The sequence below is a fragment of the Cucumis sativus genome, chromosome 7 (genome assembly GCF_000004075.3).
Source record: "Cucumis sativus cultivar 9930 chromosome 7, Cucumber_9930_V3, whole genome shotgun sequence".
In the NCBI taxonomy this organism is placed as follows: Eukaryota; Viridiplantae; Streptophyta; class Magnoliopsida; order Cucurbitales; family Cucurbitaceae; genus Cucumis; species Cucumis sativus.
The window spans coordinates 15,278,906-15,350,994 of record NC_026661.2 but is presented as its reverse complement, the minus strand read 5'-3'; the positions used below and the strand labels follow the sequence as shown (position 1 = coordinate 15,350,994).

General features: G+C 33.2%; 4 protein-coding genes and 1 long non-coding RNA gene across 10 annotated transcripts; 2 read left to right on the top strand and 3 right to left on the bottom strand.

The window, feature by feature from the left end:
* Positions 1-3,704: 3,704 nt before the first annotated feature.
* Positions 3,705-8,211, bottom strand: LOC116405011. Of its 5 annotated transcripts, none has more exons than XR_004218067.1 (7): positions 7,982-8,211; positions 6,939-7,654; positions 6,537-6,603; positions 6,409-6,426; positions 5,304-5,408; positions 4,145-4,222; positions 3,705-3,952 (listed from the first exon to the last, which is right to left on the bottom strand). XR_004218067.1 is itself a non-coding variant. In XM_031888523.1 (4 exons), exons 1-4 carry the CDS (start codon positions 5,601-5,603, stop codon positions 3,839-3,841), a joined length of 315 nt encoding a protein of 104 aa, XP_031744383.1. In that variant the 5' UTR covers positions 5,604-5,618; the 3' UTR covers positions 3,705-3,838. The 5 variants fall into 5 exon arrangements, 1 of the variants encoding a protein (XP_031744383.1); XR_004218066.1 differs by having other exon boundaries at positions 7,422-7,654; XR_004218064.1 differs by lacking the exon at positions 6,409-6,426.
* A 6,285-nt stretch (positions 8,212-14,496) lies between these two features.
* Positions 14,497-15,955, top strand: LOC116405198. The gene is made up of 2 exons (XM_031889116.1): positions 14,497-14,607; positions 14,739-15,955. The coding sequence occupies exons 1-2, from the start codon at positions 14,577-14,579 to the stop codon at positions 15,830-15,832; spliced, it is 1,125 nt and encodes a 374-aa protein (XP_031744976.1). The 5' UTR covers positions 14,497-14,576; the 3' UTR covers positions 15,833-15,955.
* A 30,113-nt stretch (positions 15,956-46,068) lies between these two features.
* Positions 46,069-51,459, top strand: LOC101207725 (3-methyl-2-oxobutanoate hydroxymethyltransferase 2, mitochondrial). The gene is made up of 5 exons (XM_004139603.3): positions 46,069-46,604; positions 49,511-49,717; positions 49,852-49,998; positions 50,670-50,723; positions 50,810-51,459. Exons 1-5 carry the CDS (start codon positions 46,188-46,190, stop codon positions 51,026-51,028), a joined length of 1,044 nt encoding a protein of 347 aa, XP_004139651.1. The 5' UTR covers positions 46,069-46,187; the 3' UTR covers positions 51,029-51,459.
* A 4,637-nt stretch (positions 51,460-56,096) lies between these two features.
* Positions 56,097-68,270, bottom strand: LOC101223105. 2 transcript variants are annotated; one of them, XM_011660877.2, is made up of 9 exons: positions 67,954-68,270; positions 66,075-66,190; positions 65,451-65,768; positions 65,071-65,293; positions 64,117-64,260; positions 63,886-64,010; positions 60,685-60,889; positions 59,759-60,012; positions 56,097-56,470 (listed from the first exon to the last, which is right to left on the bottom strand). In XM_011660877.2, exons 2-9 carry the CDS (start codon positions 66,188-66,190, stop codon positions 56,302-56,304), a joined length of 1,554 nt encoding a protein of 517 aa, XP_011659179.1. In that variant the 5' UTR covers positions 67,954-68,270; the 3' UTR covers positions 56,097-56,301. The 2 variants fall into 2 exon arrangements, with proteins under 2 accessions (XP_011659179.1, XP_031744960.1); XM_031889100.1 differs by having other exon boundaries at positions 66,093-66,190.
* LOC116405193 lies at positions 56,921-59,752 on the bottom strand. Its single transcript, XR_004218355.1, has 2 exons — positions 58,322-59,752; positions 56,921-58,219 (listed from the first exon to the last, which is right to left on the bottom strand). It is a non-coding gene; the product is annotated as an uncharacterized LOC116405193 (long non-coding RNA).
* Positions 68,271-72,089: the final 3,819 nt, after the last annotated feature.

The following is a 72,089-nucleotide window of genomic DNA, read 5'->3' as shown; positions in this document are numbered from 1 at the left end:
TAAACTCAAACATATATATAGGTTAAATTAAAAGCCAAGAAAAGTTTAATTCTTTAATATATGGTCAATGAAAAACACGTACAAGAAATTAAACTCTCAAAAATCTCTAATAATTAAAAGAGTTTTAATACAATAATTAATATCCAAACCATCACCTTCTATATATGCAAGAAATAGAGGCTATTACATACAAATAGAAAAAAGAAAGAAGAAAGAAGAAAGAAGAAAGAAGAAAGAAGAAAGAAGAAAGAAGAAAGAAGAAAGAAGAAGAAAAAGAAGAAGAACGCTGCAGTATATTTGTCGCTATACAATTAAAATAACACAAAAAGAAAAAAAAACTAAAAAATAAAGACAGCATCATCAGCAGCGACAATTAAACAAAACATAAAAACATCAAACCTCTGCCAAATGTTTTTTTTTTTTTTTTGCCTTTGTTCTTTCCCCATAATTAGTTGGATATAGGGTTTGGACCACTAGGAACTTCATGGGCTTCAGCTCCGAACTGTCCGACAACGGTAGCAGGGGAGGTTGTTCGAGGTCGAGATTTCTTTGGATGGAAGGCAGTGGAGGAGGCAGAGAGAAGGCGGTGATGGCGGTCTGAGGCCATGGAAGGAGGAGAGGAAATGAGGGTTAGAAGAAGGAGGAAGGAGAAGAAAAGAGAGAGAAAGAGAACGAAAAAATGAGATGAAGATTGTTTCTGTGAAGCAGTTGCCATGCAATTTAAGAAAAAAAACCACCCCCCAACACCCCACAAGGGTTCAATATCCATTAACCAGCAACAAAACCTAAGAAGGACGAGAGAGAGAGAGAGAGAGAGAGAGAGAGAAGGTGAAGAAGCTTCAATAAAAGTTAATGGGGGAAAAGAGGGTTTTGAAAAATTCCATACACATTTGTAATTGTCTAAGAACCTAAGAAGAATAACAATAAAAAAAAAAAAAGAAAAAAAAAAACTTGACATTTAAGTATGTATATATGGAAGATGCTCTAAATGGGGTTGAGTGAAATTACTACAATGTCCTTTGTAAATACTATGTTTTTGTGTGGGTCTACTTTTGCTAAGCTATAGCTATCTACATTATCTCCCCAAACATTACATGTGTCATTAAAAGATATGAAAAGTAAAGTATATGATAAATATTTAGGGTAATAATAGGGTTGAGAATAAATATACATATATATATTAGGTCATAATCTATAAAAGTTGTTGGAGTTAATTCAACGAGTAAAACAAGTAGATATATATGTCTGTATAAATTAAATGTGATGATAACAAAGATTAAAATGCTTATACTAACAAACACCTACTCGTATTATCACAAAAATACTTATGATTGCATCATGTCATATAATTATTAATCAGGCATAGTTGTAAAAAATAATGGACTGGATATGAGATTACATACTATAAAATAGGTAGAATAAATTAATAATGCAAGCAATATATGTTGAAAATATGATTGCAATTGAGTTGTACATTTACAAATTTTGAGATGTAATAAAATTACTATTATTTAATCGCAATAATAAAGGCAGAGATATATTATTGTAAATAGTATAAATTAGTATATATGTTTTTATCCCATAAATGGCCTACATAATGGGAGAATTGTCTATCTTGAGCAACAAAACACCAAGCTTTAGACTATCATTAGAAAATATATAGTACCAAAAGGGTTTCATAATTTTGAAATGAAAATAGTTGTTGACATGCATTAATCAACAATAACAACTTTGATTGACTATCCCCATAAAGTCCTAACTTGATAGAAGAAAAGGAAAATAGAAAAAAGTTGGAGAGGGGTATTATGGTCAGAAAAAAAGTGGTGGGTGTTGTTGTAATTTTATAATAAAAGTGAAAAATCAGATATAGAATCTGAAAAGAAAAAGGTAAAATGGGAGGAAGATCATACAAAAAAAAAAGTGGAAATTTTGTGGTGGCTTTTTGTTGTTTGGACGGTTCCTCAAGAAATCTTTCTTTGACTTATTATACGATCTTAAGTCATCAAAAATTTGCAAATCCTCTCTTCTTCTTTTATATATTGTTTCTTTTTTTAAATTATTAATTAGGGTTTGTTTTTTCTTTCTCTTACCTTGTAAAGAAAGCTAAAATATTTCCATAATCTAATCAACCATTAAAAAAATTGGTTCAACTTTCATACCATACAAAAATGTCATTCTGTTCTCTTATGCTTTAGATTTTCATAGTTTAGGATTCATTTGAGTGGTTCACGTGCTTGAGAGATTTAGTTGATGATTCGGACCATATATATTTAGGAATGTTCAAAATCCAAAGAAACAATTTGGAGCATTAGAGTCTTATCAAGGAATGTTGTAGCTAGAAATCTTAGGAAGATAGAATGCTCCTATATACAAGAATAGTGTTAAGATGTTGTCTATAGGGGCACTACTTGTTTGTTCAAACTCAGTTGTGCAGTGTTCTGTATGTCTATATCTAAATCTACGTGGTGAGTCATTGATCATGATCATTACGTGCATAATGCTCACTATGTATCCCATCCTCATGTAAATACTACGTTCTCGTTGAGTACAAGTTTTTCAATTGCTTATCCAAGAAGTGTAAGCAAAACAATGAGTTTCATGGGTAATCTAGGATCAAACATAGAGAATTAATATCAAAGTTTAGTTCTAGAATTCACTCTTGTCATTTGGGCAGTATATAACCTTTACTGTCTATACAGTATAATAAAGTGTAAGTTGAAACTATACCTACTTATCTACACTAGAGGACTTGTAAAAGGAAAATTAGAATGGAGGTGAGATGTGAACATGTGAACTAACTTGTATGTAAGAAGGGGTGAAGGAAAGTCTCTGTGTTATTAGGTGATTAAGTTGTGCGGCAACCTTGATGCAATACAACTTAATTAATTAACTAGCTTATAATTAAGGCGAGCACCTCTTAGTGTTTTAAACGCCACACTTGCTCGCCTCTCGAGATGCAAATGATAAAGCTGCTTGAGTGTAAGCGAGATACATCTAGGAGGATTTACCTTACAACATTTATAGTACCTCTCTTTTAAGGGTGTCAACTTCTCGGCGCCAAGTACCCACACTTGTTATCCTTTCGGGACATAAGTGATGGAAGTCATCTCGCCAAGGTGGAGAGTACAAAAGTGGTCTACGACGACAGTTATTTACTGTCGTAAACGAAATTCGCGACAGTTATTTTCAGTCATAGAAGCGGGTGTCATGGAAAGTCCTTCAATAACAGTTTTTAAAAACTGTCGCAATAAGTTATTTTATGACATGAAATAAATGTCGTTAATCAGAATTCAACGACGTCAAATAACTGTCATATTTTATTTTATGACAACAAATAACTATCATCATTTGTGTATTAACGACGGTTAAATAAATGTCGCGAATTCATTTATTGTGACATTTTTTAATTGTCATGAATATGTTAATCACGACAGTTTTTTTTTTTTTGTATAAAAATGTCATTGTTTTGCTATTGACGACATTTTTTTTGTCACATATAGGGTAATCGTGACAGTTTATTTGATTAAACAACTGTCATTGTTTTCGGATTGACAATAATTAATCATTTATTTTATGTTGCAAATTTCTCAATTTACTACAGTTTTTTCCGGTTCTCCTTGCCGCTCCACCATTACACGAACCATTTGAATGACAATAATGTAGCTGAGAGTGATAATTTTGAATTTATAATATTGACACCCATATAGAAAAAAGTAGCCAACACTTTAATATATATACGATATAATACAATTTATAATATTCGTACATTTCCAATCAAGTGTCAATAATTTACAAGTACGAAATCCCAACCCTTAATCAAAAAATATTTTAAATAGCATTAGAATACATCTAACAAGATTTTCTGCAGAAGCATAAACGACCAACCGAGAATGTTCGTCTTTGAAAATGTTCTTTGAAAGAAAACTAATGAAGTTGTCGACTCCGGTTGAACCTACAAAGACAACATGAATATAAGCATCCATAACACATACATTTGTGAACCAACATTACCACAACAAAGAAGAAAATGGAGGACTACCATGTAGTAATGTGAATGTAAAATGTTGAAGAGAATTATTGGTGACGTAAACGAATAAGTATAAGTGATATAAGCATTTTTAGGGATATAAGCATTTAAGAATACCTCCATCTCCATTTTTGATGAAGTTAATCTTGCCACAACAACTGCAGCAGCCTCTTGATCAAACCCTTGCACCAATTCCTGAAATCAATGCCTCAAATATTTAGCTTTTTCCCAACATCGAGATAGAGAAAGAGAACCAAACAGAAAATTCATCTGTTTGTATTGGCTTCTCATTATTCATGGAGACAAAAAGAGACAAATACAGATAGTTCAAGTGTGTGTGTTTGTGTGCATAAAGCACTAGATAGGGTTGAGGTTTAGGGCACATCAAACCAATATATATACAACCACTCCTGAATATTTTTCATGAATATAAATGATGGTGTTCATTTGTACGTGCAAAATGTCAATTGCAAAATGTCAACCATGAAATATATAATCATGTTCTCACAAGTAATTCCCACAAACTAATTTTTCCTAGTTACTTGGGTTGAGGTTTCTTCAAACATGTACACGATGGAAGAAGTGAGATGAGATCGAAGCTTACATGACAAGCAGAAAAACAAGAAGTGAGATGAGATCGATGCTTCAAGTATAAGAATGCAAAACACTCTCTCACCCTTGTTTCTTGCAATAAAACTCTCAAAATTAAATATAGTAACAAACATTAGCTATTCTTTGGTTAACTCTTCTTCGATGAAATTTAGTTTATCATCCCATTGTCAATACTAGCTCTGAGAATCTGTACATACTCTACTCTTAAGTTAAAACCTATTACATTGAAAAATGTGAGACCGGCCAAAGAAGAAGTTTCCTCCTCCCTAGGCTTACTGCACTGTTGTCCATGATAAGAAAGGTACTTCAAAAAGAAAATATCCAAGGTATGCAAATTTCATCAATGAAAAGTTCACAATGTTTAAAGTAGAGCAAAATAACCATTTGTAGTCCTTAAAGTTGGGTCGTTCTTAGTCCTTACAACAAAAACGCTACGACAATACATGTATGACAATTTTTAGTCCTTAAAGTTGAACAGTCTGACATATCCTTGAGGGACCAAAGAAACGTAGTTAGAAAAACTTAATAAGAATGAGAATAAATACAAGTAAGGAGGGTGGTATTGTCCCAAATTTCCACAACTCTTCTCAAACCTTCAAAATTCTATGGAAACTCATCAATAAACAATAGAGCTTTAGGTAAACTTTTGAAATTGGAAACTTACCATGGCTCTATTCGGTGCAAGTCCACATACTTTACTTTTTTTTACCTTTGAGTTAAACAAACAATAGAGCTTTAGGTAGACTTTTGAAATTGGAAACTCATCAACCTAGCCATATAAAGATCAAATTTTCTTTAACAAAATGTACGTTGAAGTCCTTCCAACCCGATTAAAAAAAAAAACAAAACAGATAAGTCTAACACTTTAACAAATTTCTAGTGCATATTATGCATCTCAATTGATCACAACAAAATAAGATTGCACATAAATACCGATAAGCAATACCTTTTCAATGTTGATCATTAAACAAACTTCATTTTAATAAAAAAAAAAAATACGATGAGATACCAAATAGCAAAAATGAATGAAATGGGATTCATTATTCACTTAGTTTAACTTGAAGAAGTAAAATACAGGGGAAGAAAAATCAACAATCTCCTCAAATATGCCAATAGATTAGGGTAGACTTGATACTACAAATTACCATTAATCAATAAACAAACGACACAACAAAACGCAGAAGCTCCAATTTCAAAACATGTTATTAACATAATTGATCAAAATGGTACACTACAAGAACAATGTGGGATAAACAAACCATTGTGTTTTTTTTTTTTTTTTTTGGTGACTCTCATAAAATCCATAGATATTCACAACAAACCAATTTCAACAAACCCTAAAGAGAACTATGTACATAAAAGACATGTCTCTAGAAACAAAAGCTAACGAGAAACTACTGTTCATCTTACTTTCCATGGTTTATAAACTTTAAGAAATATTAAAAAAATATAACAAGATATATATATACACACCTTATATAGGACATTATGTAATGGGACAATGAAAAATAAGTTCAATAAACTTTAATGTACCCCAATCTACCATAAACTTGAGTTCACTCAAAACCTTTAAGAAAATTGACAAATAGAAATATAATCAAGCAAACATAATCATTTTTGTTAGGTACATGCAAGATAAACTATTCAACACCAACATATATAATCAGTATACAAATGAAATCTTTGAGTTTCACAAGCTAAACTCAATTTAAACTTTGAACTAACAAATCCAAACAATTTTCATTGTAATTCAATAGTTAAAAACGTACCTTGGAGCCCTTCCAACCCTATCAAAAAAACATATAAGTCTATCACTTTAACAAATTTCTAGTGCATATTATGCATCTCAATTGATCACAACAAAATAAGATTGAACATAAATACTCATAAGTAATACCTTTTCAATGTTGCATTTTCATAAAAATTCAACAAGTATTGTCACTCTCTCGAGGATTCTTCAAGCCCTAAGTATGAAAAAATGTTCAATGATTAAATCGTACTCCATTTACATGACAATTTGACAAAGTTGAGTTGATAACTCTCATAAAGCCCTTAATCCCGCCTCCCCCCCCCCAATTTTCAACACTATTGTTGGAAAGGAACAACAAGATCTTTCAAAGTAAGGAAAGAACTACTATGGAGATTTTGGATGATATTAATTCAAGCAAACATTGATATACTACTAATATACCATACTAATTAGACTAAAACACTTTCAACGAGACTAGAATTATACAAAATATACTTTAAACCACAATAGTTGAATATGTATTTTGGTAGGGAGGTAGACACTACTTACTTGAACAAATAACGACAACGTCCTTGAAGTAAGAGAACTTTATGCTAATCCTCAATTCAATCAATTATTCAAAATGTCATAAGGTAGTCATAGGAAGAAAATATAGTTTAAAAACGTTGATAAAAAGTAGAGGTAAAAAAAGTGTATAGGCTTAAGTTTCAAAAAGTTAAAGCCAAAAACCAAATAGATAACATACATAAATTCTCTTGGAAAGTGTATAGGCTTAAGTTTCAATATACACATTCATACATTTCCAATGTGTATAACATACATCGCGGTTTATGTTTCAAGCAGAGGGTGTATTTCGACATTTTCAAATTTACTCCTCTTGGAAAGATCTAGCATGGTAAGTGACAAATAAAATTCTACCATACAAAATAAATCTTCATTCACCATTATTTTTTTGTTTTTCCTTTCAATATAGAACATGTAGTAATTTTTGTTGCTACTATCCTTATTGTAAGAAAGGGAGAGAGAACATACCTATAATTATCAATAATCACTTCCCTCTATCCTTCAATCAAAGCAACTCAATAGCAACCATAAACAAAATATCAATAGAAAAATCAAAAGTACTAAAATTCATTTGGAAAATGCATAGACAAACAAAAAGACCCTACACACTATCAAAGTTTAAAATCTCACATTTCATTTTTCATACTCTTTTTCTCAAAGCTTCAGCCCATAGCCATGACATCTCCCTTGACCTTGATTTCCTAATTCGAACGAACAAATATCAATAAAAAATCAAGCAAATGCTTCATTGAGGCATTTCATCAAACACATTGTAAGCTACCAAAATGTTTCATCACATAGTCAACCATAAAGAAAAAATGTAGATTCAAATTAGAAAAATGATTGTAAACAACAATATTGAATAGGATGGTAGACAAAACAAACACATATCTCATATAAAAGCAAAACCATGAGGGGTGTTTTTCATAAAAAGAACCATCAATATATCACATTGTGGGTAAAATGAAAGCATTTGAAGTTAATATAATGTATAAATACAAACAATAGAAATAATGGTTGAGATTCACCAGTGAGTTCAGCGGTGCAAGGGGTGTTGGGTGGTTGCATCGGTTGAAGGAGAGAAAGAGAGGGATTTTGCACGTTGTTGACCAAAAGTCTAGTCTTTTCCGGTGTACGTGAGAGAGGGAGAGAGATGGTTAGCGGAAGGGAGGAAAAATCGAAGAGGGGACGTGTGGATCTTCCACATAGAAGAAGAAGAAGAGAAGAAGAAGAGAAGAAGAAGAAGAGGAGGAGGTAGAGAAAAAGTTTTGGAGATGTTTTATTTTAATAAATAAATTATTTAATGTTTTTAGAATTAGGAAAAAATCTGATTTTAATAAATTTTTTATTTAAAATAAATTTTATTTTAATAAATTAAATAAAATATTTTTTGTATCTTTTATGACACCAAATAGCTGTCGCGGAAAGTAAAATCCGAAAAATTCCGTCTTTTCCCGCCAAAAACGCGGTTTTTTAGCTTTTGTGACAGTTTTTTATTTTCTCCTTTCAATTTGGGATATATACAACTGTCATAGTAGACTATTTTTCTACTAGTGAAAGAACTTTAATTTCATACATAATTGACAATATGTTTACAAAGAAACTATAACAACAATTGGTAAAAGTTTTACAAGTTAAAAGCAATGTACAAGCAAGCTAGACATCACAGCCAAGTTTCTCTACTAATCCCACAAAAGAAATCTTATTTATCAATCATTTGTTATATGGCTTTCATAACTTCATCACCACTTCATATATTTTATGCAACACCTAGTATGAAAATAAATATTTATTTTAAAGTTCAACCTAATACATCAATATTTATTAACATTGATAACAATAGAAGACTTAATTTTTATTTTCTAATGTTAACGATTTTTTCCAACTCATCGATCTTACTTGAAAGCATTGAATTTAGTAAAAAAACAACATTCATTTTAGAAATCAACCCAACATTAACATGAGAACAAAACAAACATAAAAAGAAATTTCATATGTATCATCACGAGAGATATAGCGACTTCCTCTAAAGAAAGGGCATACTAGCTTCATCCTTATCGTATATTTACTCGAGCATGCTAGAAAATGAATTATTGAGGTTCAACCAAGTTTGCATATAAACATTGACTCAACAACTATGTAAGGTGTGTGGTAGAAGTTATGACGTTTTTATAGTGAGTGAATGAAAGTTGTAGACAATATCAATAATGTACTATATATCACTAATAAACCATGATATATCATATCTATCACACACTAATTACATTTCTATTCTTTGTTTTATCATTATCATTGATAGATGGTTATATACAAAAGTCTACCACTAATATACTTATTTGATATTTTTTTTGTTTAAGGCTTGTGTTTAATGATTAAAATGATAGTTTGTTTTTACATGTAGTTACCTTAATAATATGAAGTCAAGGAGACAAACCAACATCTGTAGTATATGTCAATAGAACTCTAATAAAGAATATACAAATATCAACATCAGTATACCATTGTTTATATATATATATACATATAAATGGTCATTAATTAGTAGGAACTTGGTAAAGTTATGTTTGAATTTTCACTGGAGTTAAAAATTTATGTATTATAATATTTAAAAGTACATAAAAAAAATTAAAACATAATACTAGTACTTGAGTTATTTATTTACTACATGATGAACTATTCCTTTGAATGTGGTTGATGTGGAAAGAGGGAGAGTCTTTGTGGGCAAAGAAATTTGGTCGGACAAAGGAAAAGGAGAGAGGGAAAGGAAAAAACAATGAAAGTAATGAATGAAAGGAAAAGTAAGGCAACGTATTCTCTCCATCAACAATCAAAAAGCAAAGCATATAAAATAATAGGTCGATTCTAGATTGCATCCATTCGATTATTACACAAAAACAAGATTAAAAATTATTTTTATAAAAGATTTTTAATATTATTCTTTTGGGATGGAGAGATGAAGCACGTAGATGGATGCACCAAGTTTTTTCTTAAAATAATATGTTCAATTCTTTTTTTCAAAGAAACAAAACCCTAACGTAACTCTTTCTCACTCTAAGTACAACCAATTTAGATATTTTATGTTTTCTTAGTCGGGTGATAAAACGCTTTTAACATTTTAAGCTATGTCACTTTTTAAAAAGGTAAAAATATATGCTTTTCCTCGTTCAGTTTTTATCCGTCTCTCTTGTTGATCAATTAATTAACATATCTCTATCGATTTTAAAGATGTTAAGTTATTAATTAAAGAAAAAAAACTCTCCCATCTCTCGAGTTTGGAACAATAATGTGAGCGATACCGATAGATAGAGGTAAATAATTTACCATGGGATCTAAAGAATTTGAGATTTTATAGAAATAACTTTTCTTGCTCAAAAACCCACTCTGTATTGGCATAAGGTGTCCTTTTCAAGTTCTCTCACATAAAGTCTCCATCTTTCTCATAAGTCTCTCTCCCAATGTGATGTGTGAGAAATTGGGGGTAGTGGGTAAAAAGGAAAGGACAAAGAAGAAATGTATGTCCCCCATGATGGATGAAGAATGGGGTCCCAATTGGCATTGCCAATATGGCTCAAGATTGTGATATATTCCAACCTAACCCCTTCTATTTCTATTTCTCATGCATGCAAATCAATCATACATCATCATCCCCTTCATTTTCCTTTTTAATATTTAATCAATACATTTTTTTATTGCATTCATCTTTTTATTTTACTCTATATTAACATGCAAACTATGATTTCGTTATTACAAATAGATATGACAACGATAATGCATTTTTTTACAATGAACCGATAATAGGAGTAATATCATGCGTATTCTTAAAGAAAGATGACACTGATATCATTATCTATGATTATGTCTATCAATACATGTTTACCACTATATACATTATTTATGGTCAATAACATTTTCCTATATTTAAAAATATTTTAATATTTTTTAACTTTGTTGTTATTTAAAATAATTATTATATTTATTTTTTTATATTTTTGACCTGAATTAAAAACAAATTGCTTAGTCATGATAAATGATTTAGTCAAACTAAATGTTTTAATGCATAATTTTACCGTTATAATTAATTAATAGATTACAATCAATTAACTTTTACTGTTGTTTTTTCTTTAAAATTAATACTTTATAAGTTTCAAACCTTCTAATTGACTGCAATAAATAGCAATAGATATTCTACTTTTGCTTTTACCAAAATTTTAAATTTGAAGTGTACCAATGAAGTACAAATAATTCAAATTGATAATTAGTGCAAAAGGTTAAAATGAACTAATTATTACTACTATTGAGTCAATCAATGACCAAAGGAAATCTAAAGAAGCTATGGCTGCCTTTACCTTTTAAAAAATGATAGCCCTATAATTACTCTCATACAAACACACATTTTAGAGAAAACAAAGATTTAAATCCTATTAATTTGAACTCTATATCTATTTTGTTTTATTTTCTTTTACTATTTTTCAACTTTTATTTCTTTTACTATTTTTCAACTTTTAAAAAGGTAGGTTTTAGTTCTAATTTGTTTTTAAAAGAACTTACTTTGGTCCTCAGTGCTATAATTCCATTAAAGTGTGATATGACATTTATATTTGGATAATTATGCTCTGTATTTAACATATTTATTAAATGAATAAATAACCAAAACATCTTGGTAGTTTATTCTATAATTATCTTATGAAAACACATATTTTTTTAATCAAATAAACTCAAAAACTAATTTTTGTTCTATTACATCCCCCTTGACTCCTCTACTCTATATTTTTTTTTCTAATTGAAATGTTGAAGTAAATCAGAATAACATTGAGTGTAAAATTAAAAAAAAAAAAATAGAACTTGCATATTGGTGTTAATATCCAATGACAATGTAAGATAAACTAGAATTAGGAGGAAGAAAAAAAAAACACCTCAATAAATCACAAAATATTTCAAACTTGAGGCATTAAAAAATTTGTCTGCAGATGAAATTACATCTAACGTATGAGTTAAGAAAGTGAAGTAGAATGTCAATGCCCAAAATGTAAAATGTAAGGAGACAACCTTTTATACTAAGTTGAGGTCATTATTTTAAATATAAATAAAAGTGTTTTGATAGTTTCTTAAAACTTTATTAAAATAATTTTCAAACAAATGTTCATAAAACAAAAATTAATAAAATCCGTGAAATACTATGAAAACATATTGTAGCTAGTTTTACAAATTTTATAGAAAATAAATAAATAAAATAAATTTTTTAAATAAAATCTTTAAATTAAAAAATAGTAAAAAATGAATAATGTAAAGTGGAAGCAAAAGTGAGTCTCCATATGATATGTCACATGCCCCCCTATCGCTCGCCAGATGTTCTATTAACTTCCTGTTGGGAGGTACCATAAAATAATACTATCATGTGCCCAGTGGAACATACCTGAACTAATGATCTCATAGGAACACTCATAGTTTGATGATCCCGAAGGAACATACAATAAATCGGGTTGTGAGTGATCCCATCGGCCCACCAGGAGACTGATAGACTAGTGGTCCTATTAAACGCACATAGCCATAATGTATATCGTGGTGATCTCGAGGGACGCTATACATGTAGGGCACACAAAACCTAATAGTCAAAGCTAATAGACACCATCAGTCCAAGAAGCATGTAATAGTCAAAATAACATGACATGAAACATCAATCATAACAGTTTATAAGCATATAATCCAAACATGCATAAACGTAACATAAAATCAACCAACAATGTAATGCCCCAAAGGTATGTATATATATATTTTGTTTTTAATTTTATATATATATATATATTTTTATACTTAATTTAAATAAAAAGAAAAGAAAAAGAAATTTACCTCTCTCTCTCGCGCGCACACAACCCCTCTCTCATTTTTCTTTTCTTCTCCTTCCGGTACCCTAGCAGCCGCCCACCCATTTTCCCTATTCTTCTTCCCGTCCTGCCGCAGCCAACCGCAGTCAGCCGCCCCATCCGTTCGCACAGCAACTGCCGTCGGCCATCTCCATCTTCTCTTTTCCTCTCCGTTCCGTCCAAACCCAGCCGGACGTCGCTGCAACCGTCGGCCGCCATCTCTGTTCGCGAAGCAAGGCCGCCGCGTGAACCTGTAACCGCCGGCTGTCTCCCCTCTCCTTTCTCCTCTGTTTTCAGCCCAGCCGCCGCCGATTTCTTCTCCTCCGTCGTCTGCACTGCCGCGCGACTCTCCGGCCATCTGTATACGGTCTTTCCGCCGCACGTCATCTCTTCGCAAAGCCACTGCTCGATTTCTTTCGCGAAGATTTGGGTAAGTTGCAAAAAGATTCACATTGGGTTGAATTTAAATGACTGATGCGTTGAAGGGAATTATTGAGAAATTTTCTTAATGTTTAGGTTCGTTCTTCATAGACTTCAACGTGGTTAAGGAGCTTAACAAATTTGAAGGTAAGGGATTTTCTACTGGACTCACTTATGATTGTGAATTGCATGTCTAAATGATTATCTTTGACTGAGTAAAGATGTTGAGATGATACTTATGTTTATACACGTATGGGTGTAGATTCGGTGCTGAATGTACACTGTGGATTGACTGAAAATATATATACATATGCATAGGAATTGAAGTAGACTTAATGTGGAATGCATATTGTGATTGTCATGGAATATATATATATGTGTGTGGATGTGGACAGGACGAAAATTGTAGATTATGCTTGTATGAGATGCAGATGCGATCTTGTGATTGTCGTTTAGATTGGGTGTCGTTACGCTAAAGTATGACTGTGTGCTGGTGATCTGAGGGGTGTATTGACTGTATAGTTTGATTGACTGATGTATTAGTATGTTATTGACAGACATATGACCTAAGTGAGATAAGTTGACTGTTAGGACGTTGAGAGAAAGAACTCTATGTTTTGAAGTATCTGAAGGATGGGTTGAATGGAATGAGGGGATAAATTGTTAGGTTGTATTGGGATGATTACCTTGTAGGTGTCCCACGGGATCACCAATTTATTTTGCACCTTCGGGAGCATTTGACTGATATGTGTTCTGCAGAACACTTGACTGATATGTACGTCCCTCGGGGCGTTAGACTGATATGTACGTCCTTCGGGGCGTTAGACTGAAATGTGTATCCTACGGGATCACAAGACTGCGACTGTACAGGGTGTCCCAATAGAACTTTAACAATTTATTTTCCCCTGACGAGACCAGTAGAGGGTCTCTTACTGAGTATTTTAAAATCTCACCCTTCTTATGTTTAATTTTCAGGCAAAGGAAATAAAGGCGGCAAACCGGCGAGGGGCAGGAAGGAAGCGTGATTGCCATAGGAAACGTGTTATTTTGCTTCCGCTTATGATTTCTTTTAAGGTTTAAGATGTAATAAAACTTAGTTTACAAACTTTTATTTGTAAATAGTATTATTGTTAAGTTTTCTTGAATATTTGAAAATCAGGCCTGACATTGTTTTTTTTTTTAAATTGACTTACGTTTTGATTTGTATCAATCAAAGTTTATTTGTTAAAAATTAACGACCTCGACTTACTTAGAAATGTTGGGTCGTTACAGTTGGTATCAGAGCCTAAGTTTTAGGTTCTGTAGACTGACTTACGATGTAAGTCTATGTTTTTGTGTTCCTATGGCAAACGCGACCCTTCGTCTCTCGTCAGGTATGCTTGATGCTTATATGTATGGTTTATTTGCATGACCTTGCCTAAATTAAACTAGATTGCATGACGATAAAGACTTGCTTATGTTTATGATTAAGATTTTGTTAAAGAGTGTTGTTGGTGGATAATAGGAATTATGCCGCCAAGGGAAGAAGTACGTAGAGGAGGTCGTAGAGGCCGAGGTAGAGGAGCAGGAGGCCGAGGTAGAGGAGCAGGTCGTAATCAGCCTACTGAGGGTCAAGCTGAACAGCGAATTCCTGCTGCACCCGTGACTCACGTCGAGTTTGATGCACTGTCTGCTCACATGGAGCAGAGGTTTACAGAACTTATGACAGCTATAGCTCAAAACCAGCAGGCACCTGCAGTCCCACCTGCACCTGTAGTTCCCCCTGCACCAGCAGCCCCTCCTGCACAAGAATTACCTAACCAACTTTCTGCTGAGGCGAAACATTTGAGGGACTTTCGGAAGTATGACCCTCAGACGTTTGATGGGTCACTGGAGGATCCTACTAAAGCTGAAATGTGGTTGTCCTCTGTGGAAACCATATTTAATTACATGAGATGTCCCGAGGAGCACAGAGTTCAGTGTGCTGCTTTTCTACTGAGGGACAGAGGCATTATCTGGTGGAGGACTACAATGCGCATGCTAGGTGGAGATGTGAGGCAGATTACCTGGGATCAGTTTAAGGACTGCTTCTATACCAAGTTTTTCTCGGCTAACCTTAGAGACGCCAAAAGCCAGGAATTCTTGGAGTTGAAGCAAGGATATATGACAGTCGAGGAGTACGACCAGGAGTTTGATATGCTGTCACGTTTTGCCCCTGAGCTTGTTAGTAATGAGCAGGCTAGAGCTGATAGGTTCGTCAAGGGATTGAGAGATGAAATTAGGGGTTTTGTGCGAGCACTAAAGCCCACTACCCAAGCTGAAGCACTGCGTCTGGCAGTGGATATGAGTATTGGGAAGGATGAAAGACAGCCAAGGAGCTTTAATAAGGGATCGTCGTCGGGTCAAAAGAGAAAAGTAGAGCAGAGAACTGTAGGAGTTCCTCAGAGGAACATGAGACCAGGTGATTCTTTTCGCAGTTTCCAGCAGAGTTCTGGCGGTGCAGGAGACACTACTCAAGAGAGGCCAGTATGTGATACGTGTGGGAAACGCCACCTGGGTCGTTGTTTGATGGGAACGAGAGTCTGTTATAAGTGCAAGCAAGAAGGGACACATGGCTGATAGGTGTCCCTTGAGATCTACTGGGGCTGGATCGAGCAGTCAGGGAGAGAGACCTCCACAGCGGGGTACAATCTTTGCCACTAATAGATCAGAGGCAGAGAAGGCCGGCACAGTAGTGACAGGTACATTACCAGTATTAGGGCATTTTGCCTTGACCTTGTTTGACTCGGGATCTTCTCATTCATTTATTTCATCGCTTTTTGTGACGCATGCATGCTTAGAGGTGGAACCCTTAGACTATGTTTTGTCAGTGTCTACACCGTCTGGAGAAATTATGTTGTCTAAGGAAAAGATTAAAGCATGTGAAATTGAGATAGCTGGTCGTGTGCTGGACGTAACCTTGTTGGTATTAGATATGCGTGACTTTGATGTAATTTTAGGTATGGATTGGCTAGCTACTAATCATGCTAGTATTGATTGTTCTCGTAAGGAAGTTGTGTTCAGTCCCCCTACTGCATCTAGCTTTAAATTCAAGGGAGTAGGAACAGTAGTACTGCCTAAAGTAATCTCAGCTATGAAAGCTAGTAAACTACTCAACCAGGGTACTTGGAGTATTTTGGCAAGTGTGGTGGATACTAGGGAAGGTGAGACTTCTTTAACTTCAGAACCTGTGGTAAGAGAATACCCAGATGTATTTCCAAAAGATCTTCCAGGACTACCGCCACATAGAGAGGTTGATTTTGCCATTGAGTTGGAGCCAAACACTACTCCTATTTCTAGAGCCCCTTATAGGATGGCTCCTGCTGAGTTGAAAGAACTGAAGGTACAGTTACAGGAATTGCTTGACAAAGGCTTTATTCGACCTAGTGTGTCACCTTGGGGTGCACCAGTATTGTTTGTGAAGAAGAAGGATGGGTCGATGCGTCTTTGCATTGACTATAGAGAGTTGAATAAAGTAACAGTCAAGAACAGATATCCTTTACCCAGAATCTATGATTTGTTCGATCAGTTACAGGGAGCCACGGTGTTCTCTAAGATTGACTTACGGTCAGGTTATCACCAGTTGAGGATTAGAGACCGTGATATTCCTAAGACTGCCTTTCGTTCGAGGTATGGACATTATGAATTCATAGTGATGTCTTTTGGTTTGACTAATGCACCTGCTGTATTTATGGATTTGATGAACAGGGTGTTTAAGGATTTCTTGGACACTTTTGTGATAGTCTTCATTGATGATATCTTGGTTTATTCCAAGACTGAAGTCGAACATGAGGAACATTTACATAAGGTATTAGAGACTCTTCGAGCCAATAAACTGTATGCTAAGTTCTCGAAGTGCGAATTTTGGTTGAAGCAGGTGGCTTTTCTTGGTCATGTGGTTTCCAGTGAGGGAGTTTCAGTAGACCCTGCAAAGATAGAAGCGGTTACCAGTTGGTCTCGACCCTCTACAGTTAGTGAGGTTCGTAGTTTTCTGGGTTTAGCAGGGTACTACCGGAGGTTTGTGGAGGATTTTTCACGTTTGGCTACTCCTTTGACTCAGTTGACAAGGAAGGGAACTCCGTTTGTTTGGAGTCCAGCTTGTGAGGATAGTTTTCAGAACCTTAAGCAAAGGTTAGTTACTGCACCGGTCCTTACTGTACCAGATGGATCTGGAAGTTTTGTGATTTACAGTGATGCTTCCAAGAAAGGACTGGGTTGTGTTTTGATGCAGAAAGGTAAGGTGGTTGCTTATGCCTCTCGTCAGTTGAAGAGTCACGAGCAGAACTACCCCACACATGATTTGGAGTTGGCAGCAGTGGTTTTTGCATTGAAGATATGGAGACATTACTTGTACGGTGAAAAGATACAAATCTTTACTGACCATAAGAGCCTAAAGTACTTCTTCACTCAGAAGGAGTTGAATATGAGACAGCGAAGGTGGCTCGAGTTGGTAAAAGATTATGACTGTGAGATATTATACCATCCTGGTAAGGCGAATGTGGTGGCTGATGCTCTTAGTAGAAAAGTATCACATTCGGCAGCACTCATTACTAGACAGGTACCATTGCATCGAGACTTGGAGAGAGCTGAGATTGCAGTGTCTGTGGGGAGAGTCACCTCACAGCTAGCTCAATTAACGGTGCAACCGACTCTGAGGCACAAGATTGTTGATGCTCAGAGTAATGATCCTTATTTGATGGAGAGACGTCGCCTTGTTGAAACAGGGCAGACTGATGAGTTCTCCATATCCTCTGATGGTGGGTTGATGTTTGAGAGACGTTTATGTGTGCCAGCGAACAGTACAGTTAAGATTGACTTACTAGATGAAGCCCATAATTCCCCATTTTCCATGCATCCTGGTAGCACGAAAATGTATCAGGATCTAAAACGATTTTATTGGTGGCGGAATATGAAAAGGGAAGTGGCGGAATTTGTTAGTAAGTGTCTAGTATGTCAGCAAGTTAAGGCACCTAGACAGAAACCAGCAGGTTTATTACAACCTTTAAGTGTGCCAGAGTGGAAGTGGGAGAATGTGTCGATGGATTTTATTTCAGGGCTGCCTAAGACCCTGAAGGGTTTCACAGTGATTCTGGTTGTCATAGACAGGCTTACGAAATCGGCACATTTTGTACCAGGAAAATCCACTTATACTGCTAGTAAGTGGGCAGAGTTGTATTTAACTGAGATTGTGAGACTGCATGGAGTGCCTGTATCGATTGTTTCTGATAGGGATGCACGGTTTACTTCCAAGTTTTGGAAGGGACTTCAGACTGCTATGGGTACGAGATTGGATTTCAGTACAGCCTTTCATCCACAGACTGATGGTCAAACTGAACGTTTGAACCAAGTTTTAGAGGATATGCTACGAGCTTGTGTTATAGAGTTTCCAGGTAGTTGGGACTCTCATCTACATTTGATGGAGTTTGCTTATAACAACAGTTTCCAGGCTACCATCGGTATGGCACCATTTGAGGCTTTGTATGGCAAATGTTGTAGAACCCCTGTTTGTTGGAGTGAGGTTGGTGAACATAGATTGATGGGACCTGAATTAGTTCGGTCTACTAATGAGGCTATTCAAAAGATTAGAGCACGTATGCAAACAGCGCAGAGTAGACAGAAGAGTTATGCAGATGTACGGCGAAAAGACCTTAAGTTCGATGTGGGAGAAAAGGTATTCTTGAAGGTAGCACCTATGAAGGGTGTTATGCGTTTTGAGAAGAAAGGGAAGTTAAGTCCTCGTTTTGTTGGACCATTTGAGATCTTAGAGAGGGTTGGTGTTGTGGCGTATCGCTTGGCATTACCACCATCACTCTCTGCAGTTCATAATGTTTTCCATGTTTCGATGTTGAGGAAGTATGTGGCCGATACGTCTCATGTAGTGGACTATGAACCCTTGGAGATTGATGAGCATTTGAGCTATGTAGAACAACCTGTGGAGATTCTGGCTAGAGAGGTAAAGATGCTTCGTAATAGAAGCATTCCATTAGTAAAGGTTTTGTGGCGGAATCATCGAATTGAAGAGGCGACATGGGAGCGAGAGGAAGAAATGAGGACTCGTTATCCAGAGTTATTTCAGGATTAGAACTTTCGAGGACGAAAGTTTCTTAAGGAGGGAAGAATGTAATGCCCCAAAGGTATGTATATATATATTTTGTTTTTAATTTTATATATATATATATATTTTTATACTTAATTTAAATAAAAAGAAAAGAAAAAGAAATTTACCTCTCTCTCTCGCGCGCACACAACCCCTCTCTCATTTTTCTTTTCTTCTCCTTCCGGTACCCTAGCAGCCGCCCACCCATTTTCCCTATTCTTCTTCCCGTCCTGCCGCAGCCAACCGCAGTCAGCCGCCCCATCCGTTCGCACAGCAACTGCCGTCGGCCATCTCCATCTTCTCTTTTCCTCTCCGTTCCGTCCAAACCCAGCCGGACGTCGCTGCAACCGTCGGCCGCCATCTCTGTTCGCGAAGCAAGGCCGCCGCGTGAACCTGTAACCGCCGGCTGTCTCCCCTCTCCTTTCTCCTCTGTTTTCAGCCCAGCCGCCGCCGATTTCTTCTCCTCCGTCGTCTGCACTGCCGCGCGACTCTCCGGCCATCTGTATACGGTCTTTCCGCCGCACGTCATCTCTTCGCAAAGCCACTGCTCGATTTCTTTCGCGAAGATTTGGGTAAGTTGCAAAAAGATTCACATTGGGTTGAATTTAAATGACTGATGCGTTGAAGGGAATTATTGAGAAATTTTCTTAATGTTTAGGTTCGTTCTTCATAGACTTCAACGTGGTTAAGGAGCTTAACAAATTTGAAGGTAAGGGATTTTCTACTGGACTCACTTATGATTGTGAATTGCATGTCTAAATGATTATCTTTGACTGAGTAAAGATGTTGAGATGATACTTATGTTTATACACGTATGGGTGTAGATTCGGTGCTGAATGTACACTGTGGATTGACTGAAAATATATATATATATGCATAGGAATTGAAGTAGACTTAATGTGGAATGCATATTGTGATTGTCATGGAATATATATATATGTGTGTGGATGTGGACAGGACGAAAATTGTAGATTATGCTTGTATGAGATGCAGATGCGATCTTGTGATTGTCGTTTAGATTGGGTGTCGTTACGCTAAAGTATGACTGTGTGCTGGTGATCTGAGGGGTGTATTGACTGTATAGTTTGATTGACTGATGTATTAGTATGTTATTGACAGACATATGACCTAAGTGAGATAAGTTGACTGTTAGGACGTTGAGAGAAAGAACTCTATGTTTTGAAGTATCTGAAGGATGGGTTGAATGGAATGAGGGGATAGATTGTTAGGTTGTATTGGGATGATTACCTTGTAGGTGTCCCACGGGATCACCAATTTATTTTGCACCTTCGGGAGCATTTGACTGATATGTGTTCTGCAGAACACTTGACTGATATGTACGTCCCTCGGGGCGTCAGACTGATATGTACGTCCTTCGGGGCGTTAGACTGAAATGTGTATCCTACGGGATCACAAGACTGCGACTGTACAGGGTGTCCCAATAGAACTTTAACAATTTATTTTCCCCTGACGAGACCAGTAGAGGGTCTCTTACTGAGTATTGTTATACTCACCCTTCTTATGTTTAATTTTCAGGCAAAGGAAATAAAGGTGGCAAACCGGCGAGGGGCAGGAAGGAAGCGTGATTGCCATAGGGAATGTGTTATTTTGCTTCCGCTTATGATTTCTTTTAAGGTTTAAGATGTACTAAAACTTAGTTTACAAACTTTTATTTGTAAATAGTGTTGTTGTTAAGTTTTCTTGAATATTTGAAAATCAGGCCTGACATGTTTTGTTTTTAAATTGACTTATGTTTCGATTTGTATCAATCAAAGTTTATTTGTTAAAAATTAACGACCTCGACTTACTTAGAAATGTTGGGTCGTTACAAACAACTCCTACATACTCACCTATGCATTTTAGCCTCTCAATACATAATCAGTAGACACATGCAACACTATTAAATTTTCACTCGAAGGTGCAGTAGTAGAATCTCTTACAACTCATTTATATATTTTACCTAATGTCAATGCATAATTAGTCAATACATGCATGATCTTAAATTTATGTTTCCAGGTCCAATAGTATAATCTCTTACAACTCAACTACGCATTTTACTTAGTGTCAATGCATAATCAGTCGATACATGTAGATTCTTAAATTTATGTTCGAAGGTCGAGTAGTATAATCTCTTACAACCCATCTATGCATTTTACCAATTGTCAATGCACAATCAGTCAATACATGCACAATCTTAAATTTTCACTCGAGGGTCCAATAGTAGCATCTCTTACCTGAGATTACCTAAAAGAAAATCCTTGGTTGTCAATCAATTTTTCCCATTTAAAATCAATCCTAAACAATAAGGAAAAAATTTCAATCACTTCACTTAACAAATTTTAATTAGCCAACTTCTAAAATTTTTCAATTTAACTTACCGAAAATTGAGGTTGAATTGGTAGGAAAATTTCACAAATTAACTTTTTCTAAATTTTCCAACAAATCCTTCAAGAAAAAACCAATTATATCTAAAAGTCGGTCGAATTCTCCTGAAGCTGACAATGAAGACAGAAGTTCCGGTAGAGATTGCAAATCTTCCCAACCCAACACAGGGAACACCTGACGAAGACATAATAGTTTGAACACATGAAGTCATCATTTCAGTTGCTACATATGTGACGGGTCACATCGAGCTAAGGAGTGTCTGAATAAATTGCCCTTCTATGCCTTTCAGACCTCTTTTGCTTCAGACTCAGATGACAAGTTGAGTCAATTAAAAAAGGAAGTTGGCCAAGTAGAGGAAGTTGAGAATCCTAGAGTAGGAGCCATAAGATTCTTGTTCTGTCTTTAGAAGAAAGTGGGGGAGACAAGTAAACATGTGAAAGGGGCTCTAATATATGTTGACACCTAGGTCAACTGGAAGCACGCGAAGAGCATATGGTTGACTCTGATGCAACCCACAATTTCATAATGGTGACAGAAGTAAGATGGATGAACATTCATTGGAAGAAGGATAGAGAAAAAATGAAGGTCATGAATTCTACAATTTTACCTGTCGTCGAATTAGTGAAACGAACGATGATACAGTTGGAAGGATGAAGCGGGCCTGTAGACTTTGTGGTTATATGTATGGATGACTTTGATGTAGTACCTGGAATGGAATTCCTCCTTGAACATCAGGTGATCCTAATGCTTTCAACCAACCCAAAAGATTGAGAATGATTCCGGCCATGCAACTGAGAGAGGGCCTCATTCGAGACGAAACAACATTTGAGGTCACATCATTTGAGTTTGCAGATAGCTTGGGGGAGACACTTCGTAAAGACACAAGGTGTGTCATGGAGAAGTATTGGGATGAGATGGTTGATAGTTTACCCAAGTTAGAATCGCCTACAAAGAATGCTTGTCATATGGTGCCACTAGAGTTACCTGAACTTCAGAGGCAGTCAAACAGATTGTCAAGTGCAAGATTAATTAGACCTGCAAATGCTTTGTACGAAGTCCAAGTCTTTTTACGGAAAGAAGATAATGGAAATGTACGGTTGTGTGTCGACAATCGTGTCTTGAATCAAGTCCAAATGGAAGGGCCAACTATGGGGTCTGTGGGTGTAACCGGACCTATTGAAGCTCATGTTGATGTATCCGATTATACGTTGGATTATGTCTTGTGCAGAATGGACACTCCATCGTATATGAGAGTCAAAAGTCGAGTACTACATAAAAGAGTTATACGGTGTTTAAGGAAGAGGCACTTCAAATTAGAACAAATATAAATTTGAACATTTCAAATTAGAACAAATATAAATAAATCTTATTACCTTTTACGAGCTAGAAAGGTGACCTAATAGACCTACAGATCAGAAAGCTACAATGATGTGAGATAAATTGGCTAAACTCATTAACCACATTAATCAATATTTGTTAACTATGTGTCCACTAAAGACGCACAACTGAACTTTTCTCACGGTAGATAAATTTATGTGTCCATGGATATAGAAAAATAAAAGTAAGTTAGTCCTTCACGAGTGTTCGTAACACCAGCTGGGTCAATTTACCATTTTACCCCTGGGTTACCTCTAATCCTTAAATACCTGTGCTCCTCTAATGAACAACCTGTTTATGGTCTAACCAATAAACAGAAACCCCTCTCGTGCCATAGAGAGGGTAGAGTCCTTTGTTCAAGTCTTGAAGTCACCATTAAGGGAACACTCATCTACTTACTGTTAGGTAGGGAATGAGTGAATTCCAGCTTATATAATTATGTTTCCAACTGTCAACTCAGTCTTGTTCTTAAAATGATAAGCTTATTGAGTCGGTGATCCGACCATTCTCACCCATACAAATCAAAGGATAATCCCTCGCGAACAGGAGTTCATAATACACTCATGATTTAGACTAAGTTACCTAGGTCATCTTAACGAAATAGAAACCTAACTAGTTAATAGAGTTACATCTATTGGTTACTATTTTGTGGTCTGCTCATATGCAAACTCATTGTATAGGATACCCTCACTCCCATGTCACCTACACGAACGCGTTTGATCATTATGTTTATATAAAAAAAATAAAGTGAGTTGTGTCCATAGTTTTACCAGGATAAGGTGCCCAATCTTATCCCTATACTATAGACCCATTAAGTTGATCTCGAACATTGATCTCTGTATGTCTCTACATACTATTCAAGACATATCAAACAGCTTAAGATGTTAGTTTACTGTATTTTAGTTATTAAGACAAAACTAATAATATAGTCAATAACAATTATTACTATAATAACATTTTATTAACAACAGTCAATAAATTATATTTACAATCTACGAGTTTTAGGATATAAATCCCAACAAAAGTTTCATTGGAGAAGAAGAAGAAACTCTTTACAGCCTAGCTGAAAGACTATTCCTTTCACCAAATGAGTTCCCATCACGTAGCCTTTACAAAAGATGTCTCCTATGATTCACTAGTTTCTGCCTTTTTAATCATCCTACGTTTAGACATGGCAATCGCCTAAACAGGCATAATGCTTGTGTAAGATGTATTTCTAAATACGTATATAATTCTAAATACTTTCTAAATACGTATGTATTTCTAAATACTTATGTAATTCTAAATACGTATGTATTTCTAAATGCTTTCTAAATACGTATATATTTCTAAATACTTATGTATTTACAACATAGATTATGTGCTTTGATACTCTTTTTATGTGTATTATCCTCATTATTCTACTAAAAAGGACTATAATAACGAGTATTTATATATGTTATCAAACTCCTCAAACATTATAAACTTTCAAGCATATAAACGTTAAACATTTAATATCAATTCAACACCTTAAACAAGTAAGGACCTGTAAAAACAATAATATATTAGTACAAATATATGAGATGTAAAGTCTTAGAACGATTAACAAAATGAAAAGTCATAGATACATATATATTTCAAGTGAAATTAAAACTAAATTAATTAGAATTAACTTATTAGAAAAATAGATAACATCATGAAAGACATAAAAGAAGGTAAGTAGCTGGTCCTATAACAATTTAGTTCTAATTTTAAATGTGTCATTTAAACATATTTTTAAATTTTAGAAGGGATTTACAATCATGTTTCTCTTTTTCTTTATGTATGATAACTAGGGTGCCACACAATTTTCACCCGCCCAACAATTTGTAAAAGTGTGTTTGGATTGATTTTTGAAGTGTTTAATTTTTAAAATAATTCATTTTAAGATAAATTGAGGTGTTTCGTATTGGTTTAAAATAAGTTTTAGAAAAATGAGATTATAAAATAAATCATTTTAGAGAAAACATATGCAACTAAATTTTAGAATAAATGTTTCTTTGGTGTTTAACGAGGAATCTCTTCCAAATGTCTATTTTTCTTCCTCTATTTTTTATTTTCATTTTTACTATCTATTTTTCACTCTGTCATTCTTTTTGTTTTGTTTTCTATTTGTTTTTGTTAATTTTCAAATACTTTGAATTTTTTTCAATGTGTGATCATATACATTTAAATATAGGGATTTACAAATGTTCATTTCTCAACCAAATCTACTTCACCCTAACATTTGTGAAAGAAATCATGAGGATGTCAATGATGAATTTTCGGCTCGTGAATTAAAGATGAATTAAGATCGCGATCAAATTGTACATCTTTTTGTCTAATTGATATTATATTGTCTCGAAAAAAATATTTATCTTATTTATATATATTTTATTGTTGGGAATCAAATATTTTTTTTGTAGTTATGTATTTACATTTCAAGTTATTTGTGCTTCTAAAATTGAATTATCCAAGAAAATTAATACAAAAAATGAAATTAATGTTTTAAGTAACTACAAAATTAATAATTTCAAAACAACGTGCAATTAATTTTAAAATATATTTCTAAAAAAAATTCAAAATACGTGTATTTATTTATGAAATCAGTTTACAATGTTTAATAGACTTTTATAGTAATTTGAATTAAGTATAAACATTTGTTAGTATAGGACAAATCAAACACAATTTTACATATAAATATTTATAAAGAGGTCAAACCAAACATGAAAGTGTTTAGATTTTAAACTCATTTTACAGAAAAGATTTTTTAAAGAATTTATTATTAAAAAATATTTTTTCATAAACAATCCAATCGTACAGTCAGTTATGTTAATTAAACATACAATCAATAGAAGTTTCTTCTAAAGAGAAAATAAAGAAAAAGAAAAGAAAATCAATCACTTTAAATTGACAAGGTTGCATCAAAATTTTGGTTGGTAGTCATGATTGGTTAAGTGAGTGAAAAGTCTCTCATTGATTTGTTATTTATCTAATATCCAATTCCAATTATATGATTGTACTAGGAGAGATATTACTTGCCTAACATAATTGGTATCATCCATCTTAATAAAATCAACAAATCTTGTTGAGTAGTAAGCAAAAGATTGGCTCAAATAGTATTTAAGATCAAGATGTTTTAAAAAAGAAACTTTTGGATTTTAAAATTGGATAAGGTTTTAAATGTTTACTTACCAAATATGAAAATCATGCATAAAAAAATGTTTGAAAGAAAACACAATTTTAAAAAATTAAACAATAACCAAAAAATTACCAAATCGTCCTTAATTTTTTGTTTTAAATAAAAATAAACACAATTGATATTACTTTTATTGTTTTCTATATTTTGTATAATTTAGATTTATAGAGTAGTGTTTTTTTAATCAAAATCAAAATTTTAAAACTAAAAAAAAAATATAATTTTTTAAATTAAAAAAATTGGCAAAGAACTTAAATATTCATAATAGTTATTGTTGACTAAGAAATTTTGGTCAATCATAAATTGACATGTCATTAATTTAAATTAATTATCGACAAATGTGATACTAAGTAACTCATCTAATCAAATTGTGCCTTGTGGTGATTGAGTCTGAAACTACGTCAACTCAAATTTATTAAAACCAACTAGAACAAACTTATCCACAAATTGATCTTCTTCAAAAAAAAATTAAGCATTACTTCTCCAACGATTATATTGTCTCGTTTTTATATATATTTAGCATCTCTTATCCAATGAATAGAGTGTCTCTTCTAATAAATTGAGCATATCTTCTCCAATGAAAATATGACCTGCAGGTTCTAACAGTTCTTTAAATAAAATAAAGTTAAACAAATAGGATAAAAATTTAATTAAAAATGTCTAAAAAACATAATACTGAAAAACTGAAATAAATAGAAGCGAAAGTAGAATAAGGTCTCCATATGGCATGTCACGGGCCCTTCCTATCGATCGCTAGCTTTTCAAATCCTTTACCTTTTGCCTGAAATATTAAATATAAAAAATAGTGAGTGTATAAAAATATACCTCGTAAATGACCTACTATTGGTCCCAGTCGGTAATCTGTTAACTTCCATTTAGGAACATAAAAATAATGTCGTGAGCTCAGTGGAGCACACTTGGGTTAGTAAGACCGTATGAACACCTTTAATCGTGAGTGATTTTCGTAGGAACACATAGTCATGCGAGTGATCATAGGTACACACTCCTAATCGAATGTGTTGAGTCATTGATCTGAACCATACACATTCTCAACTAACATCGTGAATTGTAAGAATTTAACATGATTTGAGAAAGTAACTGTTATGGTTTGCTTCAATGATCATCATGATATAGCAGTTCCTCCATTTATTAGCAAATAATCTATTTGAGACCTAACTTTATGTGGATCAGATAAATATCCAGAATTTACAAAACCAACTATATTAAATTTTGATATATTTTAATGTAACAAATTCATATCGCTCGTTCCTCAGAGATAATGAAGTACATGCTTCATTTCATTCCAAAGTCTTTTTGTCGGAAACGAATTATATATGGCTAATAAATTTATTGAGAATGCAATATATGGTTTCATATTATTAACAATCTACATAAGTGCACCACAAACCAACTTAAGTCCTTTCAGCATGCATTGTCTCGTCAGTCACATGCATTCTAAGAAAATTTCCAGGAGGTCACCGAACATGGAATTGCTCCAAGCTAAGCACACTTAACTTTGGAGATCCTATGATCGAGCCACAGAAAAGGAAAGTGCACCTTGTTGGTATAGGTAGTAACTTTTAATTCTTTTAAGTCTTTCTTAACATTACTTTCATATCTTGATTTCATATCCTCAGGATCCCTCTCACTTAGATATGATACCGGTTCATTCATGTCTCACTCCTAAACTAGGACTTTACATCTAAACTTCTTCATGCACATGTTTAGCTATGTCCTTGCTACTTACTCTCTTGAGTAGTTGATGAGGAACGTTGACCAAGCGATGGAGTCAAACTCAGCTAAATGTGATAAACCTTATAAGTAAAGATCTCTTATAAGAACTTATCATGAACTTAAATTACTAATAACACTTCAATAGATGAACAGTATAGAAATGATAGATTGGCAGGAAATAAAATTGCAATATATTGATAATGTAGGCCTTTTGGCCATGTAAATAATAAAGTCAAAACATTACATTAATAATACAAAATGAAAAGTAAGAAAGGGAGTCAAGTCGCAGAATGCATAAAAATACATTATTTTGCTCTTTTTCAAGTAAGAGAAAATGGATAGTGGTTTCTCTCTCTAATCTCTCCCTAAGCTCTCACTCAAAAGGTTGACCGGAGAAGAGCCGGAGAAAGGGAAGAACTTCTACACAAGGTGGAAAGGAATCCTTTCCACTAGCTCTCATATTGGAGATAGCCCTTCTGGAGCTCTCTAGGATTTGGTCCACTCAGACCTTACACTTTTACATGGTAGAGATGAAGGCTTTATATAAGCTACTTTAGATGGCAACTTCTATTCCTCCGCACATGTCAACCCCGAAAGCAACATTGTGTAAAGCCACACAACTTTAACTACCATTCTTGTCTTCTAATGAATCTTTTTTCGTGATGATGTGGCCTATTGATAACTTGTAGAAATATAAGTTATTATAGTCTTTTAAAAAGAATAATGGGATAAAAACGTGTGGCTTATAGCATAAATTCATAAATATTAGAAAATACACTTTACATAAGTCTCCATGCCTATTTCACCATGTCTTTAGTGTTTTAACGCAAGATTAGGAATAAAAGAAGAAACTAGCGAGTCGTAGAGGAGCACGTTCGAAGGACTAAATGACAAAACCTTGCTTGGCAAGTACAATTTCAAGGTGAGGATCTATGTTATGTTATGAGTCTTAAGTACCATAGGCACCATAAGACAGAGATATTCTTGGATGAGGAATTTACTAGAAGACGAGAATGGTAGTTGGAGTTGATGTGACTTGACAAGATTGCAATCGGCACTGATATGATCAAAAGAATAGAAGTTTCCCATCGAAAGTTGCGTATAAAAGGACTCCTTCCCTGCCAAGTAAGCGGGTCGGCTTCGAGAGGAGTTAGGCATCTGTATGAATCGACCAAAATCCTAGAGAGTGGTGGAAAGGAGTAGCCCTTCCATCGTCTGTAAAAGCATTTCTTCTTCTTCTTCGGTTAATCTAGTGAAAACTTAGAGTTGGCGTAGAGAAGATTCCATCATTCCTTTCCCCTAACTTGTAAAGTTCATTCTCTTTATTTTTCATTTTGTATTTCTTTGTAAAGTATGTATTCATACTGTACAGTGGCCTAAGGCTTATACTCTTTAATACATTGCATGTTTTTACCATTTTAATCCAACATTCCTTTATTGTTCATCTGTCAATCTGTTATCTGTAGTTTAAGTTTGTGATAAGTTCTTGATAAGAAGTTTAGCTTATAAAGCTTATCACGTTAATTGGACTATAATCATCACTTGACCAGTGTATATCGCCAACTACTCGAGAGAGCAAGTAACAAGAATATGACTAATGCGCGTAAGGAGGATTTTCAAGAGAAACTCCACCTTTACGAAATAACTTCCATCATATGTGTCTCGAAAGGAGAACAAGTGTGGGTACTTGGCGCCGAGAGGTTGTCACCCTTAAAAGAGAAGTGTTATAAGTCTTGTAAGTAAACCCTTTCAGATAGATCTCACTTAATCAAATTTTATCATTTGCATCCTGAGAGGCAAGCAAGTGTGACATTTAATTCACTAAGAGGTGCTCGCCTTAATTATAAGCTAGTTAGCTAATTTCTATAGCATCAAGACTGTCGCATGGCTTAATCGCCTAGTTACGCGGAGACCTTCCTTCACTCTTTCTTAACAAAAGTTAGTTCACATTTCTATCTTGTCACCATTCTCATTCCTTTTTACAAATTCTCTAGTGTAAATAGTAGTTTTGCTTAGACATGCATACCTTATATTGTATAGATAACGATTTTATATTGTCTAGATAAAGAGTGGGCCTTATAGCTAAGATTTGGTATCAATTCCCTGTATTCAACCTTAGATTACTCAGAAAATCTATTGTTTTGTTTATACTTGAACAAGTAATAAAAAAACTTGTACTCAACGAGGACTTACTAGTTACGTGAGGATTAGAGACATAGAGAGCATCTCGCATGACCATGCCTCATCATTTAGAATTAGATATAGACATCATACACAACATTGCATAAGTTGATTCCAAACCTACCACCTATCGCATACGTTTAGCACGCATTCCTCTTGTGATTCACTATACCTCTCCTTTAATTTTCTTCATAATCTTGTGATAAAAACAGTAAAAGCATGGTAAAACAGGGATGAAGACTTATGTAAGTTATATTCTTTTATCTTTATAAATTTGCGATGAAAGCTATGCATTATGACACTTTTTTCCAGGTTCTGACTCCATTGTTCTACCTAATAGACCTTAATAACTTTTATTTCTATAAGTTATCACTTGCCATAGGGGAACTACATTTACTTTCGCCTTTCATATTTACAGTATTTTGATTTTTATTATTTTATTGGAATTTATCGTTACTCGTTAATTATTTTATGACATTTTCTTTAAAATTTAGATAGGACAGAAACTAGGACTATGTTTACCTAGCACTTTTCTTATTTTTCAAAATTATGATTTGTGAACGAGTATTTGAATTTATCTATTAAGATTTAGTTTTTTTTTAAAAAATGAAAATTGTTATTTATTTAAATAGTAATGACTTCAGCTTAGTATAAGGAGTTGGGTCGTTACAAAAATATTGTTGTTTAATTCTTTTTTATTTTGTTGCTTCATATCTATCTCTACCATATTTTTAGTATCCATTACTGCAAATCACTGTCATATCTCTTGTTATATATATATATATATATATATATATATATATATATATATATATATATATATATATATATATATATATATTAATCTCTGCCATATCTAAAATATTTTGTGTTTGCCCTATCCCTTATTCCCTCTTTCTAGGAGAGTTTATGGCATATTCATACTTCGATTGTATAGTGTACTATTTTGATTCTGCCATATCCAAAATACTTTGTTTCCGCCCTATCCCTGATCCTTTCCTTTTAGGAAAGTTTATTGTATATTCGTAAGAAATAGCTCATAGTTAATGTTTGTTGGGTAGTTTGTGTCAAAATCATTTGAATCACAAGTAGTAATCTGCTAGTTTGTATAAGTTAGTGGAAGGTACAATTTGAACTATGTTTTCAAAAAAATGGTATTTCATGTACCAAATATATGTATGACAAAAAACAATAGTGAAAAAGAAATAAACATGATATAAGATAACCAATGTTTATTTTACATACTGCTACCAATTGAACTATAATAATATGCACCCCAAACACAGACTATAATAACCTAAACTATAAAGCTTTACACCTCGAACATAAGCTATCATAATTCCCAGACTATAATAACCCACTTTGCGTCCCAAACGCCATCCTTAAGATTTAATATCTTCAAGACACATAAAAATTTAAATAAGGTGTGGAAGAAGTGATACATGTCATCGTGATACTAAACACAATGGATGTATATATATCTACTTAATAGTATTTATAATAAATTCATTTTTCTTTCCATGAAAACTAAATTTGTAATATGATTCTTCATTTTATAATATTTTTCGTTATTTAATGAAATAATTTTGACATTCTGCTAATTTCATAGAGTTTATACTGCTTTTGGGAAGAAGAGAGAGTAGGGTTCCAAATATTTTTGTTAGTTTCCATAAGTAACAAAATCCTATATACCCATGTGGTTGGTTTGAGATGGTTCCTTGAATTTTGGTTAACAAAAGTCCATTTATGGACCTAATAATTTCTTCATTCTATTATTTGATTACAATTTGCTATTATCCATTTCAATAATTAATCAAAAAGAAAAAATGACTAAACTTGGAGATAAAAAACAAAAGTAGGGTCTTTATTTGTTTCTCTAACTGTTTCTTATGATTAATAATTTCCTTCATTAGTCTATAAAATTATGGGAAATTGTGTAACTCAAACAAAAGTTCTTCTATCCTACAAAGTTTTAAAGATGTCAAATATTGAGGCTCCATGAATTAAATGTCAAAATTGTGTAATCAAAGCTTTATGAGCCACAATATTTGACATCTTTCAACATTTGTAGAGAAAAAAAAAATAGGTGAGTGTAAATAAATAGTTTATAAACTTCTTTCCTTGGATGATATTGCCTTGGCCAAGGTCAATTACTAACAAGGAAAATGTTTTTCAATTATCAAAGAAAAATTATTATTGTAAATTAGGTTATTCAACGGAGTTTTTACACAAATAAAAAAAATTGAAAAACTATTTACGCTTCATTAAAAAACGAAAATTGTATTAGATGACAAAAACATTAAAAAAAATTAACAAAATTAGTGATATCAGACGACTATCAGAAAGTTATTGGAGGGTTATCAAAGAATTATCGACTTTTAATTTTGCTATTTTTATAAAGTAGAAAATGTAGTGACATGAGCTCTATTATCATTTTTTTTATCTTTTTTTGCTATTTTTGCAAGAGCCCCTAAAAAACCCACTAGAAGAGAGAATTTATTATACTTGATTTTTGAATGATATGTAAATATTTTGTCAAATGTTGTATGTTTTACAATTTTTCTAATTTTTTAATTTACCAAATTAAATTAAAGTAATGACGTATTTCTTGAATTACACATGTTTTTGTGAGCAACTCAACGATTAGGTAAGCCTTTTATTAATTTCTTTGTTTTGAAAATATTTTGGAATTTATTTTTATGTAATTGAAAGAATGTTTTTTAACAAGTGCTTCGAGATTTTAAAAATGTGGAATCTGAAAACATATTCCACGAATCAATGTCGAGAAAATTTGATACAACTCTAACTATTTTCTCCTCAAATAGATCGAGTTTTTTTCCCCTCTTTTTGTATTTCACATATTTTCAAAATTACCTTTTGATAGGTAGTTAAACATCTGAAAACAATGGGTTTAATCTAAAATATGCACTCTCTCAAACCAATTTCTCCAAGAGAAATTTTAAATAGAATGAAGAACATAATTAATCAAGGGGTCACATAAAAGATATTTAAACAAAGTTTGGAGAAAGGAACCTAATTGTACAAATAAAGAATGGATTCACTTTACATCTTTTCATATTCATTTTAGAAAAGATAAGAGTTTTGTTGATGGGACACTCATTAGGTTCTTGGTAAGCATATATTCTACACTCATATCAACTATATAGCTCCTTTTTCCCATACTTCAATGGCTGTCAATCAGAGGTATATATTATATATACTTGTACCTTCTTACTTTAAAATTCCTTTCTTACTAAGATATTAGGCAAAGTAATACTAAATAAACAAAAATAAAAGGAAAAACCTCCAAGTTACAAACTTTGTCTTTAGCCTCTCTCCAAAGCCCCTTTTCCTTTTGACTATAACCCTACTTTTACATATATATATATAATTAAGTTGGTATGATTTTAGAAGGGGAATATGTGCTTTTTTTTTCCATTCAAAATATAGTCCTCACAAAACATGGTTAAACATATAGTTTTGAAGAACTCTAAGAAAGAGTTAAAACTACTCTCATAAGTTCTCTTCGAGTATTTGAGATATTGAGTTGAATTATAAAGTTTAAAGTTTATGAAATAAAGAGGTCAACGATCAAATTATGTGTAAAGATGTGAGATGAATTTTTTTATGAATGAACCTATTTTGTTGGTAAACACTATTAAAAATTATGTTATTTAATAGCAATTTATAAAGTCGATGATCAAACATCTCGTGAGTGTAAGTCAATAAATGTGTTTATTTAAAAGTGTAGTACTAGAAAAAAAAATCCATATACTTCCATACATTTAGAAAAAGGTAACAATTGAATACACATGGTTGAAAGCTTTATTATGTAAACCCTAACATACAAAACAATGTATATACAATTTACTATCGTAGATATACCATTTTGTCACTTTTCAATGAGATTTAATTTGAATAATTTTTTTAATTTGATGGCTGAGTCATAACTTTTCATTAAAGCAATGTCCTTAGAAAAGAAGAGATCATAAAGTCAAATAAAACATGTTTTACAAAACCTTTATTTTCACTTTTCTTGTGGTCAATAGCTTAGAGGAACAATATCACTTTTGTATTAATTTCTAGTTGGAAAATTTCCATATATTGGATTTTCTTTTACACTTAGATTACTTCTTTCTTTCCCAAGAAAACTAAAAAATGGTTCAGAAAGAAGTGATGGATTTTGGATTATTGTGAGTGTGGCTAAAAATGCAGAGACAAATATCAATCTCAATGAGCCCACAATGAGCTTGCAAATCTCTACCCTCTATCACCTACATTTATTTTTTTCAATTGATTATTAATTTCACAAAACCTTCTTGAGTCATGTTGTTGTCACTTCTTGTCCTTTTTACACTTTCACCCAAATGAACCACAGCTCATACTCTTACATTTGTTTTTTTCTTTGTATCCATGGGTTCAGTCCATATAAGCTTGAACTGTTTTGTAGTATGCCTTCGAATATATGTTTTATAGTTTTATTTTAGTATGATTTGCTTTAGATTTTCATGTTTGATCTATTGTGTTTTACACTTCTATTTAATGCACTATTCAATGTCAAATTATTACTTTGTGGTAACTAATTATGTTTAGGGTTGCATTGTAAGTAAAGTCTCTTACTTCCATAGTAAAAATAAGAAGAGGATAAACAAAAAAATTAAAATAAACAATAATTATGATAGCATATAAAACGTGTAATCTTAGGTTCACTTTGTTGGAGATTATTTTAGGTTTTGTGTTTATTGACAAAATGGAGCCAAAATAAACTAGAATGGAGCTTAATTCAATCGATGGAAGAAGCGATTGCAAAAGATATAAAGTTGCCCGTAAAGAGTACACTTGTGCTCCAAATGTCATCTTGCTCATGCAAAACCCACAAGCTCTCGCGAAACTCCAACATTTATATAAACATATTTATGCCATTTTCTAGGTTATTCTCTCTAATAATCCATCCAATTTCTTTTCATTTTCTTCCCACTTCTCTTCGTTTTTGGGATTTTCATGTATAAGGACCTTATCCTTCTGAGTCGGTATGTTAATAAAGAGCTAAAGTACAGATTCTAACTTATTAGACAGACAAGTTTGTTTCTATTCCAATATAGTTTTCTTGAAATGCTTGCTCTCATTGGAGGGCCACAAAAATTAATTACATTCTATACATACAAGATGTTAATTACCCTTAATTTCAACTAATATTTCCCATTCGTTCATTAGTCTGTGTATATTTATTCTTCTTGCATTGTAATTGTATTGGATTCATCAATAAATTATCAGTAAAACAACATAAGATATGTACTCAATTATATATACAATGCAAGAAAAATGGAGAACAAAACTCTATAATTTTACTTGTACTCAAGTAATTTTGTGATTTGTTGAAAGAAATGTGAGAAAAATAGTTCCTAATTGGATAATTTGGAGGTATGACTCATTAATAATTAAAGAAAATTGGATGGGCGACAGCAAAAACATACATATGAATATATGTGTATACTTTGAAATATTGCATGTGAAATATTGAGATAAACATTTTCTTTAAGCTTGATTTAAAATTAATATATTTTGTTGAATGTTATAAGAGTTATAACCAACCATTTTCTAGGAAGACTTTTATTTCTAATATTGAATAATTATTTAATAACTTAGCTATGATTTTTTTAAAAAAAATGAACTTAGCTGTTATGTTATTTTAAATTTCAATTGATTATTTATGAAATTCCGTAATTTAGAGTACACATGTTTAAATCTCACCATTTTGTAGTATTTATTTCAATTAATGTTGATCATTTTAGCCTTCCAAAAGATATAATTAGGTGCTCACGTTTAAGTAAATAATTGAGAAATATAATAAACATCAAAATATTCACTGAAAGCAATAATTTTCTAAAAAATATTTGAGGGTTGTCATTCATTTTTATATTTTTTTTTTCTTTTTCTTTCCATCTTCTTTTTTCTCTTCTTCTGCAAGTTTTCTTTCTTTCATATATATTTTTTAAATTTTCAAATTTTTATTCAGTTGAGGATCGTGTATCAAATATAAATTTGCACATGATTTGAACAAAAATAGTCAGATATTGGTTTAGATTTGGTGTATCAAATCTAACAAATATTTAAAAAATTAAATATTGGTACATGATCGTTTAGATTTGAGTAGTTAAAATAAATTTGTACCAAATAATCTTGAAAAAAATCGCTTAGATTTTGGCAGTTAAATCTAAACGATCGTGTAAGCAAACGTAAACGATTGTGTACAAAAAAATCTTGAAAAAATCGTTTAGATTATTTGGGTAGTTAAATCTAAACAATCATGTCACTAAAGGTAAATGATCGTATACCAAAAAATATTGAAAAAAATCGTTTAGATTTGGGTAGCTAAATCTAAACAATTGTGTAGTCAAATGTAAATGATTGTGTACCAAAGAATCTTGAAAACAAATGGTTTAGATTTGGGTAGCCAAATGTAAACGATCAATCTTGAAAAAAAATTGTTTAGATTTGAATAGACAAATTTAAACGATTATGTACCCAAGAATCTTGAGAAAAAAATCGTGTAGATTTAGGGTAGACAAATCTAAACGATCTTACTACAAGATCATGTACTAAATATATTATGCGCGCGAATGGTCAATTAATCGCATGTTGACAGGGTTTTTTTTTTTGTATTTGTCATTGTGGGTCTATGAGCTTTTTTCGTTTTTGAAATTTTTTTATACAATGTAAATATTTTTCCACTTCGTTATATTTGTTTTTAAAAAATTATTCTATAAAGTGAAAAAATATTTTAATTTTATTGAAAATAGATCATTTAAGGATAGCTAACGAGCAAATAAATAACTTTTTATTTAAATGCGTGAAAATTTAAAATAAAAAGGAAAGATTATGTAACTAATAGAGGTTTTTTAAAAAATATAAACAAACGGCAAAATATTTTCATTGTATAGAACAATTTTGAAAATGAAAAAAGACCACAGCCCCATGATGAAAAATACGAAAAATGCCCCAGTCAACATGCGATTAATTGGCCACTCACGAGCAATATATTTGGTACACTGTTTTGTACCAATATTCTTTAGATTTGGCTACAAAATTGTTTAGATTTGGCTATCCAAATCTAAGCGTTTTTTTTTTAAAAAAAAAAATTGTTTGGTACAAGATCATTTAGATTTGGTCGTTTAGATTTGACTACCCAAATCTAAACAATTTTTTTCAAGATTCACTACTACATAAATTAGTTTACTTGACGGTAATACAGTGTCGAGTAAACATATACTTGACATTTTTAAAAACGTCAAGTACTCCACTGTCAAGTACTGTCACATTACTTGAACTAAAAATAGTCAAGTATACGTTTACTTGACATTGTATTAACGTCAAGTAATCTATCGCACTTGACGCTTATTATGTGTCAAGTAAGGTCGTATACATTACGTCTTTTATGTGTCAAGTAAAGTCGTATACTTGACGGTTTTTGCACGTCAAGTAAGATCGTATACTTGACAGTATTTACACGTCAAATAAGATAATATACTTTACAATATTTTTCCATCAAGTAAGATAATATACTTGACATTGATTATTTGTTAAGTAAAAGTGTATATTTGATTCAAGTAAGATAGCATATTTGACAAGTATTTAATGTCATATATACCATTTATTAATATATTAAATATACAAAAAAAATCATTTTTTGTTTCCTGCATTACGTACATTCGTTTCAATAAAACATATCTATCAACAAAATAAACTCTCCAACCAGTAGTTACACAACAAAAAATGACAAATAATTTAGTATAATAAGTAAACCAACAATAATTTCATTAATTTCAACAATGTCATCAACAATTACACAATTCTAATCTAACATAGTCAACTAAATTTTTTTGTATGTGACCTATTCCAAAATCAACAACAATAATAGTATTATATAACAAAAAACATGTGTGGTATACCAAAACTAAAGTCTATCCCCTTGATGAAGAAATTGCTTGCAAGTGAACAGCTGGTACACCATAGATGTTGACCTCTGTGGCATTTGGATATCTTCCACACATATCCTCAACTACAGTCAGAATTTACAATCAATTGACTAAATAGCTCCAAAATAGAATAGTATTACAAAGTAAGCAACATAGAATAACGTACCAAATGAACGTGAGACTATCAATTTTACCTCCTAGAAAAAGTTCATAGCCTTGGAGTGTGTATGCTATATCCTTATCCACTTGGTCACCAAGAGGTCTGAAGCCTTAAAACTAGAATTTTTCTTGTTTAAACTTCCATCTCATAACTGAAATGATCAATGAAAACTTTTATTGTCACACCCCATCCCGAGCACCTGCTCACTCGACTTCAGACGCGAGATGAAACCAACCAATATCATTATCTCTATGAATAACATCAACTGACCCTAATAACTATAACTCTTAATAACTAAAACAACTTAGACAAAATAAAATTTATGCAACGGAAACTACGACAAACAAACTTGAAACCCATTTTATACTTTTAACCAGTAGTTGAGGCTAAATGTCATTGATTACAAACTTTACTTATAGACCAAACAAAAATTAAACAACTTAAACTTATGCAAAACCATGTATATGGTAAGATAAAAAATGACCCTTAAAAACTAAATATCAACAAGTTTCGCACTGCAGTCTGAAGACAGCGGTTAGGTTCTCAGATCACGACCTCTACCTAAAAAGTGGAAAAATATTTTGAAAGGGTGAGCTAAAAAGCTAGTGAGTGATAGTTTTATAAAACATATATACTTTAAACATTTCATAAACATGACATAAAATCTTTAAGAAATCTCTTTTAACTGAATACTTTCTAACATGCAAATACTCATTTAGCTCTATATACACTATACCCTGAAAAACACAAACAAGATAGCATAGCGCCTTCTATCATACTATCCCACTAAACCTCGATTAAATACTTGATCAGGAAAGTAGAGCACCTTTGATCATAATATTCCTGTCTGATCTCGGTCAAGATAGTAGAGCACTAATCATATTATTCTTGCCTGAACTCGGTGGCAACGGCTAAGTGGTCAACATAGCCTAATACATCTGATTGTACACATTGACCATCGAAAACTCAGTATGTAGAGTACTTAATCCATAGTGTATTATGAACTCCTGTTCGCGAGGGATTATCCTTTGATTTATACAAGTGAGAGTCGCCAGATTGTCGACTCAATAAGCTTATACTTTGGGGACAAGATCAAGTGGGGAGCTGAAAACATAATTACGCAAGATGAAATTTACTCTTTCCGTACTTTATGGTAAGTAAATGAGTGTTCCCTTAAATGGTGTCTCTAGGGTTTAAACAAAGGGTCCTTATTGTCTCTATGGCACGAGAGGGGTTTCCGTTTATTGGAAGAGCCATAAATAGGTTATTCATTAGAGGAGCACTGATATTTAAGGATTAGAGGTAACCAAGGGGTAAAACGGTAAATTGATCCAGCTGGTGCTACGAACACTCGTGAAAGAATAACTTATTGTTATTGGTCTATACATATGCATAAATATATCTACAGTGAGAAGAGTTTAGTTGTGAGTCTTTAGTAGAGTGTACACACAGTTAACGAATATTGATTAATGTGGTTAATAAGTTTAGCCAATTAATTTCATATCGTTGTAGTTTTTGATCTGTAGGCTCATTAAGTCTCATTTCTAGCTCGTAAAAAGTAATGAGATTTATTTATATTGATTGTAATTTTAAATATTTAAATTTACTTTGGGAATTAGCTTAATGTATAGTGGTACATTATAATATAAAGTTTATCAAACTTTATAATATAAATTTAATTTTGAATATGATTCAAAATTAATTTATGAGAGATAAAATATTTGAAAGAATTCAAATATTAATTTAATGTGAATTGGAGTCATATTAAAATTTAAATATTAATTTAATGTAAATTGGATTCATATTAAAATTATTAGTTATGAAAAAGCAACTTATATTTGAATATGATTCAAATTTAATTTAAGTTAAATATAAGATATTTAATTTAGCTATTAATTAATTCTCCAATTAATTAATAGTTTATTTTATTTAAGTAAATTAAATTAAATTAAATTAATATAAATCTATAATATATTGGAGAGATATTCATTCAAATCAGATTTAAATGAAATATTAATTAAATATAATTTAATTAACTATATTAATAAAAATGTATAAGATGTTGGAGAGATATTCATTTAAAGAAGATTTAAATGAAATATTAGTTAAATATGATTTAATTTATTAATGGTTAATTAATTATTAGATTTGAAATATCTATTAATTTAGTATTTTTTAAATTAGTAAAATCCCACGATTTTCTACAACTCTCTTTCTTATATCAAGAAGAAAAGTGAGTTATAAATATCTAGAAGAAAACAATTTTTTTTTAACGAATTATTCAAGAAAAAAAACCAAGACTTTTGACATCACAATTGGTTCCCACAAACCAATATCGTTCTAGAGGATAGAAAGGTCTCTCATAGGTGTGTCCTCAATTCAGTGGTTTGTAGATTCAGAAACGTCATCAAAAATAAGTTCTCTGTAATTTTTAAATTAAAAGAATGCTTAGTTTTTATTTAGAAATTTTATTCTAAATTTTTGTCAATGTACTGGTATTTTGGGATTTCCAAATTAATGTAAGGCTGTAAAATTTTTTGGTGTCATAGAGCTTTTATCCCTTCACTTATCATCTGGGATGGGATTGGTTTGTGAGAGCCATTTAGGATGGGAAAAATTTTAGAGAGAAATATTTTTGCATTGAGCAAAAACATTGACCTTTTCTTAATTAAGAAAAACTATTTTTCTTTTGCAGTTTTATAACTCCCTTTCCTTAAGGGAGTATGAGAGAATCATCGGATTCTATTATGTGCACATAAAGAGTCACAGTCGTCATGGGTGTACAGACCTGAGCAACAAGGACAAATATGTATATTCTCGAATGTTGTTGATACAGTAGTCAAACGCGAGATAATGAGACCAAGCGTAAAGAACTATTTGGGATCCTTGGTGAAAGGAATGAATGTTAACTAATGTGTGTATATGAGAAATTGTTATGTTATGAATATGTTAAGCATAAAGAAAGGTTTATGCGAGATGAAATTATTTGATGTTATATACAAAATGATATTTATGAAAATGTATAGTGAAAAGGATTTCATAAAACCTCGATCTTTTAGACATTCTTTAAAAAATTCATCTTCTAGGATCAGGCGTTTAGGCCAAGTAGAGAAGAAGATTGATTGATATTTGTGACAAGATGACTCCAGACGTTTTGAAAATAGAGCATCGGTTGTTTGGTCAAAGTGTTGTAATTATGTATCAACCCATGTTATTAATAAATGTTTTGGTAGGTATTTATTATACTTGTCGTTTAGGTTGACCACCGTTGCGTTTTAAGTTTTGTTGATAGTATAAAAGGAGTTGAGAATAATATTTTGCGATAAGAAAATTTCAAAGTTGTAACAAACTCACATCATATTCCTACTACTTCGACATTTTCGTTGATTGTACGGTTTAGGGTGTGACAAAATCTCTCTTTCTCTTATAGATCCATTTGCACCCTATAGATTTCACCCTTCACGTAGATGTAAAAGCTCCCACACTCTATCGACCTGCATAAGTAGTTTCTATTTCTAATTTTAATTCTTTTATACTTTATTTATTTAATTATTTTATTTCGTCCAGATGCTAAGTAATGCCTAGAACTAATGTCTTGAAGCAATTTACTGTGTTCGATCTTGAATCATCCAAGTAAACCTATTGTTTCGCTTGCAGTTGAACAAGCAGTAGAAAAACTTATAATCAACAAGGACTCAGTGATTATGTGATGAAGAGGTACATAATGAGTAATTCGCTTACAATGATCATGACCAATAACTTATAGCATAGTTTACAATAACAAACCACTCATCCAATACAATAAAGTCCCCACAACTAGGAATTAACTCTCTCCATCTCATTTGTTCTAAGCTCTCACCTAAAACTCAAGGGAAGAAGAGAAATGGACGATATAGGAGATTTCTCTCCGACCAAATATGCATACCAAATTCTAAAGTGAAGAGCTCTATTTATAGTTAAGGAGTGATGTTAATAGGACATCCCATGCGTCATTAATGTCTCTTAAAAGCTGCACAACGTCGTGCAGATGTTCTTCTGTCCTTTGTCTGACATTCGCTCCAACTAAATTTGTTTGCTAGTGCTTTATATTGCCTTGATTGTTTGTCGCCTTGTTGGTTGGACGCGTCTCCTCATGTAGTCATTCTATCATCGAGCTTACTTTTGCCTATAATCCTATGATAAAAACACTAAAAACGCAATAAAATGGAGATGAGGTTCTTTTGCACAACATTATTAACAAGTTAATCAAATCCTCTACTTTTCACTATGCTTTCTTCTATTCTTATGCGATGAGGCTTCATTATTTAAATAAAATGCCATAATAACTTGTATTTTTACTAGTTATCATTACTTCATAAGCTTTAGAGAAAAAGAACTGAAGTGGTTGATCTATTCTGGATCATGTGTTTTCTATTTGTCTAATGAGGGTGGAACATCCACCTCTTAGCACGAAACTTGAATTTTTTTTTTCTTTTAACCAGAAAAGGGAGAGATTTGTGGTAGTTTAGAGGATTTCGAGCCTGACTTTTGTGCTATGTTGTTTGATGTTGGGTTATTACTTTTGTTGTTTGAAGCCTGGTTGTTGTTTCTCTAATGGTTTGGTTGTAATTGTTTGACGATGTTTTTGTTTGAGACTTTGTATTATTCCTACCATTAATGATGTTTATATCATCTATGTTTAGACTTCTTTGCAGACAAACAACTTATAGTGTGTTATATCATCTATCTTTTCCTATAGTGTGTTATTTCCCTTTATAGATTAGATTATTTAAAGCAAATTATAATATCAATTTAGGGTTTTCGAGTGTGATGATTGTGCAAGCAAATTAAGTTCTTGATGCAAGCCGCATTTGTTCTTTGAATAAGAGTTGTTTTGTTTACGACCATTGTGTTTTTCACTATATTCTTGCTTGTTCTTCATTGTTTTGTGCAAGTTTATTCACATGTTGATTGCAGCATACTAAAAATATATACGATTTAGAGGGAGCCAATACAAGTGCTGTTGAGAAGAGATTCTCGGTTTTAAGGTAGCCTAAGACACAACCACGAGAATGGATTCTCTATCTTAGGAGAGCCTAAGATCCATCAGTAAGGTGATTTTTTTTATTCGTAGAAAATATATTATGGTGAAAGAGAGTCTCACACTCACTATCGAAACCAAAGTGAAAACATTAATAGTGTCACTATCTAAATCTGTTAACACCACATTAAAATATAGTGCAATTTATTATCTCCATTGACATACTAAAATTGAAGAACCTCAAATTCACCATTGTACATGTTTCTCTTTTGCTCTTTCTATGTCAAACCCAAACTCAAACCACTTAATCTCCACGAAGCTTGGCCAATTGGAGACCAAACCAAACATCAATTCATAATATAATGCATTACTCCTTGACTCGGCATTTTGAAGTGTGAGTTTTAGTAATGATCGATGAGCATCTAATCAACAAGAGGAGCCCTAGTGATTAGACATGTGGTGTTTCTGGTATAGATCAACTCATGACTATGTTAGAACGATCCTACATTTGACTAGTATTCACCCTAAGAGGATCATCCATAAAATGGTTTGGACTGTTTATGCTCAAAAATCAAAGGTTGAACAACACCAATCCCAATCTAAGACAAATTCAACATCAACAAATACTATTAGTAAATGTTGGAATAAATGGTTATGATTCTTCATGAATTGATGCATCATGAGTGGATGCATCATTTCGTGAAAAATATTATTAACTAAAGCACATGACTTTTCGAATAACCACGAAAAATCTATAAATAAGTCATTTTGGTTGAGAGAAAAGAACACAAAAAAATAATTTGTCTTCTATAAACAAATTTATCTCCATATCCACAATCTTAACGTTCGGTAGATTCACAAAGTTTTGTTCTTAAATCTTTTATACGGGGTGCTACACTTAGAAGAAAGTTGTTCTGTTCTATCATGTGAGACAATTACTCTAAATTCTCAAGCACTAGGGTGAGTAAATTTGTCTTAAGAAGACAACGTGAATTTGTTGAGCTCAGATCTGTATTTGTGTATGATTTTTCTGTTCACTGTGATAATAATATACATAGCAATTTGATAATATGTATAACAAGTAATAGTTGGGTATTGACAATTTGCTATCAAGGCTTCTCGGTAGTAACCAGTAGGGTTTGGGATTGGGTTTTCCTTTTAGATACACTTGACTTTCATTTTACTTTCTCCATCCTCTTTCAATTGATTTATTTATTATTTATCTTTTCATTTATGTTTGTTCACATCATCTCCCTATCTATAACTTTTTCATGGATATTCCCTTAAAAGGAGATCATTAGAAACATACACATCAGATAAACACAATCGTTCATTTCAAATCCTTATAGATGTATGAAATTAAGTAGATTAGTTATGCCTAGCTGACCTTGTTTGTTCCTTAGAATATTTTTTAAAAGAGAACTTTGTGAAGTGACAATTTGTGATTCAACATTCACTAAGATGTAAATCCATTAAATTGTTTTTATGAAAAAAATAGTTTTTAAAGAAAAGTTAAATTTTAGTTTTAAATATTCCTATAACGACTTGTTATTTATTATATTTTTAATGAATGCAAATAACTAAAATCTTGAAATCTCTCAAATTATAGATGTTCCACATTATGTTGGTATTTTAGAATTGTTTTTCCTTTGGAGGTATCTAAGAATATTTGGATTGTTAAGGAATACCCTACATCTATATAAATCTATTAGGAACACCCTTTCAATAATATATTCCTTTTATATAATCTACATTTATATTATAGAATTATTTTTGTTAATTTGAATTTTATACCAAAATAATATAGTTTTATTGGATTATTTGTAATTTTTTTAACAAATTAAGTTTAAGATTTTTTTTAATTATAAAACAAAACACATCAAATAAAAAAGATATGTGCAATTTAAACTTTACCCCAAATTTTCTGGTATAAAAATATTAGTGTAGTGGAATTGATGTTTATTTGGTATATAAAGTTTTAAAAGAAACGTTTTTGTCCTTTAATTTCGTAGAATGATTCTAAATTATCCATGTGTTAATTTTAGACCAATAATTGGATCCTTAACGGGTCCATGTAGATGGAAGATTTGTTGATTTTGTTTTATTATTTGATAAAGTAAACTGAAAAATTCAATCCAATAGTATATAGTTAATTAGCAATCTAGATTGAATTTTCAATTTGTTTTATAGAATAATAAAAGAAGGACATATCATCATCCATGCACATAAGTTGTAATGGTTCAATCAATATTCTATTACGTCAAAGTTGAGTTAGTGACTATTTTGAATTATTATACAAATTGGGGGACTAAAATGTACTTCTATTCGAAGGTCTAAAAAAAAAAGTAATTGTAATTGATGGACATGTGAGAAATAATAATTAAGGATATAATAATATTTTAAAAAAATTGTAAATATAGCAAAACTATTGTATCGTTGATAAACTCGAATAATCTATCACTGATAGATCAATATTTACAACATAGTATATCGGTGATAAATATGTATTATTGATAGAATTTGACAAATATGTTACTATATACTTAATTATTTTGAATATAATTGCTAAATTTTCAACTATTCCATAAAAAAGAATGACCTAGTTTTGTTTTCGAGAGGGAATGAAAATTTGAGTCCTCTTTACTAATCCATCTCTAAAAACCATGCATAATATTCATGCTATGCTTTAAATACTTGATATTCCATTCTCGGCCGCTCAATGCTTGATGCTCTACGAAGTATACGAGGGTATCTTTCTCAAGTTTCAACCGTTTGTTCGTGATTTAGTTTGAGTAACGTTGGTCTTTCAATGGCGCTCTTCAAGCTTTTAACTATGGCCGTATCTCGAACAAGAACACAATCCCTCCTCAAAACCCTTCGTTACATGAGCAATGTCCCTGAAAATACGGTCTACGGCGGCCCCACCTCCCAAACTCCAAATCAAAGAGTCACTCTCACCAATCTTAGACAAAAGTACAAGAAAGGTGAACCCATCACCATGGTCACTGCTTATGATTACCCTTCCGGTGTCCATTTGGACATGGCTGGGATTGATATTGCTTTGGTAGGCGATTCGGCTGCCATGGTTGTGCACGGCCACGACACTACGTTGCCGATTACTTTGGATGAAATCCTTGTTCATTGTAGGGCTGTGGCTCGTGGGGCTCGGCGGCCTCTTTTGATTGGTGATCTGCCCTTTGGTACTTATGAATCCAGCTCTGCACAGGTTTTTCTTTCTCTTTTACCTTTTAGGTGTTTGAAGAAATGACAAAGTTAGAGAATGTTTGTTTGTCTGTTGTCGCTTGAATGGGCTGTACGCGGAATTTAAGGGATTTGTGAATATAAAGGATTGAAAATGGTAAGTCTTAAATTCATATGAAAATATGTTTTCATTTAGTTTCTGGTTAGATTACGCCATCATAATGTCTCAAAATGCATAAACAGACCCAACTTACTATTTGTTGGTATTTTGTTGCTTTTTGTTTTTACGACCATCACTTGATGTAAAGTAAATGTTTCACTTTTCCACTTTTATACTTCCTGTTCTTTTGTGACTCCTTTCAAGTGGGGTTTCTACCCTTTTCTTTGTTATGTAATTTCATATCACCAATAAAACTGATTCTCATACTAATTAATAAAGAAAAAAAAAAAAGAACATAAACTTTAAACGAACATATCTTGTGGAGTAATTTATTTTGATAACTCGCTAGTTTAGAAATGTACATATTTGATGGGAAACTAGGTGGGATTGGTAGCTGTAATTGAATCGTACAAGCAACTTTTTTTAGGATGTCAAAACCTTAAACAAATCAGCAACTTCTAGTGGAGGAGGTAGAGCCTGAGGCTAAAGGCAATGTGGCGTGTGGGTGTAAATTGCATTCATGGAAGGGCTTGGGTAGAGAAAATCCCGGTAGAGGATCAACTGATATTTGAGTTTTAGGCATATTATGGAACGAATACACAGTTTCATGGAACACCACGTCTCTTGAGATGAAGATCTTTTTGTGCTCAATGTCATACAACTTGTAAAGCCTTCATGCCTTGGAGATAGCCAATAGCCAGCATGAGTTTGTATTGAAAATGGTCCCCAAATGTCTACACGAATTAAATCAAATGCATTTAAGACAAGTGATTATTGGAAGTAAAAGATAATTTCCTTTGTTTTTCCAAAGGACACACTGTACAATTTGATACTTTGTTTACTGTAGTGGATTTCAAATGTAAAAGGTTTCGTAATGAGTTTAATCAATCAGCAGAGGAATGGTCCAGTCGTTGATGCCATAAGGATGCTTTATTACCAACAATAGCACAAACGGATGTATTTGCAGGAAAATCTGTGGGAGGGTCAAGAATGTATAGTCCTGGAAAAGTTTAGCACTGCCAATCCTCTTCAAAGAGTACTTGTCCGGAATGATGCAAGTGTTAGTAGAAAATTGAACAAAAACTGATGAATCCTTTGTAATGGCACTCACTGAGAGCAGATTGACGGAAAAATCAAGCATATATAGAACATTTCTCAAAAGAAGTGTGTTAGATAATTTCACAGTACTGCTAGTGCTTTTTGACCTCATAGGTGTTTTTATTTGGCAAACTAATGAATGCAGAACATGGTTCTTTGTCAGTAAAGAATTCTTCAGAACAACATATGTGTATGGATGCTCCTGAGTCAATTATACAATATGGGGCAAAGAGAGTACCTGCTATGTGAGTGGTAGAACTACTTGAAGAGGCAGTGAATTGAGATTGAAGCTGGTTAAGGAGGTTTTGGCACTGTAATAGGGCCTCTGTTGGATTGTGGTGTTGTTCAGATTGGGAGAGAGCTCACTGGTCTGTGTTATTCCCGAATTTGTACTGTTGGTGGAGGAAGTGCTCGAGTTACTGTTGTTGAGTCGCTGCTGTTTGGGCTTATATCCAGGAGGATAGCCATAGTGACTTTGTAACACTTGTAATTGGTATGTATTGAGATGTTACAATGAGTGCAAATAGGCCGATCTTTGCATTGTTTATGTGTAGAGTTGTTTTTCACGTTTGAAGAGACAACAAGTGCGACGGCTGGAGCAACAGAAGAAAAAGAACTTATTGCTTGTTGTTCTTCTTCTTGAAGAAAAAGGGAGAATGCTTGAGAAACAGAAGGAATAGGTTCCATGAGGAGGAGTTGAGCACAGGCTTAAGCCAAAGACTCATTACATCCCGTGAAGAAGTCCGTAAGTTATCCAATTTGAAGAAAATTAGTGATCTCTTGATTTCCTCCACATCGGCAGTTTCCACGAGTACAAGTTGGCCTATAGGAGTTTAATTCACAACGAGAGTTTAAACTTTGGGAAATACATACTCACAGAGTCTTGATTTTGAACGAGGGTTGCGAGAGATCTCTTCAACTGGAAAATGCAAGGAGCATTCTTTCGTTGAAAACACTCTTTGAAATCAAGCCATATACTTCTTACCGAATCTGCGAAGAAGATGCTGGATGAAATCAGCTAGGATACTTAGTTCAAGATCCAGGATATGACAATGTTTTTGTTTCTGATCCATGAGGGAAGGAGATTCTCATTTGGACGAGGAAGAGTTCCATCGACAAATCCGAATTTGTTTTGACTAATAGTCTGATGATCATCACACGACTCCAGGAAACGTAGTTTTCTTCTGTTAACAGCTCAGTGACTAACACTAAACTTGTGTTGTCGTTATGGGGCAGATAATATGGATTGAGATTTCCTTGATTCTGATCAATTGAATGTTGAGTGCCATAAGATGTAGGAGGAACGTTTTCTTGAGTTTTAGAGGAGGTGGACAGAATCGGGTTTGCAGTTTGGGAGTTCTCGGTACGCATAGTGGTTTTGGTAGGGAAAGGTGGTTGAGAGGGATCAAAGTAAGGAGAAGTCACTCAGGAGGGAAAGTATGCTTTGGTAACGTATTGGAAGCTAAAAAGAATTCTAAATGACTTTCTCGCTTTATTGAATGGCTGTCCAATGATATACACATGTGAGAAGGGTAAATAAGTAGTTACCACGATAAGAGATGTTTAACTAACTAACGAATTCTAGACCTCTTAACTAATTGTTTAATAACTTTTCACTTGATGAACATCTCCAATTCTTAAAATGATCCAGCACTGTGTTGTATTATTGACAGGCTATTGATACGGCAGTGAGAATTCTAAAGGAAGGGGGAATGGATGCGATAAAATTGGAAGGGGGTTCCCATTCTAGAATAACAGCAGCAAGAGCTATAGTTGAAGCAGGGATTGCGGTAATGGGGCATGTTGGACTTACTCCACAAGCCATTAGTGTTCTTGGAGGATTTAGACCTCAAGGGAAGAATATCACCAGTGCTGTTAAGGTTCCTCCACTTCTCTACTTATCTCTTCCTCTTATTGTACTGTTTGCAGCTATTTCTTGGACACCATTCTGTGGTCATGTTGCATAGTTTTTTGTGTTTATTTCAGCCTTTATGCTGAATATGCATCTTTGCAGGTGGTAGAAACTGCAATCTCTCTACAAGAAGCTGGGTGTTTTGCTGTCGTCCTAGAATGTGTTCCTCCAGAAGTTGCTGCTGCGGCTACAGCAGCTCTCCGTATTCCCACCATGGGCATTGGAGCAGGGCCTTTCTGTAGTGGACAAGTTAGTTGATTGTTTGTTAATATTTCCTTTCCTTAACGTATTTCCTTTCCTTGAGCTGTTTGTTTGTCTCTCGTTTGGTCTGGCATATAATTAATAACTTCAAATTATTTCTTTACCTAGTTCAGGATTTGGAGGTTCTCTCCTGAATAAGAGAAGCATCGAAAGGTTGCCATGTTTAGTACTCCAAAGTGGTCCTCTTTTATGGTTTTTCAGTTTTGGTACAATGTAATTGGAAGTGAATGGTATAACTATTTTAAGTGTTTCAAGATCCCCTAAAGGGAGTGGATGCATCAGAATATAGAAGACATTCACGAGTAGTCAAATTTTTTTTTCCGGTCAACAGTATACTCACTAACAAGTGGAAATGAAATAACAATTTGTTAATATTTGGGTTTGAATGCCACTCTCGTATTGAAATGAGAATGTGAAGAAGAAAATGGACATTGCATTTCAGTCAAGAGACAGGGTTTATGATCTATTTAAATATTTCAGACTACTTGTTGGTTTTTTATTTTTTTTTCTTTTAAATAGAAATGTCGGTTTCATCTTTCATACTTGTTTGATAAGGTTGATTGGTGTGTTGCTCATGTTGTACTTGATTACTTGACAACAGTCATAGTGTCGAGTCAAATGTCCTTTGCAGTTGGACTAATTAATTTTCTTAAACTCAGGTCCTAGTTTACCATGATCTGCTCGGCATGCTTCAACACCCACATCATGCTAAGGTTATCAGACTCCACCTTTGTTTTGTATAGGTTTCTCCATGTTTTTTTTATGATGTTATGACTTCTTTTGTTTATGCCCTTTGCAGGTGACCCCGAAATTTTGTAAGCAATTTGCTCAAATTGGAGATGTCATCAACAAAGCTTTATTAGAATATAGGGAAGAAGTATCTAATGGTTCGTTTCCTGGACCTCTTCATAGCCCATATAAGATCAGCGACGCTGATTTTAATGGTTTCTTGAAAGAGTTACAAAATATGGGATTGGATGAGGCAGCATCAGCAGCTGCTGCTAAAGCCAACCGATGATTAAACTCCGGCCACATTAAATTGGCCCGCCTTCCTTGGTCTTGCTTTTTCCAAGTTTTAAATAATTCAGGGAATTTATAAGGTGGGACAATTTGTTCAAAGAATCAGTAGTTGAAAAATGCTTCAAACTCTTATATATAAGGATCGCAATCAACGTTTTCTTTAGGCAACCAGTTCCTTCTTAGATTTCCTCCATGATGATCCCTTTCTGTTAGTTAGCTGATATGAAGATGTGTTTGGATTCTGAACAAAATGAAAGTATCCAAAGAAAACGGAAAAGGAATCAAAGCCACAGCCGCATGGTGACTCTTTTTCTAACCAAATATTTTAGTGTTTAGTTGTGGAATAAGCAAGCAAAAAGGGATATTAAACTTAGGTTGTATTTTTTGCTTGCAATAAATAATAAGGGTTGAAGTTCTTTGTACTTGAAATTTGCTTGGTGGTTTTTAGTTATATAAATGCTTGGTCAGAATGGATAAAAACAGACTGCAGCATACACATTTTTGTCAACATTGTTGAAATAGATATTTAAGGATAAATTACAAATTTAGTTATGACTTGAGTATAACTTTAATTTGGTTTTAAGAGAGTTCTAATATAGTTTCAATGATTTGGGTAAATATCATAATCATTCATTCCATTCATGAATTGTATCATAACATTAACATATTTTCTAGTTGTTTCCTATCTTTGAGTGAAAAATTATTGCGCAGAACCAAATACGTAGAGCTCAAACTAGTTTATGTCGAACCACTTCGCAACCTACATCCTGACCACCTTATACTTAATCTGCTAGGTTAAGGTGTTGATATAACCTTAATCAGTCAGCTTAGTAGTTACTATCTAATTTGTTTTTATAATTTAATTGGTTCAAAGACAATTTTAGCTAGAATTTAAGATTAATCGAGTCACTGGAGGTCAGCTAGCAAATACTTACATTTTTTTTCTTTCGATATATGTAAGTATCTGGGGCAAATATCACGAATCTCACTATCTACGGTTCACTCTCCCATGTTTTTTAAATCTCATTTAATGCATCCCATACATTTCACTTTCCCTAATTTTCACTCAGGTTTCAAACTGATCTCTTTTTATAGCATTTTTTACTATAGCCTTTTACAAAGTAGGGTATGAATAAAAGAATAAAACAAGTGTTATAGACTTAAAAAGAAGAAAAAGAGGCATTTAATTTACAAGTTTGACTTAATTAATAAAAATTTTCTTGTAGAATCAAATGTTGGAACTTTAGTCATAGCCCTCGCAAAGGGTTCTCAACCACTCTCTAAAAATGAGATATGTGAGACCGTTTTGGATAGATGATCGGGTTACTCAAAAGGTCTTGGTTGGGGCCTCCAGCCAAAGTTTCGAAACACTGCTGGTAGTTCTTTGTCTACGTCATATGAGCGAGAGATGCATGCCAGAGAGGTTATCGAGCTAAAAGCTCGTCTTGAGGAAGTGACAGACTTGAATGACCGAGCAATACAAGAAAGTAACCGAAAACACGAAGAAAATGTCTAACAGATGGAAGAAATGAGGAAGATGATTGAAGAACTCACTCAAGCACAGGAAGACTTTGATTTCATTGCGGTGTGTATTTTTCAACTTTTAAGTTTTTTAATTTCTTATTGGTGATATATATCTAAATTTAATTTTGTGTTATTGTAGATTGGGAGGCATGGGGGAACTAGCTTCTACCGCGCTTAGAATTATGTTTTTAGATTTTAGTTTTCATTATTAATGTAATTTTGAACCTATAAACGTGTACTTTTTTAATATTTGAATTAATTTTAATATAAATTTGATTTGGTATTTTCATAAGTTTTTATTAGTTTTACGTCAATTATTTTTAAAAATTGATTGAATTTAAATCGAATGTGATCCCAATAGCAAAAAAAAGTTTAATAGTAATAAATATAGAAATAATATAGAAAAGTTTTTCCGACGCACAAAACGCATCGGACATGGATGCATTTGCCGCCGCAACGTCAAGCCAAGGTCCATCGACGCTGCGTCGGTATTTACTTTATGTCGGGTGTAGAAGACAACATCAGCAATACCCTATTGTTGATGCTTTGACCAGACGTCGGACAAAGCTTTTCTCCGACATCTTTTTCCTGTCGGCAAAGCATGCGTCGAGCAAAATCTTTTGCCGACATCGTTGAGTTTAATTTGCGCGTCGGTTTTGACTATCCCGACGTAGTACTACTGATGCTCTCTCTGATGTGGCTTTATGTATCGAGATAGACATTCTCGACGCGTTTTATGATTTTTGTCGATGCATATATGCGTCAGGAGAACCCCTACTTCTTGTAGTGACACATTTTCTTACCAAAACTAATATTAATATTGCATATAATCACATGAATGTTCCAACCACATATAACACTAACATGGCATTAATTAAATCAATAATATACCACAACACATTTGTGAAATACAGAAGAAACCACATGTGCATTCCACACGAAAACATGAACTTTTTGAAGGAAATCGAATGCAGAAGTTAGTTCCCTACTTTGATTTCGCACTTTTTTTTTCCTTCGGAAATTTAAAAGTGCTTGGAATAAAGCTCAATTACAGCTTCATTACAAATATTCTCTAATATACATAATATACTTAAACAAGTTTAGTGAACAACAATCAAGACATTTCTTACTAAAATGGTATTCCACCACCAATATATGAACTTTCAACTCATCCTCTTGCATCGAAACCCTATTTGCTACACACACTAACTGAATTAGAGGAAATTTTGAAAATCAGTTTCAGAATACAAGTATTTTGCGTAACGATCAAACATGACTTACCAATACGTTATTCAACAGCTAAAACTTGTCCTTTCTAAGCGTTTTCTTTCGTCAAAACCCTAAATTTCTTACAAAGAGAATAGAATAGAAACACGATTGCCAGTCGAAATGGGAAGGGATGTTTAGTTTTCGAAAGTTTCTAGCCCATTACTACTTTTGTGAAAAATATAGCAATGTTAGGTTTAGCTTGAAATAAAACACCCCTCTATTTACCATATACTAGTTAAATGCCATTTATTTAAACTAGTAAACAACATGTACGATGCCGGTGAAAATCTCGAAAAAGTTATATTTTTAACTTAACTTATATAAAATTTGAACATAGTCAATTCAACATTTTCATATATATATTATTTTGACATTCACATCCTAATGTATGTTTAATATCCAAACATTTATTAAAAATTGTAGATGATTACAAATAAAAAAAATAATTACATTAATTAATTTCAAATTATTGTAAATCCTAAACCCTATATAAAAAATAGACAACAAAATAATAATGAAAAACATGATTTGATTTCTTGTTCGTGGTTAGGCTCTTGTTGTAACTTGTGATAAAAAAAAGGTACTTATGCACAAATAATTTTTTAAATTTTTTTTGAAAGGTTGAATGAGATATGAGAAGTGAATAAGCATCCTTGGGAGAAATGATACAATAATTACAATAATAATTAATTCCAAATTAAAAAAATTACAATAAAACCAAAAAACAAGTAAATGAATAAAAAGAAATGACAAAATTTAAGTTTTTCCACTCCCATCATTTTATATATAATATAGATCCAAGTATGATATTTATTTTTATTCATGTCTAGATTCTTGTTTACTTAAATAGTTGTTATATATAAATTGTTAGAATAATTCTCAATTATATGCTTGAGGAGATTTCTTTTAATTTTGAATGTTAGTGTTTAATAGTTGTTTTGAGCTTTGGTTTGTCTCTAACCACTGCTAATTAACAGAAGCAATTTTTTTTGTTTTGTTTTCCTTTTAGTTTTCATCATCTAATTTTTTTTCCTTAAATTTTTATAAACTCTAGGGTTTCAGATTTTATTTACTAGGAACACATTCTATTTTATTTTATTTAATTAAGAATGAGAAGTGTGATTAAATTGAATTAATGAATGTTGGATAAATTATTTCACTCAATACTAAAATTCCAAAATAGGTTGAGCATATCATTTTACGTAAGTCTAAGTGCTATATTTATTTATATGAGGAATTTCATTTAACTAATGTTTGTCTCTAATCTCTGCCAAACTTAACCAATTTTTGTGTTTTCTTTTTCATTTAGTTTTCATTATTTTCGTTCTATTTATTTTTTTAAAAAAAATATATATTTAGGGTTTTAGATTTTATATTTTATGAATGTCAAAAGTCGGTTAACCTAACTATTTTATTTCACTTTATTTGGCATGAAATGTATGATTTAAATTGAATTAATGAAGGTTAGATAAATAGTGTTCAACACTCGTTCATGAAGGAGAAAAAGGGAGAGTCGTCCTATGAGATTTTTTAAAAAAATTTATTTCATTTTGTTTGTTTTCTTAAGTTTGTTTGTTATTATTTTTTACTTTTAACTTATTTTTAAATTTAATTTAATTTAATTTAATGACCAATATTTTGTTAGAAATTTAAATTTAAATTTAAAGAAAATAATCATTAGATAATGAGTTTAAATAAAAAAGAAAAACATGAGTGAAAATTCAATGTCAAAATGAAGCAATTTATTTTATTTTATTTTATTAGTTTTTATTATTTTCAGTTTATCTTGTCTAGATGATGTTAACCTAGTTCTTATCTTATTTGATTTAATTAGTTATGAGATATACGATTTAAATTTAGTTAATGAATGTTGAATATGATGTCACTTGGAGTAAGATTTCAACAGGTGAAGCATATCATGCATTTTTATTTAGATCTAAGTGTTATATTTATTTATATGCTCCAGATTTTATTTTATTTAGATTTGGGAATTAAAATGATATTTTAATATTAAAAAAACAACACTTGTTCTCATTAGTATAGCTCAAATTCACGAATTAGAAGAACCAAATTTGATTAAATAGAAGAGCTGTTGCTCAAATCCTGTCGAACTCAATGGTTTCAAAATTGGCCCATGGTAACACTATTGGAATTTCATCAATTCAAATAAATTTTTTAATGGGTATTTGTAATTTTTTTTCCAGGGGAATAGAAGAATGCAATTCAATCTTTCAGAGATTAAAAAAAAAAAAGAAAAAGAAAAAAACACTACGTGTTCAATCTGCAATATGGATTTTCATCAAAATTCATGTGATAAAAAGGCAAAAAGAAAAAAAGAATGTACTACGTTCTATGTTATCTCAAATTGCAATTGATAAAAACTAAACCAAATTTTCAAGTTGATACAAACTACAAAAAAATATCAGGGAACTGAAATAATGGGAAAACAACGAAATAGAAATCAGAACTAACAAACCTTCATTTCCACCGCAGTGACTGCCTGATTCCTGTATAGATGAGCCCTAAAGATCTTCCAATCAGACAGACTAGAAAGAACGATATTCCGCTACTGATTTTATCGATTACTACTCTTATCAACGGCATTGTAATGTCGGATAATTCAATCAACAGGCTGAAGTAATACCTCCTGCAATATTCATAAGATTACAATTCTGTTCATTTAAGCCACCACCAAAGACAAGTGTCTTATGGAAAACACCCTTTGCAAATAATTATGAAACGACTCTGTCATATTTTGGGAGTTCATTATGCATACGCGAAAGCATACATATGAACCAATGTATTCTTTGTTAAAAAAAAATGAATAATGGAGAACGCTCATCTCAATAACCCAAGAGCATACAAAAATAATGTCCACAAGAAAATGACCCAGACTATGAAAATAAGCTTCATTATAGAAACTTATATCATTTGAATTTCGAAACCCTCTTAAGATTAAGATTATTTTGATCCCACATGCCCACGAAGGTCAAGTACCTCTCAACTCCAACTATCTCTCTCCAGAACACTACTTGGGTGTATTGAAAAGAAGAAGAAGACACAAGGTATACATGGAAAACCCTAGTACATGAAGAAAAAAACACAATAGAAGCCACTCTTGTTATTTTCTAATAATCCAAAGAATACAAGGGGGAATAATATATATAGGCTACAACAAGCCATAACAAATAAGGAAATAAAACAATAGTATAATAAATCACAAAAATACCCTTGAGGCTAATAAACAATCAACTAGCCCCTTATTTCCAACGTATTTCCAACACTCCTTCTCAAGTTGGAGTGTAAATGATAATTAGACCCAACTTGCTAACACGAGAAAGTTTTGTATGAGTAATCCTTTGGTGAAAATTTCAACAATTTGTGACTGGTCACTGGACAAAATGTACGGAATAAAGATACTCTCGCTATCAAGTTTCTCCTTTATAAAATGTTTGTCAATCCCCACATGTATTGTTCTGACATGTTGAACTGGACCATTAGCTATACTTATAGCAGTTTTATTATCATAGAAGAGCTTCATATGTAACTCACTGTCCAAGTGAAGATCAGACAAAACTTTCTGCAACTAGATCTCTTCACACATTCTCAAACTCATAACTCTGTATTCAACTTCAACACTACTCCTAGCAATAACACCCTACCTCTTACTCCTCCAAGTAACAAAATTACACCACATAAAGGTACAATATCTCAGTGGACTTTCTATCAGTAATTGATCCTACTCAATCAGAGTCGGTATAAGCCTCAATACATTTTTTGTCAGTAACCTGAACATCAAACCTTTACCTAGAGTAGTTGTCAAATGCATCAGAACACGATTTAGAGCTTCCATGTGTTCTTTGTAGGGTGAAGCCTTTAGATTTAACAAAGGTGGTCAATCTATAGAACCATTCCCTGGGGTATTGTTTCAGATCATAAAGAGACTTTTTGAAGCTTACAAACTTGGTGATTAAACTGATCTTCAAAACCTGGAGGAGGACTCATGTACACTTCTTCCAAATCACCATTTGGGAAAGCATTCTAAACATCAAATTGATAGAGGCCACTCTTTGTTGACTGCAACAGACAAAAAAGCACCAACTGTGTTTAACTTTACCACAAGAGAAAAGTTTGTACTTCACAGTAAGCCTAGCCTTGCCTTGGGTGTCTAAGGTTCCATCTAATTTGTACTTCACAGTAAACACTCATTTGTATCCCATTGTCATGTGCCCTTAGGAATAGTGCAGAGATCCCATGTTTTATTCTTCTCACGCTCTCCCATTTCTTCCGTGCAGCAATCTTCCACTCAGGACTCTCCATAGCTTCATGTATGTTCTTTGGTACTCTTGCAATATTGAGACTTGCAGTGAACGCCTTGAACTTAGACGATAGATTACTGTAAGATATACAATTACGCATTGAGTGCTTCACACAAAACATAGTACCCATTCTCAAGGCAATGGGCATGTCAAGAAAGGGTGTCAAGAAAGGGCATAACTCCCTGGTTTGTCTGTCATCTTGGGCTGGTCTCACCAATCTGTTTTTCTGCTAGAATTTCATCACTTATGGCAACGTTGTTCTCTCTTGGAGTTATCATATTAGTCTTGTCCTCCTCAACCACATCAACCATATCATCCTCAGCACAAAAGTTATTATTAAGTTCAGTCATACTTTGAGTTTGTGTTGGTTTAGAACCAGAGCTAGGGGGGCAATTGGGTTCGATCAAAGGGTAATCCAAATCTAATCTATTCCTTGGGCTATTGCTGAATTGATTTGAGGGTTTTAGAATTTGACATTAGGGACTCATCAATTGGGTTCCTAATTTCCAAATCCTAGGATTTCCATAACAAAAAACCACAATAAAAGCAGCTCTTTTTATTTTCTAATAATCCAAATAATACAAGGGGGAAGAATATATATACGCTACAATACTTCCAAACAGATAAGGAAATAAAACTAGGGTACAGTAAATTACAAAAATACCCTTGAGGCTATAAACAACAAACTAGCTCCTTGTTTCCAACATATTTCCAACCGGGTGTAATCAATTTGGACACGTGAAATCGAACCACAAAATTTATTAGAAAATACAAGGAACCTAATTGAACCACTAAAGTTATAACCAAACCATCTCAAACCAGCTAACTAAGATCTGGTGGTTTACTATTTGGGTAAGCAGGCATGCCAATATTCAGGGAACCTAACTGAACCACTAAAGGTATATAACCGAATTATCTGTAACGGACTAAGGTCTGGTCGTCCACTGTTTGGCAAAGCAGGCACACACATATCGGCAACTCGTGACCTACTGGATACTAGTTCCAATTTTACGCCAACTAAACCATGTTATTTGACATAACTCTCAGACACGGTTTGGTTAAGCAGGCCTGTGCATATTGGGGACTCGTGACCTACTGGATACTAATTCTAATTTCATGCCAACTAAACTCCATTATTTTTTAGATCAATTGGTTTGCTCGATTTATTCTTATGCCAAACTCAAATCTGACTGAACAATTTTGGTTTTTTTCATTTTCAAACTAAAACCACCAAACTGATCATTTTCAACCTGAACCGATAACAGTTATGGTCAGTTTAATGTATCTTTTCAATTTTTTTGCTTTACCTTGCACCCATAACACTACTCAACATCATATCATTCACTTCCTTTTAACCCAATACAACTCCTGTACTCCTGGTCAAATGGTTCCAACCAACAAACTTCAATTATTAGCTGTTAGTTCAATTAACAAGTTACATTTATATTTAAACAACAATATTCATAGTTAATCCCTATTATATTAACAAATCAAATTGCTCCTGCTAAAGCTATTTCAGAAACTGTTACCCGAAAAATGACTGTCCACCACAAAATTGGATTTCAGAAGTATGCATAAAAATGAGAATTATATTAAATTATATTGAAGGAACATACCATCCCCTTAAAGCTCTCAACTCCTTGGTGCGTTTTACAGGCATGGCAAAGGAGCGTATCACAACATAATATACCTGAGAAGACAAAGTTTCTTTTCTTCTGAGGATATATTTCATCCACCAATTATCAATATTGACCTGTCCACTGCCTGGTAGGTCAATCGGTTGACTACTAAGTGTACATAGATCAAACCGGTCTTCATACATCGATACAATGGCCTCGATGTTTTGATACAACCATTGGTTCATAGCCACCTATTAACAAAACTCACCCTTAAAATTTTATGCAATGTACGGAAATAATTTTGCAAAAGAAAATCTCAAACTACAGCAGTCTATTCCTCCTACAAACTATACGACACAATTTTGAATGATTCAAATCATCCTTTTCTGTTTTACCATCAGTTTTAATCTGACAAACGTATTTTCTTCATACTTTAACCAATACCACTCATGTTACTGTAACAAATGTCCTCCCTCTTCTATGCAAAAAAATCAATCAGTCCCCAAATGACCTAGAGATTTCCACAAGGGAATTTTAAAATTCAACCAGTTCCCATTGCAAAAGACTGTGCTCCGAAATTGTCTTCTCCAACATAAAAAGGGAGAAGTATGTTGTTTCAATAAATTTTCTTCATACATCTTCAAAGCAGAATAACATTGAAAAGTGAAATGGCAAACAAAAGAATATAGCTAGGGACAGGAACGAAATAATCACACAAGACAGTGAATTGTTCCTGTTTTCTTTTTCCCATATGACAATATACGGGTAAATGAAATTCACTACTTGGCTCTAAAATAGTAAAATGTAAGGAAAAGAAAACTTGGAGTTCCCAAATTTGTCATAAAATAATAAATTAGAGAAGCTATTCAGGATTCATCAACCTCATTAACCACCACAGGCAAAAAGGGAAAGAAAAATAGTACCTCATTACGCAGTCTTTGGAGTGCTCGTGTTGATAGGGTACACAATGCCAAGCCAATATTATCCACTTCATCAAAGAAACTGCTGTCAACAGAAATAAATTCTAGATACATACTTGCAATCCCATCAGCGAAGGTTATCAGCAAATCTTCTAATATTGAAATTCCATGCTTGACATACAGGCTATGGTCATAATAGCAATAATCCCTGCTCAAAAACAAAAGCCCAGAATGGTCCCGTTATAAGCTAAGAAGCACAGACACACGTCAGATACATATTTGTCTAGACACGCAAGAAAAGATGTTTGAATTAAATGATTTTCTTTTTCCAATTTTGAAAACAACTTGAACACGCACACAAGGAATCATCAAAGTAAACCAGGAATTTTTTTTGTAGAAATGGCTACAACATAATAATGAACAGGAATGTCGAAGCGTGGTTGCAAGGGCATTACTTGACCTTCATGTGTTTGAAAACCATTTTATGCATATCTCCTACCTTAAGCCAACCCAATAGTATCTTAATTTGGTTGATGGTGATCTTCAAGAATACAGTTGCTCCATACAACTTATCCAATCACTCCTCCATAACCAGAACTGGAAATTTATCAGGTGATATGATTGGTTTAAAGCACAATAGTCCATACAAGACCCTGCCATCCCTTTCTTTAGTAAGTAGAATAAGGCTTGGAGAAAGAACCGATTCTTTGATGCATTATCCCAACCAATATCTTCCTCACCAACTGTTCAATCTCTTCTTTTTCAATTTGTGAATAATGATAGGAATGAAAAAAGGATGTCATCTGGTCAAATGGTTTACCATTTAAGCTCCCATAGAGGAAGGGGATGGGGAATTTTTTATAATCATCTGAAAAGTATTTCCCTGTTCACCAAATGGATTTGATGCTTTTATCGAAAAGGAGCTCCGCAGAGAAAAATTGTTGCTAATATGTATTACAACCCAGTTCAACTACAAGCCGGGAGAAAAGTCCACATCTTCATCAAAAGGCCTTGGAAGCCTGTTGAAAAATTGAGGCATCGTGTCCATAGTCATATTGCATTTAGACTCTGGCGTTGTAAGGGGAGACAAAACTCTATTCTGAAGGATTTTTTGGTCTCGGAGCCAAAATCTTTAACTAAAACATTCTATTATTTATCACATCTTACACTAGAAAAGGGAAGCTACCATCATTGACGTATAGAATCCAATTACAAGATTATGGAATTTATTCATAAGAAATCTTAATGAGGTGGAAATTGGGTAATAAGCCTCACCTTCCCTTCTTCCGCCCTTTGTTACAACTAATCAATGACTTTTGATATTTGGTCTTTGGAGAGCACGTTCCTTCTAGCTCATTAACTAAGAGACCCACATCTAATCAAAATCTTGCAAATGGTACTAATCCCAAAAAGGCAAAATTCTTGATTTGAGACCTAAGCCATGCTTGCTTAATACATGTGAATAGCTCTAACGAAGATCTCCTTGGCTAGCTATCTCACCAAGTTTCTGTCACCTTGGCATGAAGAATCATGAGACAGATTGGTATTTTCAGCATTCTGGACATTTCTACGAGTCTTTTGGCTGGTTTATTACATTACATGACCAAAGGCGGTCTTCACTCTTCACCATCTACATCTGTTTAAAAAAGAGAACAAATTTCTTTGGTGCAACTTTATTACAGCTTTTTATTGAAATTACGATGGAAAGAAATGCTTGAGCTTTCTCAGATAAGCACCGAAGGATTTTACTTCATCTTCAACTTTTATCTTGGAGTAATTTATCTCCTCCATTTTGTAATTAAAGCTTATCTACACTCTTTTATCACTGAGGTGTTTTTTTTGTAATTATACTCTGATAATGGGAGATGATGAGGGTGCTATGGGTGTACCAACCTAGTTGAGATATTCAGGTGTGTCTGTTGACCCCTCTAACTCCTATCCATCAATGAAAAGTGCTGTTTTCATTGCAAAAAAAAAAAGACTCTTAATAATAATTCTTTTGTAATCAATTTCAGTAATCAATAAATTGGTTTATGTTTCTATTAGGATTCTCCAACCTGAAACTAAGAAACTCAACAATAGTAGAAAGAGAGGCAGCACTCTGTTGAGATACTGTTAAACCCCCAAATTTGCATACTTATAAAAGAAGGGGCAAGAGAGGAAATATATGTGTGGCTGTACCAGGAGAGACAAATTGATAGAGGAGAAAAGGCTGTGGGTCTCACTTGAATGTTAGTATAAATAAGGAATGTTTTGGGATTGTCACCCTAGGCCTCTTTTAGGTAAAAGCTGCTAAAGGCTTTTAGGGAGAGGATTCCAGCGTTCTCAAAGGAGCTGGGCACTATATGCTTGTTGTCTTTATTTTCCTTTTAACTCTTCTTTCCTCGAATTCTCATGTTATGTTGTGAACTGGATATATTGCTCTATCAATAGATTAATCAGAGTATTTCTTTGTTTTATTATCTTGTTATTGTTGTCTGGGAGTTTTTCTGAGTTTCAGTACAAGGTACCTTAACAGATATATTGCAATTGAAATAAGTTCTTACAAGCTAAGCAGAAAGAACCAAATGCAAGGAATTACAAAGAAATGATAATAACGTTCAGCTCCTTCAAAAAGGTTGGCAACCTCTCCCTCTAAAAGCCACAGCAGCTGTTACCAAAATAAAACCTGCCTACATCAATCCCCAAAACATTCTTTACCTCATCATTAGTGGGTCCCATCAGATATTTTCCCCTCTCCTATACTCTCTTCCATAGCTGTCTCTTACGGGTAAATACTTTCTTACCCTTTCGTTTGTATGTATGGATAATCAGGGGCCTAACAGTTTCCTATAAATAATCATAATAATAATAAGTCACAAAAAAGTTGATCTGTTTTTTGGTAAACATTTCATTAGATTTATACATGTTTCTTGTTTTTCATACTGAATAGGTAACCAATAATTAGATGTTTATATATTATAAATAATTTTTATGAAATCATTTGTTTCTTTTAGTGAAAAAAGTTGTGCATAACATAAATATTCTAGCCACAAATTAAACAAGCTAACAGTATTGAAGCCCTACCCAGCCCTACCAAGCAGGCAAGAATTAGAGAGTACCAAAATGGAATTCTGATTTCCCTTTGAATATACAGAATAGCCTAGACATCGCGAATGTGATAGAACTTCCGAAACTTGGAGCAAGATTAAGTAAACAAAGTACCTGCGAGCACCAAAACTAAGAAAGTGCATCAATTCTGCAAACAGCTCTTCCTTGCCAGACTTCTTAATTCCTGGTAAAATGTTGTCTTCTGCCTTAAATTTTTCAGACATCAAAGAAAGAAATGCCTGTAGACATTCAAGGAAAGGAAAAGGCAAGAGTGTTAACTAGTAAAGCTAAGAGAAAATGACTAGAAAAGCAGATTTGGAAGATAAAATTTATTCCAGGAAGTACCTTACTAGAATCATTATTTTCCACCGACAGTTCGTTTCTCAGCCAAGACATGCATACAGGTCGAGGGGATTTTAGGATAAATTCAGAAAATATTTTAGACAAATCATCCATGCTCTGAATAGTAGCATTGGAAATATTGTTGACCTGCAGAACAGATATCAAATTAACAAAGGATGCAAAATTTTGCACAATGAAATTGAATACTGAAAATTTTCAAATTCCTAAAAAAAAATTGCCAAATTGTTCGATAAACTAAAGTCTCATGAAAGCAAGGAAAGTAATTAAGCTTTTGGTGGATACCCACTTGGAGAGAGAATGAAAGCTGGAACCTATAGGTGAGCTTAGTGGCCAGGCAGTTTCAAAGAAAGAGTGCCAAGATCATTTATTCTTTGCTCATGCAGATTGTCCATTGGAATACTTGTCACTCAACTACTGAGCGGACATATACTTAAAAAGCAAGGCCAAATTCTTTGGATGAATGGGGTGAAGACCCCTACTTCCGGAGTTGTGGAAGCAAGCACTTATGAAGATATCATCATATAATTTCATATTTTTTAAAAAAATTATAAAAAAAACAAGCACACACAACACATAACACAGCTCAACGAAAATTTGTAGATCCCACGTAAGGAACAGAATGTACAACAATAGGCTATTGTTAAAACTAAATGATTTGTAGTTAAGGGATTCTGGAAAGAACAAGGAAAAGTAGATTCCTTTTCTCATCAATCTACAAGTTTCAACACCAATAAACAAATTTATATTACAATCTCAAATTTATAAACTATTTAACCTAACAAGTAACAACCTTGGAACTCAACGGCACAGTTGTACAACCTATAGAACAAATCTTGTTCAAGTAAGTTCGTCGTAACAAGTAAAAACCACCCAAACATTAAAACAAACGTATAGAATATAATGTGACAAGAGGGTACAGTACAGTTAGATGCCTGCCTCTTCCTCGATTAGTTGAAAAGAAGCCCAAAGCAATCTTAACCTCGGACCCTCACCAATTGCATTCAAGCATAGGGGTCGCTTGGCCTGACATTCTGTAAATTCGAGAACATCGGTTTCCATACTTTTCCTACGTTCAAAAGCATCTAGAAAATCCAAAATTTTTCCTTTAACTACATCTAATGCATGCTTCGGATTAATTTGACCATCAGTCTTCATGCCACTGCAATAATAAATATATACAAATAAAATATGAAACCTCAAAATAAACCGAAGCAGACAAAAAGTGCAGATATACACAACAAATAACAATGGAGAAAACAGTGAATTATGTTAGTTAGCAACAACAGATCTCAAACTTGTAAACTGTGCACCCTTACCTACCAGAAAAGGTTTGGTTATCTAAGACTGAATTGGTCTGAGAGTTGATATTTCCACGTTGATTAGACTTTGGTACAGGTATTACTCCAGCCATATATGTTAGAAATATACTGGTCATCAAAAGCAATTGATCAACAAAAATTGCCTCGGAGGCTGTTGTTCCATCGACATTTACCAAAGACCTTAGGTAAGCATGCTCTCTGAAGGTCTTCCTGGGAGCAGGATTTACAATTAAGTTTGAGCCACAAGAACCAATAAGCTCATGGCTTCTCCAAGTTGAGATCCTAATGAACTTATAGCTCTCAGAAGAGGATTTTCTAGAATACAAAAAATGAAAGAATGTCAATTGTACTTTCTACATATGAAGAATCAATATGAACAATGCATTCAGTTTATACTTATTTTATCTCTAACCCCTCAGCAATAGTGCACATAAAAATAAGTTCACAGTTTAATAATCACTTCCTAACCATATCTTACCAAGACTCCTAGACTAGATACACAAGAAAAGAAAAAAAACAAAACAAACATAATTAGGGCTTATATTGAATGCAGAAAATGGAAGAAGGGTTGTCTTAGATAAAATAAAACTAAAGGTTAGCAAATAAGAAAAATCAGTTAACCTCTGTTCTTTTTTAAACCTGAGATTGCATAGTGCGGGGCTTTTCACTTTGAATGGAGCTCTCCAAATTTGTAGCTTGATACATGGTGATGGTGTGACTGCCACATGCTCTGCCATCTGTAGAGAGCTCCTTCAGTCAGCACATATAAGGGTGAAGTAAATTTTGAACATAGCCAGGAACGATAGCATGTTTTACAGTGAAAGGTTGAGAATTAAGACAACAGAATTAGTTTGTAGGCCTCACAGAAACAATGAGACTCAAAAGGAGCCAAGGCCCTTGGGAGAAAGGGGAAAACATAGTTTCATTTAAAAAAAAAGAGGCAACCTAAACAATTTATTTCCAATTCTTGTCCAAAATAAGCAATCACATATAAATGGAAAGGAAGAGCATCCGGAAAAAGAAATTTAATGATAGAGAAGCAAAAAATGGCCTCTTAAGTTTTGATCACTCTCTCTCTCATTGAGAAAAACAAAAAGAATACATAGACCTACTTTAAAGAAGAACCCACAAGAAAGGAACCATGGCTTTCAATCAAACAAAATAAAACGTAGCAAAACACACACAAAAAAAAAACGACAACTTTTACACAAAAATCCAAAGGGACACGTTGAATCTATTACAGGACAACACCTCACTCAGAGACCTCTCAAAAACCTCTAATAATTCTATTGTTTCTCTCAACCCAAGGCCTCCACAATAACACACACCCAAGCTAGCCAAAAAACCTTTCTTTGTCACGAAAAGAACAGGGAAAGCATTACTCAATCATCTCTCTACAACCTCTATGCCTGGCCCAATCAAAACCAAACACCTGATCGACAAAAATTGTATAACCATAATCACCTGCCCCAACTATTTTATACTCCGCCAAAAAACGGCTCCAAACTGCAAATATTAATGCACACCTCCTAATATGAACCATATAACACTCCTTACCTCCACCATAAAACTGGTTTGACAGGTCAAAGCTCCATAAAAATAAAATAAAATACCGTTTTACCACTTTAGTCGCTATCAACTAAAATAGCCCTTTGCCACGTTATCCATTATACACCCTAGGAGTATCAACTCAGAATTTGCAAGGGCTATTTTACGTGTAACTTTTATGAAAGATATGCCACTTCTTTGAGGTCTATCTTTGGTTGGAACCTAGGAAACATTGTTTGATTTTGCTGGGTGGTGCAGGATGCCTAAGAAGGTGGAAGAATACTTATAACAATGACTAGGGGACTGATATTTGAGAACAGATCCATTTGTCAATTACATTGGGAAATCTAGGGAGAAAAAGCCAGGGCAAGTGAGAGGTGACGATTTTATTTTGTGGTTTCTATTTGGTTTTCCCGAAGAATGTCTGAGTACATTATTTTCCGTTAATCACTACCTCACGGTTAAGATTCCACACTCTTCCCTCTCCAAATTATAATAATTTTTTTACAATACAGCTTCCTAGCTCTTACACACAGACACATGTATAACAAGGAATCATAGATGAACCCAAGCTACCATTAACAAGTGTGAAGCAATATTAGTCTAAGAAACCACCCCAAAAATAAAATGCAGGTAAAATGAAGAAACCGGATGCAGAATTAGCGCAGAACTTGGGAACAAGCAAGGGGGACTAAAAATATCTGGTACCTCTTTACTTCAAAGATGTACATGTTCCATTTCCTATAACTAATAACCCTATTTTTCAACTTTATGTGAATTTTGTTTTCTTATACACCAATCCTGAATGCTCAACAATTTAAAAATCTTACATCAACTTATTCGCATTCATCAATCCACACTTACAACTAGAACAGTTACCACTGCCGCATTGCACTCTAGACCTATTATCAAATCAGAACCAAACAAAATCTAAAAAAATGGAGAACTTTACCGTAATTATGAAATGGAGGCGGTGGCAGTGTGAGGTTGAATTGAAGAGAATCAGTCGGATCCTTAACTTCTATAGGTGAACCCAGAAATCAGAGATGGAGAAAGAAGTCAAAAATGAATGAATGAATGGTAGGAAAGAACATTTATTTTTTCACGAGGAAAATGAGAATGACATTAGAGAGATTAAAGGATTGAAGGCTGTGAGGTGAAGGTGAGGTTTAGAAATGTGGGAACTCCTTTTTTTTTCCATTCATTACACAAACTCCTTATCCCAATCACATTTCACAAAGACAAATAATGAAATTAGTTTCTCCCTTTTTTTCTATTTTATTCTTTTCTGGACTGCACAAAAATGAAAATTTGTCCAAACTAACCTAAAACCCAACATTTTAAAGTTAGTTTGATTTTTGTATAGTAATCGTAAAATTTTATGGATAATAATCAAGTTTGTAAAGTTTGTAGTAACAGTTTTAGAAAATATAAATATAACAAAATCTAACACGTAATCTAGCAACGTCTTTGAGGTAATAGTTTACCCAACTTTATTATATTTGTAAATTTTTAAAATATATTACCTGTCATATGAGCTATGGTACTAGAGTTTATGATCCATTTGGCAAAAATAGTAACCGACGCCTCTGGTATATCACATGTGGAAGCTATTTGAGCATGTTGAGATCGTTGACTATTCTTATATAACAATTTCCAACAATCACGTTTTATATGGCCTAACTTATGACAGTAGTTACAAACAATCTTTGCAGAATCTGATTTTTTATGATCATAATTATTTCTCTGAACATTGCTATCCATCGCTCGAGCTGCCGATGGTTATTGTTCTTGCTAAAGAGAGCACTATTAGGTTGAGGAATAGATACACCAGTTGGAGAACTTTCAATGCGAAGGACACGAGTGAAAGCATCACCTAATGATGAAATCTTAGAGTCAGAGAGAATATGTGCCTTTGTCATTCCAAATTCAAGTAAGGGTCCATTAAAAAAGATCATAACAACCATCTTCTCTCGTTGAGCTTGTTGAACTTTAACAACAGGACTAAAAGGTAACAACAAGTCAAGCTCGACAGTTATCTTTTTAAACCGCATAAACTAGTTTGTGATAGACTCAACTTTTTATTCAGCATGAAAAAATTGCATACAAACATCAAACATTCTATGTACTTGTTCTTTACTTGAATATAGAAAATCTAAAAATTCCAAAAGTTCTTTAATGGACTCACAGTGATCAACCATTCCAATTATCTCACTCTCAATGGAGTTTTTGATCTAAAGATATAAACGGGCAACATCACGAAGCCAATCCTTCTTCCACTTTCTATCTTCTAGGGGATCTTTGGTCATATGACCATCCATATCAACACTTCTAAAATAGAACAAAATTGTCTGACGCCAATCATAATAATTAGATCCATTTAACTTGTGTTCTGTGATCTTAGAGGTTAAGGGAATGACGTTGGAAATTTTTTTTATGTCTACCATATAAGTCACACACTGATTGTAGTCCACACATACAAGGAAAAGTTCAATCCAAACTGCTGTAAAATTGGAAGAAAACCCTAAAACAATGGCGTAGCCTTCAGTTTTTGTCAAACCCAAATACTATTTGATAGACCCAAAGCACATACTGACCGAAAACAAAGGTTCGAGACAAGCCCAAAAGACGGAGGTCAAATCAGAGTCCTCACACGCTTTCACGCATCGGCTCGTGGATGATGTGCAGGGATATTCCAACGGCTCGTGAAGCTCATGCGTGGTGTTTCCCGATGATCGACGAAGACAAACTTAGGCGAACGAAGGTGGCACTTCATATGGTATGGGTGGTGTCGACAAATGGTCAGCAAAAGGTAACCTAAACTTAAGCTTAATGGAGGAGAAAGCTAACAGCCATTTGAAACCCTAATGTCTCTGATACCAAGTAATCTAGAATTATGAGAAGTATATTTCTTATTTATCTTGAGTCAAAGAAAAGTTACATATTTATATAGAGAACAAAATAAACCCTAAACACTATGTACAATTACAATAACGGACATATGTTATAACTATATATCATAACAATTTAAATTGTAGATCGTACGTGTAATGTATGTATGGGTAATTTATGTGAAAATTGTATGAGTTTGTATATGTAAATTCTTGTTGTATGTGTATAAAATTAAGAAAATAAGCGTTCGATTGTTCTTGTTAAAATTCATGGATGAAGAGCTCTCGATGTATGTATAGATTCTTGTTGTTGTATTTATATTGTATGTATAGATTATAGATTGTATGTATGTTTGATATTAAATTTGTTGTATATTTTAGAATTACAATATGTTATTGAAGCAACGAAGAAAGAAAAGGAAGAGTATGAGGAGACTGTAGAAGAGCTTAGGTGCAAGAATTTCCTTTGACTGCATTTGAGGACCTCGAATCCAAGAGTAGAGACATGCACAAAATGTGCAAAGAGGGAAGTTAAACATTATTAGGAGTTGCGTCGAAAGAAATATGAGATTGATTCAAAGAGAAACAACCATCGTTTTGGTGGTTCTAGAAAATTGATTGGAAAAAGCGAAGTAGAAAATGACAAGATAAAGAACTGAACAGGTAAACCATAGAAAGTTCCCCACTTACTTTGGTGGTCCCATAGCAAGTGGAGAATTTTTTACATTTTACCTGTTCGGTTTTCAATCTTGTCATTTTCTAGTTCTATTTTTCCAATCAATTTTCTGAAACCACTAGAGTGAGGGTCGCTTCTCTTTGAAGCAATCTCATATTTCTTTCAATGCAACACGTAATAATGTCAAGTTTCAGGACATAAAATCATACAATTGGACCACTCTCACTTGTATAAATCAAACGACTGACCTCATAGACAAACATTCATAAATCACTTGGGATTAATATTGAGTTTCACATGGTCATCCTTTGAAATATTAATCTCATCAATTAGCTGATTTACAAATATGGATTCGTTATTTTATGATATGATCTTATACAAACTCTTTATATAGAATACCTCCATTTACATGTCTTCACATGAGCAGTTAGATCAAACAGTTTGCAACTACTAAAAAGGGGGTTGTTCATAGTGTTACTAGGATAAGACAACCAATCTTATCCATATACTATAGACCTTTAGGTTATTTCTTGAATGTGATCCATCTTGTATACCAACTACATATTATTCAAAACTATACATAATAACATTGGACTTTTGCGGTTAATAGATAAATTAATAATGTTGTAGCAAGTTTTATAAATTTTAAAATGATAAAAACAAATAGATAAAAATGTTCAAGCTAAAAACGCTGAAAACAAATAATGAAAAGCGAAAGCAAAACTATGTCCCCATATGGCATGTCACAGATCCTTCCTGTCTCACTCACTATATTTTTTCACTACTAGTCCCGCTAGGTGTTTATTAACTTTCCATTAGGGTTATTTAAGGAAGTACCCCAAAATTATCGTGCTCACAAATACACGTTATCCAATGATCTCGTAGGGACACATCTTGACTCTCGTTGAACCTAAAGAAAACACCCTAAAAGAGTCGGGCTGAAAGTGATCCCGTCGAACCATTCATAAAACATAACATGATAGGCTAGTAAGTCCCATCAAACTCACATTAGTCATAAAAGAAACATATCATGACAAACTAGTGGTCCCATTGAACTCACATCAGTCATAACACAATATGATAGACTAGTAAGTCCTATCGAACTCACATGAGTCATGAAAAAAAAACATATCATGACAAGCTAGTGGTTCCATCGAACTCATAACATAACAGACTAGTAAGTCCCGTCGAACTCACATCAGTCATAAAAAGGTGGTGATCCCAAGGGACACCCATATAGGTACGGCCCTAAGAGACAAAGTTAACAAAACATCTATCCATGGGATGTAACATATCATAAACATCATAATATGGCATGAATATCAATCATAACGTCTTTATCATGTGATTAATATTTCATGTATCATAACATAGTCATACAAGTCATAATACATCTCAATTATCCATATCAATCACATTATGCATTTTAGCTACATCAAGGCATAATGAAAAATACGTGTAAATTCTTAATTTTACGTTCAAAGGTCTAGTAGTAGAATCTCCTACCTGAGATTAGTTAAA

Excerpts from the sequence above, each read along its gene's own strand:
- LOC101207725 (XM_004139603.3), top strand. The coding sequence starts at position 46,188 with ATGGCGCTCTTCAAGCTTTTAACTATGGCCGTATCTCGAACAAGAACA. Across the intron at positions 49,718-49,851 it reads ATATCACCAGTGCTGTTAAG|GTGGTAGAAACTGCAATCTC; the intron begins GTTCCTCCACTT and ends GCATCTTTGCAG. Across the intron at positions 50,724-50,809 it reads AACACCCACATCATGCTAAG|GTGACCCCGAAATTTTGTAA; the intron begins GTTATCAGACTC and ends TGCCCTTTGCAG.
- LOC116405198 (XM_031889116.1), top strand. The coding sequence starts at position 14,577 with ATGGCAAACGCGACCCTTCGTCTCTCGTCAG. Across the intron at positions 14,608-14,738 it reads GACCCTTCGTCTCTCGTCAG|GAATTATGCCGCCAAGGGAA; the intron begins GTATGCTTGATG and ends GGTGGATAATAG.
- LOC101223105 (XM_011660877.2), bottom strand. The coding sequence starts at position 66,190 with ATGGCAGAGCATGTGGCAGTCACACCATCACCATGTATCAAGCTACAA. Across the intron at positions 64,011-64,116 it reads AAAATAATGATTCTAGTAAG|GCATTTCTTTCTTTGATGTC; the intron begins GTACTTCCTGGA and ends GAATGTCTACAG. Across the intron at positions 60,890-63,885 it reads CTTAGTTTTGGTGCTCGCAG|GGATTATTGCTATTATGACC; the intron begins GTACTTTGTTTA and ends GTTTTTGAGCAG.
- LOC116405011 (XM_031888523.1), bottom strand. Across the intron at positions 4,223-5,303 it reads TTGCACCGAATAGAGCCATG|GAATTGGTGCAAGGGTTTGA; the intron begins GTAAGTTTCCAA and ends CATTGATTTCAG. Across the intron at positions 3,953-4,144 it reads CATCAAAAATGGAGATGGAG|GTTCAACCGGAGTCGACAAC; the intron begins GTATTCTTAAAT and ends TTGTCTTTGTAG.